This window comes from Balaenoptera borealis (assembly GCF_965194805.1).
Source record: "Balaenoptera borealis genome assembly, chromosome: 3".
Classification (NCBI taxonomy): Eukaryota; Metazoa; Chordata; class Mammalia; order Artiodactyla; family Balaenopteridae; genus Balaenoptera; species Balaenoptera borealis.
In genome coordinates this window covers 97059517-97131605 of record NC_138866.1, presented here as the reverse complement: position 1 = coordinate 97131605, position 72089 = coordinate 97059517, and positions in this window count along the sequence as shown.

The window sequence follows — 72089 nt, the reverse complement described above, 5'->3', positions numbered from 1 at the left end:
GGGAATGGAGAAATGCTGCATCCTTGTGGCGGTTTCCCACAACAGCAGCTTTGAACCCACTGCAAAAGGTCACTAATTATTCACCAATTGCAGGTCTGTAAATAACACCGGCCCTCCAAAAAATACTGAGGTCGAAAATCGAACAAAAAATTCTAGAGTGCAACTTTCCAAAAAGAAAATTTGAAGTGGTACATTATACTCACACTTTTTTTCTTTTTTCTTTTAACAGAAAAGCAAAAAGCGTGGAAAAATGATGAATTGTAGGAAATTTTACAGACATGTAAACCCAAATTACAAAAACCTATCAGCTCACATCAGTCAGAATGGCCATCAACAAAAATGCTGCAAACAATAAATGCTGACGTGATTGTGGAGAAATGCATACCCTCGATGCTAAAGGGGACGTGGTAAGAGCCACTAATGAAAGCACAATTGAGGTGCCTTGAAAAGGTAAACGTTGAGCTACCATACCAGTCAATCAATCATACCCACTGCTGGGTCTATCACCTGAGAAAAGGAAACTCAAAAATCACAGGCTGGCAATCCTGCACTCCAGCAATATTTACCATAGGCAACACTTGGAAGCACCGAAAATGTCCATCAACAGAGGAATGCACCAAGAAGAAGTGGTCCATGTACACAATGGAATATTAGCCATGGAAAACATTGAAGCACTGCTCTTTGAGGCACCATAGATGAGCCTGGAGATATTCACAAAACATGAAGTAGGTCGGAAAGCAAAAGACCTATAGCCAATGTTATCAATTATGGCATTATCTAATAACTGACACAGATGAACATATTTCCAAAGAGAAAGACTCTCACAGGCTTAGAAAACAAACTATGCTCATCTGAAAGGAAAGGAGGGGGGAAATTGAGAAATGAAGATTAGTGTTACTATACATATACAAATACATATTATATACATGTATCAAAAAGACCGAACATGTAGCAAGGGAGGTCGACGGAACACTGTAATATTTTACATGGGAAGAGGATCTGTACATTAATAGACATACATAATGTACAAATGAACCAGATTGTGTACACCTAGGACAAACAATATTCTAAACTTTACCCAGATTAAAAAAACTTTTAAAAACCAAGAAGAAGTAATGAGACATAAACTTATGGGGATTTCTCCTGGCAAATTCCATTCTAATTTACAACCTAGGACAATGACTTCCAGAAAGGCTCTGCTGCCCTAGAACCCAGATTGGGGAATGGAGAAATGCTACCTCCTTGTGGACATTTCCCACAACAGCAGCTTTGAACCCACTGCAAAAGGTCACTAAATTTTCACCAACTTGCAGTTTTGTAAATGGCACCTGCCCTCCAGAAAATTTCTGGGGTCAAAAATAGACAAAAAAATTCAGAAGAGGGCAACCTCCGAAGAAGACAATTTCAAGAGCTATATCGTACTCACGGTTTTTTCTTTTAAGAGAAAAGAAAAAGGCGTAGGAATATGATGAATTTTAAAAATTTTAATGACATGCATACCCATATTACAAAAACCGATCAGCTCACAGCAGTCAGAATGGCCATTAGGAAAAATGCTGCAAAAAATAAACGGTGAAGGGAGTGTGGAGAAATGCGTACCCTCGGTTGTAAGGGGGGGCATGTAAAGAGCCACTAATGAAAACACAGTGTAGGTGCTTTGAAAAGGGAAACATTGAGCTCCCAGTCAATCAATCACAACCACTGCTTGGCCTATCACCTGAGAAAATGAGAATCAAAAAGTCACAGGCTGGCAAACCTGTACGCCAGCAAGATTTACCTTAGCCAGCACTTGGAAGCAATGAAAATGTCCATCAACCGAGGAATGCACCAAGAAGAAGTGGTCCACGTACACAATGGAATATTACTCTAATAATAAATATAAAATAAATTTAAAAACAAACAAAAGCAAGGAGACATCAACATTTGTGGGTTTATCCGGGCACATTGCACTCTAATTTATAACCGAAGAACACCACTGGCCGGTAGTTCTGTTTCCCTAGTACCAGCAAGGGGAACGTAGAAAGGCTGCCGCTCTCTGGCCGTTACCTGCAAAAGCAGGTTTAAAGCCTGAGCTAATGGTCACTTCATATGAACAAGTACTGCAAGGCTGTAAATGAAACCTGCCCTCAAAGTGTCTTGAGGGAGATAATGGCCAAAATATTTCAAATGCTGACACATACTTTAAGAAAACACTTTGAAGAAATAAGCTCTAATCACAGCTGGAAAAATAAAAAGGACATGTCTTAAAGCTCAATTTCAACGCAGTATGAGACACATGCAAATTCAACCACAAAGAGGTATCAGCTCACACCACTCAGAATAACCATCAGCAAAAAGTACAAAGAATAAATCCTGAAGGTGCTGGGAAGAAATACATACCCTCCACTTTAAGTGGGACGTAACCTGGAAAGAGCCACTAAGGAGAACAGAATAGAGGTGCCTTTAAAAGGTAAACATTCAGCTACCGTATGATCCAGCAGATCTATTCCTGGATCTATAAAGTAAGAAGACAGAATTGGAAGGACACAGGCACGCAAATCTGCATTGCATAGTATTACAATAGCCAAGATATGGAAGTAACCAAAAAGTCCACTGACAGATGGGTGGACAAAGCAGAACTGCTACCTGTACAGATGGAATAGGAGCAAGTGAAAAAAATGAAACAATGACATCTCCAGCACCATAGATGAGTCTATAAGTAATCAGGCAACTTGGAGTAAGTGAGAAAGCGAAAAACACATATCCTATCATATCACATATAGGTGTTACCTAAAAACTGATACAAACAAAAATATTTCCATAGAGAAACACTTTCATAGATTCATTAAAAAACTTATGGTTCACCAAATGGAAAGGTGTGAGGATTGGATACATTACCATATTGAGGTTAACAGAGAGATACAAACACTTGTGAAATATATAATCACCAAAGACCTACGCAATACCAAGAGAAGACTACTGAACATTGTGTCATAACCTACATGGGAAAAGGATCCGAAGAAGAATAGATATATGTATATGTGTGAAAGAACCACATCTTGCACACCTAGAACAAACAAAACATTGTAATCAAGTTTGCTGTGATAAAAAATAAAAATTAAGTTAAAAATACCAACAAGACGTAATGAGACATAAACTTAAAGGGCTTTACCTCGCACATTCCATTCTAATTTACAACCTAGAACACCACTTCCAGTAAGGCTCTGTTGCCCTAGTAACCAGATTTGGTAAAGGAGAAATGCTGCCGCCTTGTGGCCGATTCCTGCAAGAGCAGCTTTTAACCCACAGCTAATGGTCACTTACCATTCACAAGGACTCAGGGCTGTAAAGGACACCTGCCCTCAAAATTGTGCTGAGGTAGGGAATGGATAAAAAAATTCAAAACAGGCAACATGTTCACGAAGATAGTATGAAGAGGTGTTTTACTCACTCTCTTTTTAAAGAAAGGAAAATGGATAAAAGCTCAGCCTCAGGAAGTATTAGACTCATGCAATCTAATCTACAAAAAGTTTTCAACTCACACCAGTTGACTGACCATTGGCAAAAAGTCTACAAACAATAAATGCTGAAGAGGTTTAGAGAACTGTGTCCCCTCTAGCTGCCGGTGAGATGCAAAAGGGTTAAATGCTAATAATGAGAACAGAAAGGAGCTGCGTTGAAAAGGAAAAATTGAGGTACCATTCAATCCAGCAGGCGCACCAATGGGCCTCTCACCTGAGAAGACCAGAATGAAGAAGACCCGGGCTGCAAAAGCTGCACTGCAGCCTTATTCACAGTAGACAAGACAGTGAAGCAACCAAAATGTCCATCAACAGATGAAAGGATAAAGAAGAAGCGGTCCATGTACACAATGAATACTAGCCATGGAAAACAAAGAAACACTGCTCTTTGAGGCACCATAGATGATCTTGGAGATATTCACAGAACATGAGCTAAGTCGGAAAGCAAAAGTCCTATATCCTATGATATCACTTATAGGCATTATCTAATAACTGACACAAATGAACATATTTCCACAGAGAAAGTCAATCACACACTTATTAAAAAAAAACTATCCTTATCTAAAAGGAAAGGTGGGGGGAATGGATAAATGAAGATGAGCGTTACCATATGTATACAAATACATATTATATACATATATCAAAAAGACCGACCATATAGCAAGGAAGGTTTACGGAACACTCTGTAATAATTCACACGGGAAGAGGATCTCTACATAAATAGGTATATAGAATATGTAGATGAACCAGAGTGTGTACACCTTGGACAAGCAACATTCTAACCATTACCCCAATTGAAAAAATTAAAACAACGAACTAGGAGTAATGAGACATAAACTTATGGGGGGTTTTCCTGGCACATTCCATCCAAATTGAAAACCTAGGCAAACAACTTCCAGAACGGCTCTGCTGCCCTAGTACCCAGATTTGGGAATGGAGAAATGCTGCATCCTTGTGGCGGTTTCCCACAACAGCAGCTTTGAACCCACTGCAAAAGGTCACTAATTATTCACCAATTGCAGGTCTGTAAATAACACCGGCCCTCCAAAAAATACTGAGGTCGAAAATCGAACAAAAAATTCTAGAGTGCAACTTTCCAAAAAGAAAATTTGAAGTGGTACATTATACTCACACTTTTTTTCTTTTTTCTTTTAACAGAAAAGCAAAAAGCGTGGAAAAATGATGAATTGTAGGAAATTTTACAGACATGTAAACCCAAATTACAAAAACCTATCAGCTCACACCAGTCAGAATGGCCATCAACAAAAATGCTGCAAACAATAAATGCTGACGTGATTGTGGAGAAATGCATACCCTCGATGCTAAAGGGGACGTGGTAAGAGCCACTAATGAAAGCACAATTGAGGTGCCTTGAAAAGGTAAACGTTGAGCTACCATACCAGTCAATCAATCATACCCACTGCTGGGTCTATCACCTGAGAAAAGGAAACTCAAAAATCACAGGCTGGCAATCCTGCACTCCAGCAATATTTACCATAGGCAACACTTGGAAGCACCGAAAATGTCCATCAACAGAGGAATGCACCAAGAAGAAGTGGTCCATGTACACAATGGAATATTAGCCATGGAAAACATTGAAGCACTGCTCTTTGAGGCACCATAGATGAGCCTGGAGATATTCACAAAACATGAAGTAGGTCGGAAAGCAAAAGACCTATAGCCAATGTTATCAATTATGGCATTATCTAATAACTGACACAGATGAACATATTTCCAAAGAGAAAGACTCTCACAGGCTTAGAAAACAAACTATGCTCATCTGAAAGGAAAGGAGGGGGGAAATTGAGAAATGAAGATTAGTGTTACTATACATATACAAATACATATTATATACATGTATCAAAAAGACCGAACATGTAGCAAGGGAGGTCGACGGAACACTGTAATATTTTACATGGGAAGAGGATCTGTACATTAATAGACATACATAATGTACAAATGAACCAGATTGTGTACACCTAGGACAAACAATATTCTAAACTTTACCCAGATTAAAAAAACTTTTAAAAACCAAGAAGAAGTAATGAGACATAAACTTATGGGGATTTCTCCTGGCAAATTCCATTCTAATTTACAACCTAGGACAATGACTTCCAGAAAGGCTCTGCTGCCCTAGAACCCAGATTGGGGAATGGAGAAATGCTACCTCCTTGTGGACGTTTCCCACAACAGCAGCTTTGAACCCACTGCAAAAGGTCACTAAATTTTCACCAACTTGCAGTTTTGTAAATGGCACCTGCCCTCCAGAAAATTTCTGGGGTCAAAAATAGACAAAAAAATTCAGAAGAGGGCAACCTCCGAAGAAGACAATTTCAAGAGCTATATCGTACTCACGGTTTTTTCTTTTAAGAGAAAAGAAAAAGGCGTAGGAATATGATGAATTTTAAAAATTTTAATGACATGCATACCCATATTACAAAAACCGATCAGCTCACAGCAGTCAGAATGGCCATTAGGAAAAATGCTGCAAAAAATAAACGGTGAAGGGAGTGTGGAGAAATGCGTACCCTCGGTTGTAAGGGGGGGCATTTAAAGAGCCACTAATGAAAACACAGTGTAGGTGCTTTGAAAAGGGAAACATTGAGCTCCCAGTCAATCAATCACAACCACTGCTTGGCCTATCACCTGAGAAAATGAGAATCAAAAAGTCACAGGCTGGCAAACCTGTACGCCAGCAAGATTTACCTTAGCCAGCACTTGGAAGCAATGAAAATGTCCATCAACCGAGGAATGCACCAAGAAGAAGTGGTCCACGTACACAATGGAATATTACTCTAATAATAAATATAAAATAAATTTAAAAACAAACAAAAGCAAGGAGACATCAACATTTGTGGGTTTATCCGGGCACATTGCACTCTAATTTATAACCGAAGAACACCACTGGCCGGTAGTTCTGTTTCCCTAGTACCAGCAAGGGGAACGTAGAAAGGCTGCCGCTCTCTGGCCGTTACCTGCAAAAGCAGGTTTAAAGCCTGAGCTAATGGTCACTTCATATGAACAAGTACTGCAAGGCTGTAAATGAAACCTGCCCTCAAAGTGTCTTGAGGGAGATAATGGCCAAAATATTTCAAATGGTGACACATACTTTAAGAAAACACTTTGAAGAAATAAGCTCTAATCACAGCTGGAAAAATAAAAAGGACATGTCTTAAAGCTCAATTTCAACGCAGTATGAGACACATGCAAATTCAACCACAAAGAGGTATCAGCTCACACCACTCAGAATAACCATCAGCAAAAAGTACAAAGAATAAATCCTGAAGGTGCTGGGAAGAAATACATACCCTCCACTTTAAGTGGGACGTAACCTGGAAAGAGCCACTAAGGAGAACAGAATAGAGGTGCCTTTAAAAGGTAAACATTCAGCTACCGTATGATCCAGCAGATCTATTCCTGGATCTATAAAGTAAGAAGACAGAATTGGAAGGACACAGGCACGCAAATCTGCATTGCATAGTATTACAATAGCCAAGATATGGAAGTAACCAAAAAGTCCACTGACAGATGGGTGGACAAAGCAGAACTGCTACCTGTACAGATGGAATAGGAGCAAGTGAAAAAAATGAAACAATGACATCTCCAGCACCATAGATGAGTCTATAAGTAATCAGGCAACTTGGAGTAAGTGAGAAAGCGAAAAACACATATCCTATCATATCACATATAGGTGTTACCTAAAAACTGATACAAACAAAAATATTTCCATAGAGAAACACTTTCATAGATTCATTAAAAAACTTATGGTTCACCAAATGGAAAGGTGTGAGGATTGGATACATTACCATATTGAGGTTAACAGAGAGATACAAACACTTGTGAAATATATAATCACCAAAGACCTACGCAATACCAAGAGAAGACTACTGAACATTGTGTCATAACCTACATGGGAAAAGGATCCGAAGAAGAATAGATATATGTATATGTGTGAAAGAACCACATCTTGCACACCTAGAACAAACAAAACATTGTAATCAAGTTTGCTGTGATAAAAAATAAAAATTAAGTTAAAAATACCAACAAGACGTAATGAGACATAAACTTAAAGGGCTTTACCTCGCACATTCCATTCTAATTTACAACCTAGAACACCACTTCCAGTAAGGCTCTGTTGCCCTAGTAACCAGATTTGGTAAAGGAGAAATGCTGCCGCCTTGTGGCCGATTCCTGCAAGAGCAGCTTTTAACCCACAGCTAATGGTCACTTACCATTCACAAGGACTCAGGGCTGTAAAGGACACCTGCCCTCAAAATTGTGCTGAGGTAGGGAATGGATAAAAAAATTCAAAACAGGCAACATGTTCACGAAGATAGTATGAAGAGGTGTTTTACTCACTCTCTTTTTAAAGAAAGGAAAATGGATAAAAGCTCAGCCTCAGGAAGTATTAGACTCATGCAATCTAATCTACAAAAAGTTTTCAACTCACACCAGTTGACTGACCATTGGCAAAAAGTCTACAAACAATAAATGCTGAAGAGGTTTAGAGAACTGTGTCCCCTCTAGCTGCCGGTGAGATGCAAAAGGGTTAAATGCTAATAATGAGAACAGAAAGGAGCTGCGTTGAAAAGGAAAAATTGAGGTACCATTCAATCCAGCAGGCGCACCAATGGGCCTCTCACCTGAGAAGACCAGAATGAAGAAGACCCGGGCTGCAAAAGCTGCACTGCAGCCTTATTCACAGTAGACAAGACAGTGAAGCAACCAAAATGTCCATCAACAGATGAAAGGATAAAGAAGAAGCGGTCCATGTACACAATGAATACTAGCCATGGAAAACAAAGAAACACTGCTCTTTGAGGCACCATAGATGATCTTGGAGATATTCACAGAACATGAGCTAAGTCGGAAAGCAAAAGTCCTATATCCTATGATATCACTTATAGGCATTATCTAATAACTGACACAAATGAACATATTTCCACAGAGAAAGTCAATCACACACTTATTAAAAAAAAACTATCCTTATCTAAAAGGAAAGGTGGGGGGAATGGATAAATGAAGATGAGCGTTACCATATGTATACAAATACATATTATATACATATATCAAAAAGACCGACCATATAGCAAGGAAGGTTTACGGAACACTCTGTAATAATTCACACGGGAAGAGGATCTCTACATAAATAGGTATATAGAATATGTAGATGAACCAGAGTGTGTACACCTTGGACAAGCAACATTCTAACCATTACCCCAATTGAAAAAATTAAAACAACGAACTAGGAGTAATGAGACATAAACTTATGGGGGGTTTTCCTGGCACATTCCATCCAAATTGAAAACCTAGGCAAACAACTTCCAGAACGGCTCTGCTGCCCTAGTACCCAGATTTGGGAATGGAGAAATGCTGCATCCTTGTGGCGGTTTCCCACAACAGCAGCTTTGAACCCACTGCAAAAGGTCACTAATTATTCACCAATTGCAGGTCTGTAAATAACACCGGCCCTCCAAAAAATACTGAGGTCGAAAATCGAACAAAAAATTCTAGAGTGCAACTTTCCAAAAAGAAAATTTGAAGTGGTACATTATACTCACACTTTTTTTCTTTTTTCTTTTAACAGAAAAGCAAAAAGCGTGGAAAAATGATGAATTGTAGGAAATTTTACAGACATGTAAACCCAAATTACAAAAACCTATCAGCTCACACCAGTCAGAATGGCCATCAACAAAAATGCTGCAAACAATAAATGCTGACGTGATTGTGGAGAAATGCATACCCTCGATGCTAAAGGGGACGTGGTAAGAGCCACTAATGAAAGCACAATTGAGGTGCCTTGAAAAGGTAAACGTTGAGCTACCATACCAGTCAATCAATCATACCCACTGCTGGGTCTATCACCTGAGAAAAGGAAACTCAAAAATCACAGGCTGGCAATCCTGCACTCCAGCAATATTTACCATAGGCAACACTTGGAAGCACCGAAAATGTCCATCAACAGAGGAATGCACCAAGAAGAAGTGGTCCATGTACACAATGGAATATTAGCCATGGAAAACATTGAAGCACTGCTCTTTGAGGCACCATAGATGAGCCTGGAGATATTCACAAAACATGAAGTAGGTCGGAAAGCAAAAGACCTATAGCCAATGTTATCAATTATGGCATTATCTAATAACTGACACAGATGAACATATTTCCAAAGAGAAAGACTCTCACAGGCTTAGAAAACAAACTATGCTCATCTGAAAGGAAAGGAGGGGGGAAATTGAGAAATGAAGATTAGTGTTACTATACATATACAAATACATATTATATACATGTATCAAAAAGACCGAACATGTAGCAAGGGAGGTCGACGGAACACTGTAATATTTTACATGGGAAGAGGATCTGTACATTAATAGACATACATAATGTACAAATGAACCAGATTGTGTACACCTAGGACAAACAATATTCTAAACTTTACCCAGATTAAAAAAACTTTTAAAAACCAAGAAGAAGTAATGAGACATAAACTTATGGGGATTTCTCCTGGCAAATTCCATTCTAATTTACAACCTAGGACAATGACTTCCAGAAAGGCTCTGCTGCCCTAGAACCCAGATTGGGGAATGGAGAAATGCTACCTCCTTGTGGACGTTTCCCACAACAGCAGCTTTGAACCCACTGCAAAAGGTCACTAAATTTTCACCAACTTGCAGTTTTGTAAATGGCACCTGCCCTCCAGAAAATTTCTGGGGTCAAAAATAGACAAAAAAATTCAGAAGAGGGCAACCTTCGAAGAAGACAATTTCAAGAGCTATATCGTACTCACGGTTTTTTCTTTTAAGAGAAAAGAAAAAGGCGTAGGAATATGATGAATTTTAAAAATTTTAATGACATGCATACCCATATTACAAAAACCGATCAGCTCACAGCAGTCAGAATGGCCATTAGGAAAAATGCTGCAAAAAATAAACGGTGAAGGGAGTGTGGAGAAATGCGTACCCTCGGTTGTAAGGGGGGGCATGTAAAGAGCCACTAATGAAAACACAGTGTAGGTGCTTTGAAAAGGGAAACATTGAGCTCCCAGTCAATCAATCACAACCACTGCTTGGCCTATCACCTGAGAAAATGAGAATCAAAAAGTCACAGGCTGGCAAACCTGTACGCCAGCAAGATTTACCTTAGCCAGCACTTGGAAGCAATGAAAATGTCCATCAACCGAGGAATGCACCAAGAAGAAGTGGTCCACGTACACAATGGAATATTACTCTAATAATAAATATAAAATAAATTTAAAAACAAACAAAAGCAAGGAGACATCAACATTTGTGGGTTTATCCGGGCACATTGCACTCTAATTTATAACCGAAGAACACCACTGGCCGGTAGTTCTGTTTCCCTAGTACCAGCAAGGGGAACGTAGAAAGGCTGCCGCTCTCTGGCCGTTACCTGCAAAAGCAGGTTTAAAGCCTGAGCTAATGGTCACTTCATATGAACAAGTACTGCAAGGCTGTAAATGAAACCTGCCCTCAAAGTGTCTTGAGGGAGATAATGGCCAAAATATTTCAAATGCTGACACATACTTTAAGAAAACACTTTGAAGAAATAAGCTCTAATCACAGCTGGAAAAATAAAAAGGACATGTCTTAAAGCTCAATTTCAACGCAGTATGAGACACATGCAAATTCAACCACAAAGAGGTATCAGCTCACACCACTCAGAATAACCATCAGCAAAAACTACAAAGAATAAATCCTGAAGGTGCTGGGAAGAAATACATACCCTCCACTTTAAGTGGGACGTAACCTGGAAAGAGCCACTAAGGAGAACAGAATAGAGGTGCCTTTAAAAGGTAAACATTCAGCTACCGTATGATCCAGCAGATCTATTCCTGGATCTATAAAGTAAGAAGACAGAATTGGAAGGACACAGGCACGCAAATCTGCATTGCATAGTATTACAATAGCCAAGATATGGAAGTAACCAAAAAGTCCACTGACAGATGGGTGGACAAAGCAGAACTGCTACCTGTACAGATGGAATAGGAGCTAGTGAAAAACATGAAACAATGCCATCTCCAGCACCATAGATGAGTCTAGAAGTAATCACGCAACTTGGAGTAAGTGAGAAAGCGAAAAACACATATCCTATCATATCACATATAGGTGTTACCTAAAAAATGATACAAACAAAAATATTTCCATAGAGAAACACTTTCATAGATTCATTAAAAACTTATGGTTCACCAAATGGAAAGGTGTGTGGATTGGATACATTACCATATTGAGGTTAACAGAGAGATACAAACACTTGTGAAATATATAATCACCAAAGACCTACGCAATACCAAGAGAAGACTACTGAACATTGTGTCATAACCTACATGGGAAAAGGATCCGTAGAAGAATAGATATATGTATATGTGTGAAAGAACCACATCTTGCACACCCAGAACAAACAAAACATTGTAATCAATTTGCTGTGATAAAAAATAAAAATTAAGTTAAAAATACCAACAAGACGTAATGAGACATAAACTTAAAGGGCTTTTTCCTCGCACATTCCATTCTAATTTACAACCTAGAACACCACTTCCAGTAAGGCTCTGTTGCCCTAGTAACCAGATTTGGTAAAGGAGAAATGCTGCCGCCTTGTGGCCGATTCCCGCAAGAGCAACATTTAACCCACAGCTAATGGTCACTTACCATTCACAAGGACTCAGGGCTGTAAAGGACACCTGCCCTCAAAATTGTGCTGAGGTAGGGAATGGATAAAAAAATTCAAAACAGGCAACATGTTCACGAAGATAGTATGAAGAGGTGTTTTACTCACTCTCTTTTTAAAGAAAGGAAAATGGATAAAAGCTCAGCCTCAGGAAGTATTAGACTCATGCAATCTAATCTACAAAAAGTTTTCAACTCACACCAGTCGACTGACCATTGGCAAAAAGTCTACAAACAATAAATGCTGAAGAGGTTTTAGAGAACTGTGTCCCCTCTAGCTGCTGGTGAGATGTAAAAGGGTTAAACGCTAATAATGAGAACAGAAAGGAGCTGCGTTGAAAAGGAAAAATTGAGGTACCATTCAATCCAGCAGGCGCACCAATGGGCCTCTCACCTGAGAAGACCAGAATGAAGAAGACCCGGGCTGCAAAAGCTGCACTGCAGCCTTATTCACAGTAGACAAGACAGTGAAGCAACCAAAATGTCCATCAACAGATGAAAGGATAAAGAAGAAGCGGTCCATGTACACAATGAATACTAGCCATGGAAAACAAAGAAACACTGCTCTTTGAGGCACCATAGATGATCTTGGAGATAATCACAGAACATGAGGTAAGTCGGAAAGCAAAAGTCCTATATCCTATGATATCACTTATAGGCGTTATCTAATAACTGACACAAATGAACATATTTCCACAGAGAAAGTCAATCACACACTTATTAAAGAAAAAACTATCCTTATCTAAAAGGAAAGGTGGGGGGAATGGATAAATGAAGATGAGCGTTACCATATGTATACAAATACATATTATATACATATATCAAAAAGACCGACCATATAGCAAGGAAGGTTTACGGAACACTCTGTAATAATTCACACGGGAAGAGGATCTCTACATAAATAGGTATATAGAATATGTAGATGAACCAGAGTGTGTACACCTTGGACAAGCAACATTCTAACCATTACCCCAATTGAAAAAATTAAAACAACGAACTAGGACTAATGAGACATAAACTTATGGGGGGTTTTCCTGGCACATTCCATCCAAATTGAAAACCTAGGCAAACAACTTCCAGAACGGCTCTGCTGCCCTAGTACCCAGATTTGGGAATGGAGAAATGCTGCATCCTTGTGGCGGTTTCCCACAACAGCAGCTTTGAACCCACTGCAAAAGGTCACTAATTATTCACCAATTGCAGGTCTGTAAATGACACCGGCCCTCCAAAAAATACTGAGGTCGAAAATCGAACAAAAAATTCTAGAGTGCAACTTTCCAAAAAGAAAATTTGAAGTGGTACATTATACTCACACTTTTTTTTCTTTTTTCTTTTAACAGAAAAGCAAAAGGCGTGGAAAAATGATGAATTGTAGGAATTTTTACAGACATGTAAACCCAAATTACAAAAACCTATCAGCTCACACCAGTCAGAATGGCCATCAACAAAAATGCTGCAAACAAGAAATGCTGACGTGATTGTGGAGAAATGCATACCCTCGATGCTAAGGGGGACGTGGTAAGAGCCACTAATGAAAGCACAATTGAGGTGCCTTGAAAAGGTAAACGTTGAGCTACCATACCAGTCAATCAATCATACCCACTGCTGGGTCTATCACCTGAGAAAAGGAAACTCAAAAATCACAGGCTGGCAATCCTGCACTCCAGCAATATTTACCGTAGGCAACACTTGGAAGCAACGAAAATGTCCATCAACAGAGGAATGCACCAAGAAGAAGTGGTCCATGTACACAATGGAATATTAGCCATGGAAAACATTGAAGCACTGCTCTTTGAGGCACCATAGATGAGCCTGGAGATATTCACAAAACATGAAGTAGGTCGGAAAGCAAAAGACCTATAGCCAATGTTATCAATTATGGCACTATCTAATAACTGACACAGATGACCATATTTCCAAAGAGAAAGACACTCACAGGCTTAGAAAACAAACTATGCTCATCTGAAAGGAAAGGAGGGGGGAAATTGAGAAATGAAGATTAGTGTTACTATACATATACAAATACATATTATATACATGTATCAAAAGGACCGAACATGTAGCAAGGGAGGTCGACGGAACACTGTAATATTTTACATGGGAAGAGGATCTGTACATTAATAGACATACATAATGTACAAATGAACCAGATTGTGTACACCTAGGACAAACAATATTCTAAACTTTACCCAGATTAAAAAAACTTTTAAAAACCAAGAAGAAGTAATGAGAAATAAACTTATGGGGATTTCTCCTGGCAAATTCCATTCTAATTTACAACCTAGGACAATGACTTCCAGAAAGGCTCTGCTGCCCTAGAACCCAGATTGGGGAATGGAGAAATGCTACCTCCTTGTGGACGTTTCCCACAACAGCAGCTTTGAACCCACTGCAAAAGGTCACTAAATTTTCACCAACTTGCAGTTTTGTAAATGGCACCTGCCCTCCAGAAAATTTCTGGGGTCAAAAATAGACAAAAAAATTCAGAAGAGGGCAACCTTCGAAGAAGACAATTTCAAGAGCTATATCGTACTCACGGTTTTTTCTTTTAAGAGAAAAGAAAAAGGCGTAGGAATATGATGAATTTTAAAAATTTTAATGACATGCATACCCATATTACAAAAACCGATCAGCTCACAGCAGTCAGAATGGCCATTAGGAAAAATGCTGCAAAAAATAAACGGTGAAGGGAGTGTGGAGAAATGCGTACCCTCGGTTGTAAGGGGGGGCATGTAAAGAGCCACTAATGAAAACACAGTGTAGGTGCTTTGAAAAGGGAAACATTGAGCTCCCAGTCAATCAATCAAAACCACTGCTTGGCCTATCACCTGAGAAAATGAGAATCAAAAAGTCACAGGCTGGCAAACCTGTACGCCAGCAAGATTTACCTTAGCCAGCACTTGGAAGCAATGAAAATGTCCATCAACCGAGGAATGCACCAAGAAGAAGTGGTCCACGTACACAATGGAATATTACTCTAATAATAAATATAAAATAAATTTAAAAACAAACAAAAGCAAGGTGACATCAACATTTGTGGGTTTATCCGGGCACATTGCACTCTAATTTATAACCGAAGAACACCACTGGCCGGTAGTTCTGTTTCCCTAGTACCAGCAAGGGGAACGTAGAAAGGCTGCCGCTCTCTGGCCGTTACCTGCAAAAGCAGGTTTAAAGCCTGAGCTAATGGTCACTTCATATGAACAAGTACTGCAAGGCTGTAAATGAAACCTGCCCTCAAAGTGTCTTGAGGGAGATAATGGCCAAAATATTTCAAATGCTGACACATACTTTAAGAAAACACTTTGAAGAAATAAGCTCTAATCACAGCTGGAAAAATAAAAAGGACATGTCTTAAAGCTCAATGTCAACGCAGTATGAGACACATGCAAATTCAACCACAAAGAGGTATCAGCTCACACCACTCAGAATAACCATCAGCAAAAACTACAAAGAATAAATCCTGAAGGTGCTGGGAAGAAATATATACCCTCCACTTTAAGTGGGACGTAACCTGGAAAGAGCCACTAAGGAGAAGAGAATAGAGGTGCCTTTAAAAGATAAACATTCAGCTACCGTATGATCCAGCAGAACTATTCCTGGATCTATAAACTAAGAAGACAGAATTGGAAGGACACAGGCACACAAATCTGCATTGCATAGTATTACAATAGCCAAGATATGGAAGTAACCAAAAAGTCCACTGACAGATGGGTGGACAAAGAAGAACTGCTACCTGTACAGATGGAATAGGAGCTAGTGAAAAACATGAAACAATGCCATCTCCAGCACCATAGATGAGTCTAGAAGTAATCACGCAACTTGGAGTAAGTGAGAAAGCGAAAAACACATATCCTATCATATCACATATAGGTGTTACCTAAAAAATGATACAAACAAAAATATTTCCATAGAGAAACACTTTCATAGTTTCATTAAAAACTTATGGTTCACCAAATGGAAAGGTGTGTGGATTGGATACATTACCATATTGAGGTTAACAGAGAGATACAAACACTTGTGAAATATATAATCACCAAAGACCTACGCAATACCAAGAGAAGACTACTCAACATTGTTTCATAACCTACATGGGAAAAGGATCCGAAGAAGAAGAGATATATGAATATGTGTGAAAGAACCACATCTTGCACACCCAGAACAAACAAAACATTGTAATCAAGTTTTCTGTGATAAAAAATAAAAATTAAGTTAAAAATACCAACAAGACGTAATGAGACATAAACTTAAAGGGCTTTTTCCTCGCACATTCCATTGTAATTTACAACGTAGAACACCACTTCCAGTAAGGCTCTGTTGCCCTAGTAACCAGATTTGGTAAAGGAGAAATGCTGCCGCCTTGTGGCCGATTCCCGCAAGAGCAGCTTTTAACCCACAGCTAATGGTCACTTACCATTCACAAGGACTCAGGGCTGTAAAGGACACCTGCCCTCAAAATTGTGCTGAGGTAGGGAATGGATAAAAAAGTTCAAAACAGGCAACATGTTCACGAAGTTAGTATGAAGAGGTAAGTTTTACTCACTCTCTTTTTAAAGAAAGGAAAATGGATAAAAGCTCAGCCTCAGGAAGTATTAGACTCATGCAATCTAATCTACAAAAAGATTTCAACTCACAGCAGTCGACTGACCATTGGCAAAAAGTCTACAAACAATAAATGCTGAAGAGGATTTAGAGAACTGTGTACCCTCTAGCTGCTCTTGAGATGTAAAAGGGTTAAACGCTAATAATGAGAACAGAAAGGAGCTGCGTTGAAAAGGAAAAATTGAGGAACCATTCAATCCAGCAGGCGCACCAATGGGCCTCTCACCTGAGAAGACCAGAATGAAGAAGACCTGGGCTGCAAAAGCTGCACTGCAGCCTTATTCACAATAGACAAGACAGTGAAGCAACCAAAATGTCCATCAACAGATGAAAGGATAAAGAAGAAGTGGTCCATGTACACAATGAATACTAGCCATGGAAAACAATGAAACACTGCTCTTTGAGGCACCATAGATGATCTTGGAGATAATCACAGAACATGAGCTAAGTCGGAAAGCAAAACTCCTATATCCTATGATATCACTTATAGGCGTTATCTAATAACTGACACAAATGAACATATATAAACAGAGAAAGTCAATCACACACTTATTAAAAAAAACTATGCTTTTCTAAAAGGAAAGGTGGGGGGAATGGAGAAATGAAGATTAGCATTACCATATGTGTACAAATACATATTATATACATATATCAAAAAGACCGACCATATAGCAAGGAAGGTTTACGGAACACTCTGTAATAATTCACACGGGAAGAGGATCTCTACATAAATAGGTATATAGAATATGTAGATGAACCAGAGTGTGTACACCTTGGACAAGCAACATTCTAACCATTACCCCAATTGAAAAAATTAAAACAACGAACTAGGAGTAATGAGACATAAACTTATGGGGGGTTTTCCTGGCACATTCCATCCAAATTGAAAACCTAGGCAAACAACTTCCAGAACGGCTCTGCTGCCCTAGTACCCAGATTTGGGAATGGAGAAATGCTGCATCCTTGTGGCCGTTTCCCACAACAGCAGCTTTGAACCCACTGCAAAAGGTCACTAATTATTCACCAATTGCAGGTCTGTAAATGACACCGGCCCTCCAAAAAATACTGAGGTCGAAAATCGAACAAAAACTTCTAGAGTGCAACTTTCCAAAAAGAAAATTTGAAGAGGTATATTATACTCACACTTTTTTTCCTTTTTCTTTTAACAGAAAAGCAAAAGGCGTGGAAAAATGACGAATTGTAGGAATTTTTACAGACATGTAAACCCAGATTACAAAAGCCTATCAGCTCTCACCAGTCAGAATGGCCATCAACAAAAATGCTGCAAACAATAAATGCTGACGTGATTGTGGAGAAATGCGTACCCTCGATGTTAAGGGGGACGTGGTAAGAGCCACTAATGAAAGCACAATTGAGGTGCCTTGAAAAGGGAAACGTTGAGCTACCATACCAGTCAATCAATCATACCCACTGCTGGGTCTATCACCTGAGAAAAGGAAACTCAAAAATCACAGGCTGGCAATCCTGCACTCCAGCAATATTTACCATAGGCAACACTTGGAAGCAACGAAAATGTCCATCAACAGAGGAATGCACCAAGAAGAAGTGGTCCATGTACAGAATGGAATATTAGCCATGGGAAACATTGAAGCACTGCTCTTTGAGGCACCATAGATGAGCCTGGAGATATTCACAAAACATGAAGTAGGTCGGAAAGCAAAAGACCTTTAGCCTATATTATCACTTATGGCATTATCTAATAACTGACACAGATGAACATATTTCCAAAGAGAAAGACACTCACAGGCTTAGAAAACAAACTATGCTCATCTGAAAGGAAAGGAGGGGGGAAATTGAGAAATGAAGATTAGTGTTACTATACATATACAAATACATATTATATACATGTATCAAAAAGACCGAATACATAGCAAGGGAGGTCGACGGAACACTGTAATATTTTACATGGAAAGAGGATCTGTACATTAATAGACATACATAATGTACAAATGAACCAGATTGTGTACACCTAGGACAAACAATATTCTAAACTTTACCCAGATTAAAAAACTTTTAAAAACCAAGAAGAAGTAATGAGACATAAACTTATGGGGATTTCTCCTGGCAAATTCCATTCTAATTTACAACCTAGGACAATAACTTCCAGAAAGGCTCTGCTGCCCTAGTACCCAGATTGGGGAATGGAGAAATGCTACCTCCTTGTGGCCGTTTCCCACAACAGCAGCTTTGAATCCACTGCAAAAGGTCACTAAATTTTCAACAACTTGCAGTTCTGTAAATGACACCTGCCCCCCAGAAAATTTCTGGGGTCAAAAATCTACCAAAAAATACAAAAGAGGGCAACCTTCGAAGAAGACAATTTCAAGAGCTATATTGAACTCACGGTTTTTTCTTTTAAGGGAAAAGAAAAAGGCGTAGGAATATGTTGAATTTTTAAAAAATTTAAGACATGCATACCCATATTACAAAAACCTATCAGCTCACAGCAGTCAGAATGGCCATTAGGAAAAATGCTGCAAAAAATAAACGGTGAAGGGAGTGTGGAGAAATGAGTACCCTCGGTTGTAAGGTGGGGCATGTAAAGAGCCACTAATGAAAACACAGTGTAGGTGCTTTGAAAAGGGAAACATTGAGCTCCCAGTCAATCAATCAAAACCACTGCTTGGCCTATCACCTGAGAAAATGAGAATCAAAAAGTCACAGGCTGGCAAACCTGTACGCCAGCAAGATTTACCTTAGCCAGCACTTGGAAGCAATGAAAATGTCCATCAACCGAGGAATGCACCAAGAAGAAGTGGTCCACGTACACAATGGAATATTACTCTAATAATAAATATAAAATAAATTTAAAAACAAACAAAAGCAAGGAGACATCAACATTTGTGGGTTTATCCGGGCACATTGCACTCTCATTTATAACCGAAGAACACCACTGGCCGGTAGGTCTGTTTCCCTAGTACCAGCAAGGGGAACGTAGAAAGGCTGCCGCTCTCTGGCCGTTACCTGCAAAAGCAGGTTTAAAGCCTGAGCTAATGGTCACTTCATATGAACAAGTACTGCAAGGCTGTAAATGAAACCTGCCCTCAAAGTGTCTTGAGGGAGATAATGGCCAAAATATTTCAAATGGTGACACATACTTTAAGAAAACACTTTGAAGAAATAAGCTCTAATCACAGCTGGAAAAATAAAAAGGACATGTCTTAAAGCTCAATGTCAACGCAGTATGAGACACATGCAAATTCAACCACAAAGAGGTATCAGCTCACACCACTCAGAATAACCATCAGCAAAAACTACAAAGAATAAATCCTGAAGGTGCTGGGAAGAAATACATACCCTCCACTTTAAGTGGGACGTAACCTGGAAAGAGCCACTAAGGAGAACAGAATAGAGGTGCCTTTAAAAGGTAAACATTGAGCTACCATATGCTCCAGCAGACCTATTCCTGGACCTATAAACTAACAGGACAGAATTGGAAGGACACAGCCACGCAAATCTGCAGTGCATAGTATTACACTAGCCAAGATATGGAAGTAACCAAAAAGTCCACCGACAGATAGGTGGACAAAGAAGAACTGCTACCTGTACAGATGGAATATGAGCTAGTGAAAAAAATGAAATAATGCCATTTCCAGCACCATAGATGAGTCTAGAAGTAATCACGCAACTTGGAGTAAGTGAGAAAGCGAAAGACACATATCCTATAATATCACATATAGGTTTTACCTAAAAAAAGATACAAAGAAAAATATTTCCACAGAGAAACACTTTCATAGATTCATTTAAAAAACTTATGGTTCACCAAATGCAAAGGTGTGAGGATTGGATACATTACCATATTGAGGTTAACAGAGAGATACAAACACATGTGAAATATATAATCACCAAAGACCTACGCAATACCAAGAGAAGACTACTCAACATTGTTTCATAACCTACATGGGAAAAGGATCCGAAGAAGAAGAGATATATGAATATGTGTGAAAGAACCACATCTTGCACACCCAGAACAAACAAAACATTGTAATCAAGTTTGCTGTGATAAAAAATAAAAATTAAGTTAAAAATACCAACAAGACGTAATGAGACATAAACTTAAAGGGCTTTTTCCTCGCACATTCCATTGTAATTTACAACTTAGAACACCACTTCCAGTAAGGCTCTGTTGCCCTAGTAACCAGATTTGGTAAAGGAGAAATGCTGCCGCCTTGTGGCCGATTCCCGCAAGAGCAGCTTTTAACCCACAGCTAATGGTCACTTACCATTCACAAGGACTCAGGGCTGTAAAGGACACCTGCCCTCAAAATTGTGCTGAGGTAGGGAATGGATAAAAAAATTCAAAACAGGCAACATGTTCACAAAGTTAGTATGAAGAGGTAAGTTTTACTCACTCTCTTTTTAAAGAAAGGAAAATGGATAAAAGCTCAGCCTCAGGAAGTATTAGACTCATGCAATCTAATCTACAAAAAGATTTCAACTCACAGCAGTCGACTGACCATTGGCAAAAAGTCTACAAACAATAAATGCTGAAGAGGATTTAGAGAACTGTGTCCCCTCTAGATGCTGGTGAGATGTAAAAGGGTTAAACGTTAATAATGAGAACAGAAAGGAGCTGCGTTGAAAAGGAAAAATTGAGGTACCATTCAATCCAGCAGGCGCACCAATGGGCCTCTCACCTGAGAAGACCAGAATGAAGAAGACCTGGGCTTCAAAAGCTGCACTGCAGCCTTATTCACAATAGACAAGACAGTGAAGCAACCAAAATGTCCATCAACAGATGAAAGGATAAAGAAGAAGTGGTCCATGTACACAATGAATACTAGCCATGGAAAACAATGAAACACTGCTCTTTGAGGCACCATAGATGATCTTGGAGATAATCACAGAACATGAGCTAAGTCGGAAAGCAAAAGTCCTATATCCTATGATATCACTTATAGGCGTTATCTAATAACTGACACAAATGAACATATATCCACAGAGAAAGTCAATCACACACTTATTAAAAAAAAACTATGCTTATCTAAAAGGAAAGGTGGGGGGAATGGATAAATGAAGATGAGCGTTACCATATGTATACAAATACATATTATATACATATATCAAAAAGACCGACCATATAGCAAGGAAGGTTTACGGAACACTCTGTAATAATTCACACGGGAAGAGGATCTCTACATAAATAGGTATATAGAATATGTAGATGAACCAGAGTGTGTACACCTTGGACAAGCAACATTCTAACCATTACCCCAATTGAAAAAATTAAAACAACGAACTAGGACTAATGAGACATAAACTTATGGGGGGTTTTCCTGGCACATTCCATCCAAATTGAAAACCTAGGCAAACAACTTCCAGAACGGCTCTGCTGCCCTAGTACCCAGATTTGGGAATGGAGAAATGCTGCATCCTTGTGGCCGTTTCCCACAACAGCAGCTTTGAACCCACTGCAAAAGGTCACTAATTATTCACCAATTGCAGGTCTGTAAATGACACCGGCCCTCCAAAAAATACTGAGGTCGAAAATCGAACAAAAACTTCTAGAGTGCAACTTTCCAAAAAGAAAATTTGAAGAGGTATATTATACTCACACTTTTTTTCCTTTTTCTTTTAACAGAAAAGCAAAAGGCGTGGAAAAATGACGAATTGTAGGAATTTTTACAGACATGTAAACCCAGATTACAAAAGCCTATCAGCTCTCACCAGTCAGAATGGCCATCAACAAAAATGCTGCAAACAATAAATGCTGACGTGATTGTGGAGAAATGCGTACCCTCGATGTTAAGGGGGACGTGGTAAGAGCCACTAATGAAAGCACAATTGAGGTGCCTTGAAAAGGGAAACGTTGAGCTACCATACCAGTCAATCAATCATACCCACTGCTGGGTCTATCACCTGAGAAAAGGAAACTCAAAAATCACAGGCTGGCAATCCTGCACTCCAGCAATATTTACCATAGGCAACACTTGGAAGCAACGAAAATGTCCATCAACAGAGGAATGCACCAAGAAGAAGTGGTCCATGTACAGAATGGAATATTAGCCATGGGAAACATTGAAGCACTGCTCTTTGAGGCACCATAGATGAGCCTGGAGATATTCACAAAACATGAAGTAGGTCGGAAAGCAAAAGACCTTTAGCCTATATTATCACTTATGGCATTATCTAATAACTGACACAGATGAACATATTTCCAAAGAGAAAGACACTCACAGGCTTAGAAAACAAACTATGCTCATCTGAAAGGAAAGGAGGGGGGAAATTGAGAAATGAAGATTAGTGTTACTATACATATACAAATACATATTATATACATGTATCAAAAAGACCGAATACATAGCAAGGGAGGTCGACGGAACACTGTAATATTTTACATGGAAAGAGGATCTGTACATTAATAGACATACATAATGTACAAATGAACCAGATTGTGTACACCTAGGACAAACAATATTCTAAACTTTACCCAGATTAAAAAACTTTTAAAAACCAAGAAGAAGTAATGAGACATAAACTTATGGGGATTTCTCCTGGCAAATTCCATTCTAATTTACAACCTAGGACAATAACTTCCAGAAAGGCTCTGCTGCCCTAGTACCCAGATTGGGGAATGGAGAAATGCTACCTCCTTGTGGCCGTTTCCCACAACAGCAGCTTTGAATCCACTGCAAAAGGTCACTAAATTTTCAACAACTTGCAGTTCTGTAAATGACACCTGCCCCCCAGAAAATTTCTGGGGTCAAAAATCTACCAAAAAATACAAAAGAGGGCAACCTTCGAAGAAGACAATTTCAAGAGCTATATTGAACTCACGGTTTTTTCTTTTAAGGGAAAAGAAAAAGGCGTAGGAATATGTTGAATTTTTAAAAAATTTAAGACATGCATACCCATATTACAAAAACCTATCAGCTCACAGCAGTCAGAATGGCCATTAGGAAAAATGCTGCAAAAAATAAACGGTGAAGGGAGTGTGGAGAAATGAGTACCCTCGGTTGTAAGGTGGGGCATGTAAAGAGCCACTAATGAAAACACAGTGTAGGTGCTTTGAAAAGGGAAACATTGAGCTCCCAGTCAATCAATCAAAACCACTGCTTGGCCTATCACCTGAGAAAATGAGAATCAAAAAGTCACAGGCTGGCAAACCTGTACGCCAGCAAGATTTACCTTAGCCAGCACTTGGAAGCAATGAAAATGTCCATCAACCGAGGAATGCACCAAGAAGAAGTGGTCCACGTACACAATGGAATATTACTCTAATAATAAATATAAAATAAATTTAAAAACAAACAAAAGCAAGGAGACATCAACATTTGTGGGTTTATCCGGGCACATTGCACTCTCATTTATAACCGAAGAACACCACTGGCCGGTAGGTCTGTTTCCCTAGTACCAGCAAGGGGAACGTAGAAAGGCTGCCGCTCTCTGGCCGTTACCTGCAAAAGCAGGTTTAAAGCCTGAGCTAATGGTCACTTCATATGAACAAGTACTGCAAGGCTGTAAATGAAACCTGCCCTCAAAGTGTCTTGAGGGAGATAATGGCCAAAATATTTCAAATGGTGACACATACTTTAAGAAAACACTTTGAAGAAATAAGCTCTAATCACAGCTGGAAAAATAAAAAGGACATGTCTTAAAGCTCAATGTCAACGCAGTATGAGACACATGCAAATTCAACCACAAAGAGGTATCAGCTCACACCACTCAGAATAACCATCAGCAAAAACTACAAAGAATAAATCCTGAAGGTGCTGGGAAGAAATACATACCCTCCACTTTAAGTGGGACGTAACCTGGAAAGAGCCACTAAGGAGAACAGAATAGAGGTGCCTTTAAAAGGTAAACATTGAGCTACCATATGCTCCAGCAGACCTATTCCTGGACCTATAAACTAACAGGACAGAATTGGAAGGACACAGCCACGCAAATCTGCAGTGCATAGTATTACACTAGCCAAGATATGGAAGTAACCAAAAAGTCCACCGACAGATAGGTGGACAAAGAAGAACTGCTACCTGTACAGATGGAATATGAGCTAGTGAAAAAAATGAAATAATGCCATTTCCAGCACCATAGATGAGTCTAGAAGTAATCACGCAACTTGGAGTAAGTGAGAAAGCGAAAAACACATATCCTATCATATCACATATAGGTGTTACCTAAAAAATGATACAAACAAAAATATTTCCATAGAGAAACACTTTCATAGATTCATTAAAAACTTATGGTTCACCAAATGGAAAGGTGTGTGGATTGGATACATTACCATATTGAGGTTAACAGAGAGATACAAACACTTGTGAAATATATAATCACCAAAGACCTACGCAATACCAAGAGAAGACTACTGAACATTGTGTCATAACCTACATGGGAAAAGGATCCGTAGAAGAATAGATATATGTATATGTGTGAAAGAACCACATCTTGCACACCCAGAACAAACAAAACATTGTAATCAATTTGCTGTGATAAAAAATAAAAATTAAGTTAAAAATACCAACAAGACGTAATGAGACATAAACTTAAAGGGCTTTTTCCTCGCACATTCCATTCTAATTTACAACCTAGAACACCACTTCCAGTAAGGCTCTGTTGCCCTAGTAACCAGATTTGGTAAAGGAGAAATGCTGCCGCCTTGTGGCCGATTCCCGCAAGAGCAACATTTAACCCACAGCTAATGGTCACTTACCATTCACAAGGACTCAGGGCTGTAAAGGACACCTGCCCTCAAAATTGTGCTGAGGTAGGGAATGGATAAAAAAATTCAAAACAGGCAACATGTTCACGAAGATAGTATGAAGAGGTGTTTTACTCACTCTCTTTTTAAAGAAAGGAAAATGGATAAAAGCTCAGCCTCAGGAAGTATTAGACTCATGCAATCTAATCTACAAAAAGTTTTCAACTCACACCAGTCGACTGACCATTGGCAAAAAGTCTACAAACAATAAATGCTGAAGAGGTTTTAGAGAACTGTGTCCCCTCTAGCTGCTGGTGAGATGTAAAAGGGTTAAACGCTAATAATGAGAACAGAAAGGAGCTGCGTTGAAAAGGAAAAATGGAGGTACCATTCAATCCAGCAGGCGCACCAATGGGCCTCTCACCTGAGAAGACCAGAATGAAGAAGACCCGGGCTGCAAAAGCTGCACTGCAGCCTTATTCACAGTAGACAAGACAGTGAAGCAACCAAAATGTCCATCAACAGATGAAAGGATAAAGAAGAAGTGGTCCATGTACACAATGAATACTAGCCATGGAAAACAAAGAAACACTGCTCTTTGAGGCACCATAGATGATCTTGGAGATAATCACAGAACATGAGCTAAGTCGGAAAGCAAAAGTCCTATATCCTATGATATCACTTATAGGCGTTATCTAATAACTGACACAAATGAACATATTTCCACAGAGAAAGTCAATCACACACTTATTAAAGAAAAAACTATCCTTATCTAAAAGGACAGGTGGGGGGAATGGATAAATGAAGATTAGCGTTACCATATGTATACAAATACATATTATATACATATATCAAAAAGACCGACCATATAGCAAGGAAGGTTTACGGAACACTCTGTAATAATTCACACGGGAAGAGGATCTCTACATAAATAGGTATATAGAATATGTAGATGAACCAGAGTGTGTACACCTTGGACAAGCAACATTCTAACCATTACCCCAATTGAAAAAATTAAAACAACGAACTAGGAGTAATGAGACATAAATTTATGGGGGGTTTTCCTGGCACATTCCATCCAAATTGAAAACCAAGGCAAACAACTTCCAGAACGGCTCTGCTGCCCTAGTACCCAGATTTGGGAATGGAGAAATGCTGCATCCTTGTGGCCATTTCCCACAACAGCAGCTTTGAACCCACTGCAAAAGGTCACTAATTATTCACCAATTGCAGGTCTGTAAATGACACCGGCCCTCCAAAAAATACTGAGGTCGAAAATCGAACAAAAAATTCTAGAGTGCAACTTTCCAAAAAGAAAATTTGAAGTGGTACATTATACTCATACTTTTTTTTCTTTTTTCTTTTAACAGAAAAGCAAAAGGCGTGGAAAAATGATGAATTGTAGGAATTTTTACAGACATGTAAACCCAAATTACAAAAACCTATCAGCTCACACCAGTCAGAATGGCCATCAACAAAAATGCTGCAAACAAGAAATGCTGACGTGATTGTGGAGAAATGCATACCCTCGATGCTAAGGGGGACGTGGTAAGAGCCACTAATGAAAGCACAATTGAGGTGCCTTGAAAAGGTAAACGTTGAGCTACCATACCAGTCAATCAATCATACCCACTGCTGGGTCTATCACCTGAGAAAAGGAAACTCAAAAATCACAGGCTGGCAATCCTGCACTCCAGCAATATTTACCGTAGGCAACACTTGGAAGCAACGAAAATGTCCATCAACAGAGGAATGCACCAAGAAGAAGTGGTCCATGTACAGAATGGAATATTAGCCATGGGAAACATTGAAGCACTGCTCTTTGAGGCACCATAGATGAGCCTGGAGATATTCACAAAACATGAAGTAGGTCGGAAAGCAAAAGACCTTTAGCCTATATTATCACTTATGGCATTATCTAATAACTGACACAGATGAACATATTTCCAAAGAGAAAGACACTCACAGGCTTAGAAAACAAACTATGCTCATCTGAAAGGAAAGGAGGGGGGAAATTGAGAAATGAAGATTAGTGTTACTATACATATACAAATACATATTATATACATGTATCAAAAAGACCGAATACATAGCAAGGGAGGTCGACGGAACACTGTAATATTTTACATGGAAAGAGGATCTGTACATTAATAGACATACATAATGTACAAATGAACCAGATTGTGTACACCTAGGACAAACAATATTCTAAACTTTACCCAGATTAAAAAACTTTTAAAAACCAAGAAGAAGTAATGAGACATAAACTTATGGGGATTTCTCCTGGCAAATTCCATTCTAATTTACAACCTAGGACAATAACTTCCAGAAAGGCTCTGCTGCCCTAGTACCCAGATTGGGGAATGGAGAAATGCTACCTCCTTGTGGCCGTTTCCCACAACAGCAGCTTTGAATCCACTGCAAAAGGTCACTAAATTTTCAACAACTTGCAGTTCTGTAAATGACACCTGCCCCCCAGAAAATTTCTGGGGTCAAAAATCTACCAAAAAATACAAAAGAGGGCAACCTTCGAAGAAGACAATTTCAAGAGCTATATTGAACTCACGGTTTTTTCTTTTAAGGGAAAAGAAAAAGGCGTAGGAATATGTTGAATTTTTAAAAAATTTAAGACATGCATACCCATATTACAAAAACCTATCAGCTCACAGCAGTCAGAATGGCCATTAGGAAAAATGCTGCAAAAAATAAACGGTGAAGGGAGTGTGGAGAAATGAGTACCCTCGGTTGTAAGGTGGGGCATGTAAAGAGCCACTAATGAAAACACAGTGTAGGTGCTTTGAAAAGGGAAACATTGAGCTCCCAGTCAATCAATCAAAACCACTGCTTGGCCTATCACCTGAGAAAATGAGAATCAAAAAGTCACAGGCTGGCAAACCTGTACGCCAGCAAGATTTACCTTAGCCAGCACTTGGAAGCAATGAAAATGTCCATCAACCGAGGAATGCACCAAGAAGAAGTGGTCCACGTACACAATGGAATATTACTCTAATAATAAATATAAAATAAATTTAAAAACAAACAAAAGCAAGGAGACATCAACATTTGTGGGTTTATCCGGGCACATTGCACTCTCATTTATAACCGAAGAACACCACTGGCCGGTAGGTCTGTTTCCCTAGTACCAGCAAGGGGAACGTAGAAAGGCTGCCGCTCTCTGGCCGTTACCTGCAAAAGCAGGTTTAAAGCCTGAGCTAATGGTCACTTCATATGAACAAGTACTGCAAGGCTGTAAATGAAACCTGCCCTCAAAGTGTCTTGAGGGAGATAATGGCCAAAATATTTCAAATGGTGACACATACTTTAAGAAAACACTTTGAAGAAATAAGCTCTAATCACAGCTGGAAAAATAAAAAGGACATGTCTTAAAGCTCAATGTCAACGCAGTATGAGACACATGCAAATTCAACCACAAAGAGGTATCAGCTCACACCACTCAGAATAACCATCAGCAAAAACTACAAAGAATAAATCCTGAAGGTGCTGGGAAGAAATACATACCCTCCACTTTAAGTGGGACGTAACCTGGAAAGAGCCACTAAGGAGAACAGAATAGAGGTGCCTTTAAAAGGTAAACATTGAGCTACCATATGCTCCAGCAGACCTATTCCTGGACCTATAAACTAACAGGACAGAATTGGAAGGACACAGCCACGCAAATCTGCAGTGCATAGTATTACACTAGCCAAGATATGGAAGTAACCAAAAAGTCCACCGACAGATAGGTGGACAAAGAAGAACTGCTACCTGTACAGATGGAATATGAGCTAGTGAAAAAAATGAAATAATGCCATTTCCAGCACCATAGATGAGTCTAGAAGTAATCACGCAACTTGGAGTAAGTGAGAAAGCGAAAGACACATATCCTATAATATCACATATAGGTTTTACCTAAAAAAAGATACAAAGAAAAATATTTCCACAGAGAAACACTTTCATAGATTCATTTAAAAAACTTATGGTTCACCAAATGCAAAGGTGTGAGGATTGGATACATTACCATATTGAGGTTAACAGAGAGATACAAACACATGTGAAATATATAATCACCAAAGACCTACGCAATACCAAGAGAAGACTACTCAACATTGTTTCATAACCTACATGGGAAAAGGATCCGAAGAAGAAGAGATATATGAATATGTGTGAAAGAACCACATCTTGCACACCCAGAACAAACAAAACATTGTAATCAAGTTTGCTGTGATAAAAAATAAAAATTAAGTTAAAAATACCAACAAGACGTAATGAGACATAAACTTAAAGGGCTTTTTCCTCGCACATTCCATTGTAATTTACAACTTAGAACACCACTTCCAGTAAGGCTCTGTTGCCCTAGTAACCAGATTTGGTAAAGGAGAAATGCTGCCGCCTTGTGGCCGATTCCCGCAAGAGCAGCTTTTAACCCACAGCTAATGGTCACTTACCATTCACAAGGACTCAGGGCTGTAAAGGACACCTGCCCTCAAAATTGTGCTGAGGTAGGGAATGGATAAAAAAATTCAAAACAGGCAACATGTTCACAAAGTTAGTATGAAGAGGTAAGTTTTACTCACTCTCTTTTTAAAGAAAGGAAAATGGATAAAAGCTCAGCCTCAGGAAGTATTAGACTCATGCAATCTAATCTACAAAAAGATTTCAACTCACAGCAGTCGACTGACCATTGGCAAAAAGTCTACAAACAATAAATGCTGAAGAGGATTTAGAGAACTGTGTCCCCTCTAGATGCTGGTGAGATGTAAAAGGGTTAAACGTTAATAATGAGAACAGAAAGGAGCTGCGTTGAAAAGGAAAAATTGAGGTACCATTCAATCCAGCAGGCGCACCAATGGGCCTCTCACCTGAGAAGACCAGAATGAAGAAGACCTGGGCTTCAAAAGCTGCACTGCAGCCTTATTCACAATAGACAAGACAGTGAAGCAACCAAAATGTCCATCAACAGATGAAAGGATAAAGAAGAAGTGGTCCATGTACACAATGAATACTAGCCATGGAAAACAATGAAACACTGCTCTTTGAGGCACCATAGATGATCTTGGAGATAATCACAGAACATGAGCTAAGTCGGAAAGCAAAAGTCCTATATCCTATGATATCACTTATAGGCGTTATCTAATAACTGACACAAATGAACATATATCCACAGAGAAAGTCAATCACACACTTATTAAAAAAAAACTATGCTTATCTAAAAGGAAAGGTGGGGGGAATGGATAAATGAAGATGAGCGTTACCATATGTATACAAATACATATTATATACATATATCAAAAAGACCGACCATATAGCAAGGAAGGTTTACGGAACACTCTGTAATAATTCACACGGGAAGAGGATCTCTACATAAATAGGTATATAGAATATGTAGATGAACCAGAGTGTGTACACCTTGGACAAGCAACATTCTAACCATTACCCCAATTGAAAAAATTAAAACAACGAACTAGGACTAATGAGACATAAACTTATGGGGGGTTTTCCTGGCACATTCCATCCAAATTGAAAACCTAGGCAAACAACTTCCAGAACGGCTCTGCTGCCCTAGTACCCAGATTTGGGAATGGAGAAATGCTGCATCCTTGTGGCCGTTTCCCACAACAGCAGCTTTGAACCCACTGCAAAAGGTCACTAATTATTCACCAATTGCAGGTCTGTAAATGACACCGGCCCTCCAAAAAATACTGAGGTCGAAAATCGAACAAAAACTTCTAGAGTGCAACTTTCCAAAAAGAAAATTTGAAGAGGTATATTATACTCACACTTTTTTTCCTTTTTCTTTTAACAGAAAAGCAAAAGGCGTGGAAAAATGACGAATTGTAGGAATTTTTACAGACATGTAAACCCAGATTACAAAAGCCTATCAGCTCTCACCAGTCAGAATGGCCATCAACAAAAATGCTGCAAACAATAAATGCTGACGTGATTGTGGAGAAATGCGTACCCTCGATGTTAAGGGGGACGTGGTAAGAGCCACTAATGAAAGCACAATTGAGGTGCCTTGAAAAGGGAAACGTTGAGCTACCATACCAGTCAATCAATCATACCCACTGCTGGGTCTATCACCTGAGAAAAGGAAACTCAAAAATCACAGGCTGGCAATCCTGCACTCCAGCAATATTTACCATAGGCAACACTTGGAAGCAACGAAAATGTCCATCAACAGAGGAATGCACCAAGAAGAAGTGGTCCATGTACAGAATGGAATATTAGCCATGGGAAACATTGAAGCACTGCTCTTTGAGGCACCATAGATGAGCCTGGAGATATTCACAAAACATGAAGTAGGTCGGAAAGCAAAAGACCTTTAGCCTATATTATCACTTATGGCATTATCTAATAACTGACACAGATGAACATATTTCCAAAGAGAAAGACACTCACAGGCTTAGAAAACAAACTATGCTCATCTGAAAGGAAAGGAGGGGGGAAATTGAGAAATGAAGATTAGTGTTACTATACATATACAAATACATATTATATACATGTATCAAAAAGACCGAATACATAGCAAGGGAGGTCGACGGAACACTGTAATATTTTACATGGAAAGAGGATCTGTACATTAATAGACATACATAATGTACAAATGAACCAGATTGTGTACACCTAGGACAAACAATATTCTAAACTTTACCCAGATTAAAAAACTTTTAAAAACCAAGAAGAAGTAATGAGACATAAACTTATGGGGATTTCTCCTGGCAAATTCCATTCTAATTTACAACCTAGGACAATAACTTCCAGAAAGGCTCTGCTGCCCTAGTACCCAGATTGGGGAATGGAGAAATGCTACCTCCTTGTGGCCGTTTCCCACAACAGCAGCTTTGAATCCACTGCAAAAGGTCACTAAATTTTCAACAACTTGCAGTTCTGTAAATGACACCTGCCCCCCAGAAAATTTCTGGGGTCAAAAATCTACCAAAAAATACAAAAGAGGGCAACCTTCGAAGAAGACAATTTCAAGAGCTATATTGAACTCACGGTTTTTTCTTTTAAGGGAAAAGAAAAAGGCGTAGGAATATGTTGAATTTTTAAAAAATTTAAGACATGCATACCCATATTACAAAAACCTATCAGCTCACAGCAGTCAGAATGGCCATTAGGAAAAATGCTGCAAAAAATAAACGGTGAAGGGAGTGTGGAGAAATGAGTACCCTCGGTTGTAAGGTGGGGCATGTAAAGAGCCACTAATGAAAACACAGTGTAGGTGCTTTGAAAAGGGAAACATTGAGCTCCCAGTCAATCAATCACAACCACTGCTTGGCCTATCACCTGAGAAAATGAGAATCAAAAAGTCACAGGCTGGCAAACCTGTACGCCAGCAAGATTTACCTTAGCCAGCACTTGGAAGCAATGAAAATGTCCATCAACCGAGGAATGCACCAAGAAGAAGTGGTCCACGTACACAATGGAATATTACTCTAATAATAAATATAAAATAAATTTAAAAACAAACAAAAGCAAGGAGACATCAACATTTGTGGGTTTATCCGGGCACATTGCACTCTCATTTATAACCGAAGAACACCACTGGCCGGTAGGTCTGTTTCCCTAGTACCAGCAAGGGGAACGTAGAAAGGCTGCCGCTCTCTGGCCGTTACCTGCAAAAGCAGGTTTAAAGCCTGAGCTAATGGTCACTTCATATGAACAAGTACTGCAAGGCTGTAAATGAAACCTGCCCTCAAAGTGTCTTGAGGGAGATAATGGCCAAAATATTTCAAATGGTGACACATACTTTAAGAAAACACTTTGAAGAAATAAGCTCTAATCACAGCTGGAAAAATAAAAAGGACATGTCTTAAAGCTCAATGTCAACGCAGTATGAGACACATGCAAATTCAACCACAAAGAGGTATCAGCTCACACCACTCAGAATAACCATCAGCAAAAACTACAAAGAATAAATCCTGAAGGTGCTGGGAAGAAATACATACCCTCCACTTTAAGTGGGACGTAACCTGGAAAGAGCCACTAAGGAGAACAGAATAGAGGTGCCTTTAAAAGGTAAACATTGAGCTACCATATGCTCCAGCAGACCTATTCCTGGACCTATAAACTAACAGGACAGAATTGGAAGGACACAGCCACGCAAATCTGCAGTGCATAGTATTACACTAGCCAAGATATGGAAGTAACCAAAAAGTCCACCGACAGATAGGTGGACAAAGAAGAACTGCTACCTGTACAGATGGAATATGAGCTAGTGAAAAAAATGAAATAATGCCATTTCCAGCACCATAGATGAGTCTAGAAGTAATCACGCAACTTGGAGTAAGTGAGAAAGCGAAAGACACATATCCTATAATATCACATATAGGTTTTACCTAAAAAAAGATACAAAGAAAAATATTTCCACAGAGAAACACTTTCATAGATTCATTTAAAAAACTTATGGTTCACCAAATGCAAAGGTGTGAGGATTGGATACATTACCATATTGAGGTTAACAGAGAGATACAAACACATGTGAAATATATAATCACCAAAGACCTACGCAATACCAAGAGAAGACTACTCAACATTGTTTCATAACCTACATGGGAAAAGGATCCGAAGAAGAAGAGATATATGAATATGTGTGAAAGAACCACATCTTGCACACCCAGAACAAACAAAACATTGTAATCAAGTTTGCTGTGATAAAAAATAAAAATTAAGTTAAAAATACCAACAAGACGTAATGAGACATAAACTTAAAGGGCTTTTTCCTCGCACATTCCATTGTAATTTACAACTTAGAACACCACTTCCAGTAAGGCTCTGTTGCCCTAGTAACCAGATTTGGTAAAGGAGAAATGCTGCCGCCTTGTGGCCGATTCCCGCAAGAGCAGCTTTTAACCCACAGCTAATGGTCACTTACCATTCACAAGGACTCAGGGCTGTAAAGGACACCTGCCCTCAAAATTGTGCTGAGGTAGGGAATGGATAAAAAAATTCAAAACAGGCAACATGTTCACAAAGTTAGTATGAAGAGGTAAGTTTTACTCACTCTCTTTTTAAAGAAAGGAAAATGGATAAAAGCTCAGCCTCAGGAAGTATTAGACTCATGCAATCTAATCTACAAAAAGATTTCAACTCACAGCAGTCGACTGACCATTGGCAAAAAGTCTACAAACAATAAATGCTGAAGAGGATTTAGAGAACTGTGTCCCCTCTAGATGCTGGTGAGATGTAAAAGGGTTAAACGTTAATAATGAGAACAGAAAGGAGCTGCGTTGAAAAGGAAAAATTGAGGTACCATTCAATCCAGCAGGCGCACCAATGGGCCTCTCACCTGAGAAGACCAGAATGAAGAAGACCTGGGCTTCAAAAGCTGCACTGCAGCCTTATTCACAATAGACAAGACAGTGAAGCAACCAAAATGTCCATCAACAGATGAAAGGATAAAGAAGAAGTGGTCCATGTACACAATGAATACTAGCCATGGAAAACAATGAAACACTGCTCTTTGAGGCACCATAGATGATCTTGGAGATAATCACAGAACATGAGCTAAGTCGGAAAGCAAAAGTCCTATATCCTATGATATCACTTATAGGCGTTATCTAATAACTGACACAAATGAACATATATCCACAGAGAAAGTCAATCACACACTTATTAAAAAAAAACTATGCTTATCTAAAAGGAAAGGTGGGGGGAATGGATAAATGAAGATGAGCGTTACCATATGTATACAAATACATATTATATACATATATCAAAAAGACCGACCATATAGCAAGGAAGGTTTACGGAACACTCTGTAATAATTCACACGGGAAGAGGATCTCTACATAAATAGGTATATAGAATATGTAGATGAACCAGAGTGTGTACACCTTGGACAAGCAACATTCTAACCATTACCCCAATTGAAAAAATTAAAACAACGAACTAGGACTAATGAGACATAAACTTATGGGGGGTTTTCCTGGCACATTCCATCCAAATTGAAAACCTAGGCAAACAACTTCCAGAACGGCTCTGCTGCCCTAGTACCCAGATTTGGGAATGGAGAAATGCTGCATCCTTGTGGCCGTTTCCCACAACAGCAGCTTTGAACCCACTGCAAAAGGTCACTAATTATTCACCAATTGCAGGTCTGTAAATGACACCGGCCCTCCAAAAAATACTGAGGTCGAAAATCGAACAAAAAATTCTAGAGTGCAACTTTCCAAAAAGAAAATTTGAAGAGGTATATTATACTCACACTTTTTTTCCTTTTTCTTTTAACAGAAAAGCAAAAGGCGTGGAAAAATGATGAATTGTAGGAATTTTTACAGACATGTAAACCCAGATTACAAAAGCCTATCAGCTCTCACCAGTCAGAATGGCCATCAACAAAAATGCTGCAAACAATAAATGCTGACGTGACTGTGGAGAAATGCATACCCTCGATGCTAAGGGGGACGTGGTAAGAGCCACTAATGAAAGCACAATTGAGGTGCCTTGAAAAGGTAAACGTTGAGCTACCATACCAGTCAATCAATCATACCCACTGCTGGGTCTATCACCTGAGAAAAGGAAAATCAAAAATCACAGGCTGGGGGCTTCCCTGGTGGAGCAGTGGTTGAGAATCTGCCGGCCCATGCAGGGGACACGGGTTCGAGCACTGGTCTGGGAAGATCCCACATGCCGCGGAGCAACTGGGCCCGTGAGCCACAATTACTGAGCCTGCGCGTCTGGAGCCTGTGCTCCACAACAAGAGAGGCCGCGATAGTGAGAGGCCCGCGCACCGCGATGAAGAGTGGCCCCCGCTTGCCGCAACTAGAGAAAGCCCTCGCACAGAAACGAAGACGCAACACAGCCAAAAAATAAATAATTAATTAATTAATTAAAAACTTAAAAAAAAAAATGCCAGCTACTCCAACAGCTAAATGTCTCTGGTGTACCCTGTTTATAAAAAAAAAAAAAAATCACAGGCTGGCAATCCTGCACTCCAGCAATATTTACCATAGGCAACACTTGGAAGCAACGAAAATGTCCATCAACAGAGGAATGCACCAAGAAGAAGTGGTCCATGTACACAATGGAATATAAGTCATGGAAAACATTGAAGCACTGCTCTTTGAGGCACCATAGATGAGCCTGGACATAATCACAAAACATGAAATAGGTCGGAAAGCAAAACACCTATATCATATATTATCACTTATGGCATTATCTAATAACTGGTACAGATGAACATATTTCCAAAGAGATAGACACTCACAGGTTTAGAAAAAAAAACGATGCTCATCTGAAAGGAAAGGAGGAGGGAAATTGAGAAATGAAGATTACTGTTAGTATACATATACAAATACATATTATATACATGTATCAAAAAGACCGAATATATAGCAAGGGAGGTCGATGGAACACTGTAATATTTTACATGGGAAGAGGATCTGTACATTAATAGACATACATAATGTACAAATGAACCAGATTGTGTACACCTAGGACAAACAATATTCTAAACTTTACCCAGATTAAAAAACTTTTAAAAACCAAGAAGAAGTAATGAGACATAAACTTATGGGGATTTCTCCTGTCAAATTCCATTCTAATTTACAACCTAGGACAATGACTTCCAGAAAGGCTCTGCTGCCCTAGTACCCAGATTGGGGAATGGAGAAATGCTACCTCCTTGTGGACGTTTCCCACAACAGCAGCTTTGAACCCACTGCAAAAGGTCACTAAATTTTCACCAACTTGCAGTTTTGTAAATGGCACCTGCCCTCCAGAAAATTTCTGGGGTCAAAAATAGACAAATAAATTCAGAAGAGGGCAACCTTCGAAGAAGACAATTTCAAGAGCTATATCGTACTCACGGTTTTTTCTTTTAAGAGAAAAGAAAAAGGCATAGGAATATGATGAATTTTAAAAATTTTAATGACATGCATACCCATATTACAAAAACCGATCAGCTCACAGCAGTCAGAATGGCCATTAGGAAAAATGCTGCAAAAAATAAATGGTGAAGGGAGTGTGGAGAAATGCGTACCCTCGGTTGTAAGGGGGGGGCATGTAAAAAATACTGAACTACCAGTCAATCAACCACAACCACTGCTTGGTCTATCACCTGAAAAAATGAGAATCAAAAAGTCACAGGCTGGCAAACCTGTACGCCAGCAAGATTTACCTTAGCCAGCACTTGGAAGCAATGAAAATGTCCATCAACCGAGGAATGCACCAAGAAGAAGTGGTCCACGTACACAATGGAATATTACTCTAATAATAAATATAAATTAAATTTAAAAACAAACAAAAGCAAGGAGACATCAACATTTGTGGGTTTATCCGGGCACATTGCACTCTAATTTATAACCGAAGAACACCACTGGCCGGTAGTTCTGTTTCCCTAGTACCAGCAAGGGGAACGTAGAAAGGCTGCCGCTCTCTGGCCGTTACCTGCAAAAGCAGGTTTAAAGCCTGAGCTAATGGTCACTTCATATGAACAAGTACTGCAAGGCTGTAAATGAAACCTGCCCTCAAAGTGTCTTGAGGGAGATAATGGCCAAAATATTTCAAATGGTGACACATACTTTAAGAAAACCATTTGAAGAAATAAGCTCTAATCACAGCTGGAAAAATAAAAAGGACATGTCTTAAAGCTCAATGTCAACGAAGTATGAGACACATGCAAATTCAACCACAAAGAGGTATCAGCTCACACCACTCAGAATAACCATCAGCAAAAACTACAAAGAATAAATCCTGAAGGTGCTGGGAAGAAATACATACCCTCCACTTTAAGTGGGACGTAACCTGGAAAGAGCCACTAAGGAGAACAGAATAGAGGTGCCTTTAAAAGGTAAACATTCAGCTACCGTATGATCCAGCAGATCTATTCCTGGATCTATAAAGTAAGAAGACAGAATTGGAAGGACACAGCCACGCAAATCTGCATTGCATAGTATTACAATAGCCAAGATATGGAAGTAACCAAAAAGTCCACTGACAGATGGGTGGACAAAGAAGAACTGCTACCTGTACAGATGGAATAGGAGCAAGTGAAAAAAATGAAACAATGACATCTCCAGCACCATAGATGAGTCTATAAGTAATCAGGAAACTTGGAGTAAGTGAGAAAGCGAAAAACACATATCCTATCATATCACATATAGGTGTTACCTAAAAACTGATACAAACAAAAATATTTCCATAGAGAAACACTTTCATAGATTCATTAAAAAACTTATGGTTCACCAAATGGAAAGGTGTGAGGATTGGATACATTACCATATTGAGGTTAACAGAGAGATACAAACACTTGTGAAATATATAATCACCAAAGACCTACGCAATACCAAGAGAAGACTACTGAACATTGTGTCATAACCTACATGGGAAAAGGATCCGAAGAAGAATAGATATATGTATATGTGTGAAAGAACCACATCTTGCACACCTAGAACAAACAAAACATTGTAATCAAGTTTGCTGTGATAAAAAATAAAAATTAAGTTAAAAATACCAACAAGACGTAATGAGACATAAACTTAAAGGGCTTTACCTCGCACATTCCATTCTAATTTACAACCTAGAACACCACTTCCAGTAAGGCTCTGTTGCCCTAGTAACCAGATTTGGTAAAGGAGAAATGCTGCCGCCTTGTGGCCGATTCCTGCAAGAGCAGCTTTTAACCCACAGCTAATGGTCACTTACCATTCACAAGGACTCAGGGCTGTAAAGGACACCTGCCCTCAAAATTGTGCTGAGGTAGGGAATGGATAAAATAATTCAAAACAGGCAACATGTTCACGAAGATAGTATGAAGAGGTGTTTTACTCACTCTCTTTTTAAAGAAAGGAAAATGGATAAAAGCTCAGCCTCAGGAAGTATTAGACTCATGCAATCTAATCTACAAAAAGTTTTCAACTCACACCAGTCGACTGACCATTGGCAAAAAGTCTACAAACAATAAATGCTGAAGAGGTTTAGAGAACTGTGTACCCTCTAGCTGCTGGTGAGATGCAAAAGGGTTAAATGCTAATAATGAGAACAGAAAGGAGCTGCGTTGAAAAGGAAAAATTGAGGTACCATTCAATCCAGCAGGCGCACCAATGGGCCTCTCACCTGAGAAGACCAGAATGAAGAAGACCCGGGCTGCAAAAGCTGCACTGCAGCCTTATTCACAGTAGACAAGACAGTGAAGCAACCAAAATGTCCATCAACAGATGAAAGGATAAAGAAGAAGCGGTCCATGTACACAATGAATACTAGCCATGGAAAACAAAGAAACACTGCTCTTTGAGGCACCATAGATGATCTTGGAGATATTCACAGAACATGAGCTAAGTCGGAAAGCAAAAGTCCTATATCCTATGATATCACTTATAGGCATTATCTAATAACTGACACAAGTGAACATATTTCCACAGAGAAAGTCAATCACACACTTATTAAAGAAAAAACTATCCTTATCTAAAAGGACAGGTGGGGGGAATGGATAAATGAAGATGAGCGTTACCATATGTATACAAATACATATTATATACATATATCAAAAAGACCGACCATATAGCAAGGAAGGTTTACGGAACACTCTGTAATAATTCACACGGGAAGAGGATCTCTACATAAATAGGTATATAGAATATGTAGATGAACCAGAGTGTGTACACCTTGGACAAGCAACATTCTAACCATTACCCCAATTGAAAAAATTAAAACAACGAACTAGGAGTAATGAGACATAAATTTATGGGGGGTTTTCCTGGCACATTCCATCCAAATTGAAAACCAAGGCAAACAACTTCCAGAACGGCTCTGCTGCCCTAGTACCCAGATTTGGGAATGGAGAAATGCTGCATCCTTGTGGCCATTTCCCACAACAGCAGCTTTGAACCCACTGCAAAAGGTCACTAATTATTCACCAATTGCAGGTCTGTAAATGACACCGGCCCTCCAAAAAATACTGAGGTCGAAAATCGAACAAAAAATTCTAGAGTGCAACTTTCCAAAAAGAAAATTTGAAGTGGTACATTATACTCATACTTTTTTTTCTTTTTTCTTTTAACAGAAAAGCAAAAGGCGTGGAAAAATGATGAATTGTAGGAATTTTTACAGACATGTAAACCCAAATTACAAAAACCTATCAGCTCACACCAGTCAGAATGGCCATCAACAAAAATGCTGCAAACAAGAAATGCTGACGTGATTGTGGAGAAATGCATACCCTCGATGCTAAGGGGGACGTGGTAAGAGCCACTAATGAAAGCACAATTGAGGTGCCTTGAAAAGGTAAACGTTGAGCTACCATACCAGTCAATCAATCATACCCACTGCTGGGTCTATCACCTGAGAAAAGGAAACTCAAAAATCACAGGCTGGCAATCCTGCACTCCAGCAATATTTACCGTAGGCAACACTTGGAAGCAACGAAAATGTCCATCAACAGAGGAATGCACCAAGAAGAAGTGGTCCATGTACAGAATGGAATATTAGCCATGGGAAACATTGAAGCACTGCTCTTTGAGGCACCATAGATGAGCCTGGAGATATTCACAAAACATGAAGTAGGTCGGAAAGCAAAAGACCTTTAGCCTATATTATCACTTATGGCATTATCTAATAACTGACACAGATGAACATATTTCCAAAGAGAAAGACACTCACAGGCTTAGAAAACAAACTATGCTCATCTGAAAGGAAAGGAGGGGGGAAATTGAGAAATGAAGATTAGTGTTACTATACATATACAAATACATATTATATACATGTATCAAAAAGACCGAATACATAGCAAGGGAGGTCGACGGAACACTGTAATATTTTACATGGAAAGAGGATCTGTACATTAATAGACATACATAATGTACAAATGAACCAGATTGTGTACACCTAGGACAAACAATATTCTAAACTTTACCCAGATTAAAAAACTTTTAAAAACCAAGAAGAAGTAATGAGACATAAACTTATGGGGATTTCTCCTGGCAAATTCCATTCTAATTTACAACCTAGGACAATAACTTCCAGAAAGGCTCTGCTGCCCTAGTACCCAGATTGGGGAATGGAGAAATGCTACCTCCTTGTGGCCGTTTCCCACAACAGCAGCTTTGAATCCACTGCAAAAGGTCACTAAATTTTCAACAACTTGCAGTTCTGTAAATGACACCTGCCCCCCAGAAAATTTCTGGGGTCAAAAATCTACCAAAAAATACAAAAGAGGGCAACCTTCGAAGAAGACAATTTCAAGAGCTATATTGAACTCACGGTTTTTTCTTTTAAGGGAAAAGAAAAAGGCGTAGGAATATGTTGAATTTTTAAAAAATTTAAGACATGCATACCCATATTACAAAAACCTATCAGCTCACAGCAGTCAGAATGGCCATTAGGAAAAATGCTGCAAAAAATAAACGGTGAAGGGAGTGTGGAGAAATGAGTACCCTCGGTTGTAAGGTGGGGCATGTAAAGAGCCACTAATGAAAACACAGTGTAGGTGCTTTGAAAAGGGAAACATTGAGCTCCCAGTCAATCAATCACAACCACTGCTTGGCCTATCACCTGAGAAAATGAGAATCAAAAAGTCACAGGCTGGCAAACCTGTACGCCAGCAAGATTTACCTTAGCCAGCACTTGGAAGCAATGAAAATGTCCATCAACCGAGGAATGCACCAAGAAGAAGTGGTCCACGTACACAATGGAATATTACTCTAATAATAAATATAAAATAAATTTAAAAACAAACAAAAGCAAGGAGACATCAACATTTGTGGGTTTATCCGGGCACATTGCACTCTAATTTATAACCGAAGAACACCACTGGCCGGTAGGTCTGTTTCCCTAGTACCAGCAAGGGGAACGTAGAAAGGCTGCCGCTCTCTGGCCATTACCTGCAAAAGCAGGTTTAAAGCCTGAGCTAATGGTCACTTCATATGAACAAGTACTGCAAGGCTGTAAATGAAACCTGCCCTCAAAGTGTCTTGAGGGAGATAATGGCCAAAATATTTCAAATGGTGACACATACTTTAAGAAAACACTTTGAAGAAATAAGCTCTAATCACAGCTGGAAAAATAAAAAGGACATGTCTTAAAGCTCAATGTCAACGCAGTATGAGACACATGCAAATTCAACCACAAAGAGGTATCAGCTCACACCACTCAGAATAACCATCAGCAAAAACTACAAAGAATAAATCCTGAAGGTGCTGGGAAGAAATACATACCCTCCACTTTAAGTGGGACGTAACCTGGAAAGAGCCACTAAGGAGAACAGAATAGAGGTGCCTTTAAAAGGTAAACATTGAGCTACCATATGCTCCAGCAGACCTATTCCTGGACCTATAAACTAACAGGACAGAATTGGAAGGACACAGCCACGCAAATCTGCAGTGCATAGTATTACACTAGCCAAGATATGGAAGTAACCAAAAAGTCCACCGACAGATAGGTGGACAAAGAAGAACTGCTACCTGTACAGATGGAATATGAGCTAGTGAAAAAAATGAAATAATGCCATTTCCAGCACCATAGATGAGTCTAGAAGTAATCACGCAACTTGGAGTAAGTGAGAAAGCGAAAGACACATATCCTATAATATCACATATAGGTTTTACCTAAAAAAAGATACAAAGAAAAATATTTCCACAGAGAAACACTTTCATAGATTCATTTAAAAAACTTATGGTTCACCAAATGCAAAGGTGTGAGGATTGGATACATTACCATATTGAGGTTAACAGAGAGATACAAACACATGTGAAATATATAATCACCAAAGACCTACGCAATACCAAGAGAAGACTACTCAACATTGTTTCATAACCTACATGGGAAAAGGATCCGAAGAAGAAGAGATATATGAATATGTGTGAAAGAACCACATCTTGCACACCCAGAACAAACAAAACATTGTAATCAAGTTTGCTGTGATAAAAAATAAAAATTAAGTTAAAAATACCAACAAGACGTAATGAGACATAAACTTAAAGGGCTTTTTCCTCGCACATTCCATTGTAATTTACAACTTAGAACACCACTTCCAGTAAGGCTCTGTTGCCCTAGTAACCAGATTTGGTAAAGGAGAAATGCTGCCGCCTTGTGGCCGATTCCCGCAAGAGCAGCTTTTAACCCACAGCTAATGGTCACTTACCATTCACAAGGACTCAGGGCTGTAAAGGACACCTGCCCTCAAAATTGTGCTGAGGTAGGGAATGGATAAAAAAATTCAAAACAGGCAACATGTTCACAAAGTTAGTATGAAGAGGTAAGTTTTACTCACTCTCTTTTTAAAGAAAGGAAAATGGATAAAAGCTCAGCCTCAGGAAGTATTAGACTCATGCAATCTAATCTACAAAAAGATTTCAACTCACAGCAGTCGACTGACCATTGGCAAAAAGTCTACAAACAATAAATGCTGAAGAGGATTTAGAGAACTGTGTCCCCTCTAGATGCTGGTGAGATGTAAAAGGGTTAAACGTTAATAATGAGAACAGAAAGGAGCTGCGTTGAAAAGGAAAAATTGAGGTACCATTCAATCCAGCAGGCGCACCAATGGGCCTCTCACCTGAGAAGACCAGAATGAAGAAGACCTGGGCTTCAAAAGCTGCACTGCAGCCTTATTCACAATAGACAAGACAGTGAAGCAACCAAAATGTCCATCAACAGATGAAAGGATAAAGAAGAAGTGGTCCATGTACACAATGAATACTAGCCATGGAAAACAATGAAACACTGCTCTTTGAGGCACCATAGATGATCTTGGAGATAATCACAGAACATGAGCTAAGTCGGAAAGCAAAAGTCCTATATCCTATGATATCACTTATAGGCGTTATCTAATAACTGACACAAATGAACATATATCCACAGAGAAAGTCAATCACACACTTATTAAAAAAAAACTATGCTTATCTAAAAGGAAAGGTGGGGGGAATGGATAAATGAAGATGAGCGTTACCATATGTATACAAATACATATTATATACATATATCAAAAAGACCGACCATATAGCAAGGAAGGTTTACGGAACACTCTGTAATAATTCACACGGGAAGAGGATCTCTACATAAATAGGTATATAGAATATGTAGATGAACCAGAGTGTGTACACCTTGGACAAGCAACATTCTAACCATTACCCCAATTGAAAAAATTAAAACAACGAACTAGGACTAATGAGACATAAACTTATGGGGGGTTTTCCTGGCACATTCCATCCAAATTGAAAACCTAGGCAAACAACTTCCAGAACGGCTCTGCTGCCCTAGTACCCAGATTTGGGAATGGAGAAATGCTGCATCCTTGTGGCCGTTTCCCACAACAGCAGCTTTGAACCCACTGCAAAAGGTCACTAATTATTCACCAATTGCAGGTCTGTAAATGACACCGGCCCTCCAAAAAATACTGAGGTCGAAAATCGAACAAAAAATTCTAGAGTGCAACTTTCCAAAAAGAAAATTTGAAGAGGTATATTATACTCACACTTTTTTTCCTTTTTCTTTTAACAGAAAAGCAAAAGGCGTGGAAAAATGATGAATTGTAGGAATTTTTACAGACATGTAAACCCAGATTACAAAAGCCTATCAGCTCTCACCAGTCAGAATGGCCATCAACAAAAATGCTGCAAACAATAAATGCTGACGTGACTGTGGAGAAATGCATACCCTCGATGCTAAGGGGGACGTGGTAAGAGCCACTAATGAAAGCACAATTGAGGTGCCTTGAAAAGGTAAACGTTGAGCTACCATACCAGTCAATCAATCATACCCACTGCTGGGTCTATCACCTGAGAAAAGGAAAATCAAAAATCACAGGCTGGGGGCTTCCCTGGTGGAGCAGTGGTTGAGAATCTGCCGGCCCATGCAGGGGACACGGGTTCGAGCACTGGTCTGGGAAGATCCCACATGCCGCGGACCAACTGGGCCCGTGAGCCACAATTACTGAGCCTGCACGTCTGGAGCCTGTGCTCCACAACAAGAGAGGCCGCGATAGTGAGAGGCCCGCGCACCGCGATGAAGAGTGGCCCCCGCTTGCCGCAACTAGAGAAAGCCCTCGCACAGAAACGAAGACGCAACACAGCCAAAAAATAAATAAATAATTAATTAATTAAAAACTTAAAAAAAAAAAATGCCAGCTACTCCAACAGCTAAATGTCTCTGGTGTACCCTGTTTATAAAAAAAAAAAAAAATCACAGGCTGGCAATCCTGCACTCCAGCAATATTTACCATAGGCAACACTTGGAAGCAACGAAAATGTCCATCAACAGAGGAATGCACCAAGAAGAAGTGGTCCATGTACACAATGGAATATAAGTCATGGAAAACATTGAAGCACTGCTCTTTGAGGCACCATAGATGAGCCTGGACATAATCACAAAACATGAAATAGGTCGGAAAGCAAAACACCTATATCATATATTATCACTTATGGCATTATCTAATAACTGGTACAGATGAACATATTTCCAAAGAGATAGACACTCACAGGTTTAGAAAAAAAAACGATGCTCATCTGAAAGGAAAGGAGGAGGGAAATTGAGAAATGAAGATTACTGTTAGTATACATATACAAATACATATTATATACATGTATCAAAAAGACCGAATATATAGCAAGGGAGGTCGATGGAACACTGTAATATTTTACATGGGAAGAGGATCTGTACATTAATAGACATACATAATGTACAAATGAACCAGATTGTGTACACCTAGGACAAACAATATTCTAAACTTTACCCAGATTAAAAAACTTTTAAAAACCAAGAAGAAGTAATGAGACATAAACTTATGGGGATTTCTCCTGTCAAATTCCATTCTAATTTACAACCTAGGACAATGACTTCCAGAAAGGCTCTGCTGCCCTAGTACCCAGATTGGGGAATGGAGAAATGCTACCTCCTTGTGGACGTTTCCCACAACAGCAGCTTTGAACCCACTGCAAAAGGTCACTAAATTTTCACCAACTTGCAGTTTTGTAAATGGCACCTGCCCTCCAGAAAATTTCTGGGGTCAAAAATAGACAAATAAATTCAGAAGAGGGCAACCTTCGAAGAAGACAATTTCAAGAGCTATATCGTACTCACGGTTTTTTCTTTTAAGAGAAAAGAAAAAGGCATAGGAATATGATGAATTTTAAAAATTTTAATGACATGCATACCCATATTACAAAAACCGATCAGCTCACAGCAGTCAGAATGGCCATTAGGAAAAATGCTGCAAAAAATAAATGGTGAAGGGAGTGTGGAGAAATGCGTACCCTCGGTTGTAAGGGGGGGGCATGTAAAAAATACTGAACTACCAGTCAATCAACCACAACCACTGCTTGGTCTATCACCTGAAAAAATGAGAATCAAAAAGTCACAGGCTGGCAAACCTGTACGCCAGCAAGATTTACCTTAGCCAGCACTTGGAAGCAATGAAAATGTCCATCAACCGAGGAATGCACCAAGAAGAAGTGGTCCACGTACACAATGGAATATTACTCTAATAATAAATATAAAATAAATTTAAAAACAAACAAAAGCAAGGAGACATCAACATTTGTGGGTTTATCCGGGCACATTGCACTCTCATTTATAACCGAAGAACACCACTGGCCGGTAGGTCTGTTTCCCTAGTACCAGCAAGGGGAACGTAGAAAGGCTGCCGCTCTCTGGCCGTTACCTGCAAAAGCAGGTTTAAAGCCTGAGCTAATGGTCACTTCATATGAACAAGTACTGCAAGGCTGTAAATGAAACCTGCCCTCAAAGTGTCTTGAGGGAGATAATGGCCAAAATATTTCAAATGGTGACACATACTTTAAGAAAACACTTTGAAGAAATAAGCTCTAATCACAGCTGGAAAAATAAAAAGGACATGTCTTAAAGCTCAATGTCAACGCAGTATGAGACACATGCAAATTCAACCACAAAGAGGTATCAGCTCACACCACTCAGAATAACCATCAGCAAAAACTACAAAGAATAAATCCTGAAGGTGCTGGGAAGAAATACATACCCTCCACTTTAAGTGGGACGTAACCTGGAAAGAGCCACTAAGGAGAACAGAATAGAGGTGCCTTTAAAAGGTAAACATTGAGCTACCATATGCTCCAGCAGACCTATTCCTGGACCTATAAACTAACAGGACAGAATTGGAAGGACACAGCCACGCAAATCTGCAGTGCATAGTATTACACTAGCCAAGATATGGAAGTAACCAAAAAGTCCACCGACAGATAGGTGGACAAAGAAGAACTGCTACCTGTACAGATGGAATATGAGCTAGTGAAAAAAATGAAATAATGCCATTTCCAGCACCATAGATGAGTCTAGAAGTAATCACGCAACTTGGAGTAAGTGAGAAAGCGAAAGACACATATCCTATAATATCACATATAGGTTTTACCTAAAAAAAGATACAAAGAAAAATATTTCCACAGAGAAACACTTTCATAGATTCATTTAAAAAACTTATGGTTCACCAAATGCAAAGGTGTGAGGATTGGATACATTACCATATTGAGGTTAACAGAGAGATACAAACACATGTGAAATATATAATCACCAAAGACCTACGCAATACCAAGAGAAGACTACTCAACATTGTTTCATAACCTACATGGGAAAAGGATCCGAAGAAGAAGAGATATATGAATATGTGTGAAAGAACCACATCTTGCACACCCAGAACAAACAAAACATTGTAATCAAGTTTGCTGTGATAAAAAATAAAAATTAAGTTAAAAATACCAACAAGACGTAATGAGACATAAACTTAAAGGGCTTTTTCCTCGCACATTCCATTGTAATTTACAACTTAGAACACCACTTCCAGTAAGGCTCTGTTGCCCTAGTAACCAGATTTGGTAAAGGAGAAATGCTGCCGCCTTGTGGCCGATTCCCGCAAGAGCAGCTTTTAACCCACAGCTAATGGTCACTTACCATTCACAAGGACTCAGGGCTGTAAAGGACACCTGCCCTCAAAATTGTGCTGAGGTAGGGAATGGATAAAAAAATTCAAAACAGGCAACATGTTCACAAAGTTAGTATGAAGAGGTAAGTTTTACTCACTCTCTTTTTAAAGAAAGGAAAATGGATAAAAGCTCAGCCTCAGGAAGTATTAGACTCATGCAATCTAATCTACAAAAAGATTTCAACTCACAGCAGTCGACTGACCATTGGCAAAAAGTCTACAAACAATAAATGCTGAAGAGGATTTAGAGAACTGTGTCCCCTCTAGATGCTGGTGAGATGTAAAAGGGTTAAACGTTAATAATGAGAACAGAAAGGAGCTGCGTTGAAAAGGAAAAATTGAGGTACCATTCAATCCAGCAGGCGCACCAATGGGCCTCTCACCTGAGAAGACCAGAATGAAGAAGACCTGGGCTTCAAAAGCTGCACTGCAGCCTTATTCACAATAGACAAGACAGTGAAGCAACCAAAATGTCCATCAACAGATGAAAGGATAAAGAAGAAGTGGTCCATGTACACAATGAATACTAGCCATGGAAAACAATGAAACACTGCTCTTTGAGGCACCATAGATGATCTTGGAGATAATCACAGAACATGAGCTAAGTCGGAAAGCAAAAGTCCTATATCCTATGATATCACTTATAGGCGTTATCTAATAACTGACACAAATGAACATATATCCACAGAGAAAGTCAATCACACACTTATTAAAAAAAAACTATGCTTATCTAAAAGGAAAGGTGGGGGGAATGGATAAATGAAGATGAGCGTTACCATATGTATACAAATACATATTATATACATATATCAAAAAGACCGACCATATAGCAAGGAAGGTTTACGGAACACTCTGTAATAATTCACACGGGAAGAGGATCTCTACATAAATAGGTATATAGAATATGTAGATGAACCAGAGTGTGTACACCTTGGACAAGCAACATTCTAACCATTACCCCAATTGAAAAAATTAAAACAACGAACTAGGAGTAATGAGACATAAACTTATGGGGGGTTTTCCTGGCACATTCCATCCAAATTGAAAACCTAGGCAAACAACTTCCAGAACGGCTCTGCTGCCCTAGTACCCAGATTTGGGAATGGAGAAATGCTGCATCCTTGTGGCCGTTTCCCACAACAGCAGCTTTGAACCCACTGCAAAAGGTCACTAATTATTCACCAATTGCAGGTCTGTAAATGACACCGGCCCTCCAAAAAATACTGAGGTCGAAAATCGAACAAAAAATTCTAGAGTGCAACTTTCCAAAAAGAAAATTTGAAGAGGTATATTATACTCACACTTTTTTTCCTTTTTCTTTTAACAGAAAAGCAAAAGGCGTGGAAAAATGATGAATTGTAGGAATTTTTACAGACATGTAAACCCAGATTACAAAAGCCTATCAGCTCTCACCAGTCAGAATGGCCATCAACAAAAATGCTGCAAACAATAAATGCTGACGTGACTGTGGAGAAATGCATACCCTCGATGCTAAGGGGGACGTGGTAAGAGCCACTAATGAAAGCACAATTGAGGTGCCTTGAAAAGGTAAACGTTGAGCTACCATACCAGTCAATCAATCATACCCACTGCTGGGTCTATCACCTGAGAAAAGGAAAATCAAAAATCACAGGCTGGGGGCTTCCCTGGTGGAGCAGTGGTTGAGAATCTGCCGGCCCATGCAGGGGACACGGGTTCGAGCACTGGTCTGGGAAGATCCCACATGCCGCGGACCAACTGGGCCCGTGAGCCACAATTACTGAGCCTGCGCGTCTGGAGCCTGTGCTCCACAACAAGAGAGGCCGCGATAGTGAGAGGCCCGCGCACCGCGATGAAGAGTGGCCCCCGCTTGCCGCAACTAGAGAAAGCCCTCGCACAGAAACGAAGACGCAACACAGCCAAAAAATAAATAAATAATTAATTAATTAAAAACTTAAAAAAAAAAATGCCAGCTACTCCAACAGCTAAATGTCTCTGGTGTACCCTGTTTATAAAAAAAAAAAAAAATCACAGGCTGGCAATCCTGCACTCCAGCAATATTTACCATAGGCAACACTTGGAAGCAACGAAAATGTCCATCAACAGAGGAATGCACCAAGAAGAAGTGGTCCATGTACACAATGGAATATAAGTCATGGAAAACATTGAAGCACTGCTCTTTGAGGCACCATAGATGAGCCTGGACATAATCACAAAACATGAAATAGGTCGGAAAGCAAAACACCTATATCATATATTATCACTTATGGCATTATCTAATAACTGGTACAGATGAACATATTTCCAAAGAGATAGACACTCACAGGTTTAGAAAAAAAAACGATGCTCATCTGAAAGGAAAGGAGGAGGGAAATTGAGAAATGAAGATTACTGTTAGTATACATATACAAATACATATTATATACATGTATCAAAAAGACCGAATATATAGCAAGGGAGGTCGATGGAACACTGTAATATTTTACATGGGAAGAGGATCTGTACATTAATAGACATACATAATGTACAAATGAACCAGATTGTGTACACCTAGGACAAACAATATTCTAAACTTTACCCAGATTAAAAAACTTTTAAAAACCAAGAAGAAGTAATGAGACATAAACTTATGGGGATTTCTCCTGTCAAATTCCATTCTAATTTACAACCTAGGACAATGACTTCCAGAAAGGCTCTGCTGCCCTAGTACCCAGATTGGGGAATGGAGAAATGCTACCTCCTTGTGGACGTTTCCCACAACAGCAGCTTTGAACCCACTGCAAAAGGTCACTAAATTTTCACCAACTTGCAGTTTTGTAAATGGCACCTGCCCTCCAGAAAATTTCTGGGGTCAAAAATAGACAAATAAATTCAGAAGAGGGCAACCTTCGAAGAAGACAATTTCAAGAGCTATATCGTACTCACGGTTTTTTCTTTTAAGAGAAAAGAAAAAGGCATAGGAATATGATGAATTTTAAAAATTTTAATGACATGCATACCCATATTACAAAAACCGATCAGCTCACAGCAGTCAGAATGGCCATTAGGAAAAATGCTGCAAAAAATAAATGGTGAAGGGAGTGTGGAGAAATGCGTACCCTCGGTTGTAAGGGGGGGGCATGTAAAAAATACTGAACTACCAGTCAATCAACCACAACCACTGCTTGGTCTATCACCTGAAAAAATGAGAATCAAAAAGTCACAGGCTGGCAAACCTGTACGCCAGCAAGATTTACCTTAGCCAGCACTTGGAAGCAATGAAAATGTCCATCAACCGAGGAATGCACCAAGAAGAAGTGGTCCACGTACACAATGGAATATTACTCTAATAATAAATATAAATTAAATTTAAAAACAAACAAAAGCAAGGAGACATCAACATTTGTGGGTTTATCCGGGCACATTGCACTCTAATTTATAACCGAAGAACACCACTGGCCGGTAGTTCTGTTTCCCTAGTACCAGCAAGGGGAACGTAGAAAGGCTGCCGCTCTCTGGCCGTTACCTGCAAAAGCAGGTTTAAAGCCTGAGCTAATGGTCACTTCATATGAACAAGTACTGCAAGGCTGTAAATGAAACCTGCCCTCAAAGTGTCTTGAGGGAGATAATGGCCAAAATATTTCAAATGGTGACACATACTTTAAGAAAACCATTTGAAGAAATAAGCTCTAATCACAGCTGGAAAAATAAAAAGGACATGTCTTAAAGCTCAATGTCAACGAAGTATGAGACACATGCAAATTCAACCACAAAGAGGTATCAGCTCACACCACTCAGAATAACCATCAGCAAAAACTACAAAGAATAAATCCTGAAGGTGCTGGGAAGAAATACATACCCTCCACTTTAAGTGGGACGTAACCTGGAAAGAGCCACTAAGGAGAACAGAATAGAGGTGCCTTTAAAAGGTAAACATTCAGCTACCGTATGATCCAGCAGATCTATTCCTGGATCTATAAAGTAAGAAGACAGAATTGGAAGGACACAGCCACGCAAATCTGCATTGCATAGTATTACAATAGCCAAGATATGGAAGTAACCAAAAAGTCCACTGACAGATGGGTGGACAAAGAAGAACTGCTACCTGTACAGATGGAATAGGAGCAAGTGAAAAAAATGAAACAATGACATCTCCAGCACCATAGATGAGTCTATAAGTAATCAGGAAACTTGGAGTAAGTGAGAAAGCGAAAAACACATATCCTATCATATCACATATAGGTGTTACCTAAAAACTGATACAAACAAAAATATTTCCATAGAGAAACACTTTCATAGATTCATTAAAAAACTTATGGTTCACCAAATGGAAAGGTGTGAGGATTGGATACATTACCATATTGAGGTTAACAGAGAGATACAAACACTTGTGAAATATATAATCACCAAAGACCTACGCAATACCAAGAGAAGACTACTGAACATTGTGTCATAACCTACATGGGAAAAGGATCCGAAGAAGAATAGATATATGTATATGTGTGAAAGAACCACATCTTGCACACCTAGAACAAACAAAACATTGTAATCAAGTTTGCTGTGATAAAAAATAAAAATTAAGTTAAAAATACCAACAAGACGTAATGAGACATAAACTTAAAGGGCTTTACCTCGCACATTCCATTCTAATTTACAACCTAGAACACCACTTCCAGTAAGGCTCTGTTGCCCTAGTAACCAGATTTGGTAAAGGAGAAATGCTGCCGCCTTGTGGCCGATTCCTGCAAGAGCAGCTTTTAACCCACAGCTAATGGTCACTTACCATTCACAAGGACTCAGGGCTGTAAAGGACACCTGCCCTCAAAATTGTGCTGAGGTAGGGAATGGATAAAATAATTCAAAACAGGCAACATGTTCACGAAGATAGTATGAAGAGGTGTTTTACTCACTCTCTTTTTAAAGAAAGGAAAATGGATAAAAGCTCAGCCTCAGGAAGTATTAGACTCATGCAATCTAATCTACAAAAAGTTTTCAACTCACACCAGTCGACTGACCATTGGCAAAAAGTCTACAAACAATAAATGCTGAAGAGGTTTAGAGAACTGTGTACCCTCTAGCTGCTGGTGAGATGCAAAAGGGTTAAATGCTAATAATGAGAACAGAAAGGAGCTGCGTTGAAAAGGAAAAATTGAGGTACCATTCAATCCAGCAGGCGCACCAATGGGCCTCTCACCTGAGAAGACCAGAATGAAGAAGACCCGGGCTGCAAAAGCTGCACTGCAGCCTTATTCACAGTAGACAAGACAGTGAAGCAACCAAAATGTCCATCAACAGATGAAAGGATAAAGAAGAAGCGGTCCATGTACACAATGAATACTAGCCATGGAAAACAAAGAAACACTGCTCTTTGAGGCACCATAGATGATCTTGGAGATATTCACAGAACATGAGCTAAGTCGGAAAGCAAAAGTCCTATATCCTATGATATCACTTATAGGCATTATCTAATAACTGACACAAGTGAACATATTTCCACAGAGAAAGTCAATCACACACTTATTAAAAAAAAACTATCCTTATCTAAAAGGAAAGGTGGGGGGAATGGATAAATGAAGATTAGCGTTACCATATGTATACAAATACATATTATATACATATATCAAAAAGACCGACCATATAGCAAGGAAGGTTTACGGAACACTCTGTAATAATTCACACGGGAAGAGGATCTCTACATAAATAGGTATATAGAATATGTAGATGAACCAGAGTGTGTACACCTTGGACAAGCAACATTCTAACCATTACCCCAATTGAAAAAATTAAAACAACGAACTAGGAGTAATGAGACATAAACTTATGGGGGGTTTTCCTGGCACATTCCATCCAAATTGAAAACCTAGGCAAACAACTTCCAGAACGGCTCTGCTGCCCTAGTACCCAGATTTGGGAATGGAGAAATGCTGCATCCTTGTGGCGGTTTCCCACAACAGCAGCTTTGAACCCACTGCAAAAGGTCACTAATTATTCACCAATTGCAGGTCTGTAAATAACACCGGCCCTCCAAAAAATACTGAGGTCGAAAATCGAACAAAAAATTCTAGAGTGCAACTTTCCAAAAAGAAAATTTGAAGTGGTACAGTATACTCACACTTTTTTTCTTTTTTCTTTTAACAGAAAAGCAAAAAGCGTGGAAAAATGATGAATTGTAGGAAATTTTACAGACATGTAAACCCAAATTACAAAAACCTATCAGCTCACACCAGTCAGAATGGCCATCAACAAAAATGCTGCAAACAAGAAATGCTGACGTGATTGTGGAGAAATGCATACCCTCGATGCTAAAGGGGACGTGGTAAGAGCCACTAATGAAAGCACAATTGAGGTGCCTTGAAAAGGTAAACGTTGAGCTACCATACCAGTCAATCAATCATACCCACTGCTGGGTCTATCACCTGAGAAAAGGAAACTCAAAAATCACAGGCTGGCAATCCTGCACTCCAGCAATATTTACCATAGGCAACACTTGGAAGCACCGAAAATGTCCATCAACAGAGGAATGCACCAAGAAGAAGTGTTCCATGTACACAATGGAATATTAGCCATGGAAAACATTGAAGCACTGCTCTTTGAGGCACCATAGATGAGCCTGGAGATATTCACAAAACATGAAGTAGGTCGGAAAGCAAAAGACCTATAGCCAATGTTATCAATTATGGCATTATCTAATAACTGACACAGATGAACATATTTCCAAAGAGAAAGACTCTCACAGGCTTAGAAAACAAAATATGCTCATCTGAAAGGAAAGGAGGGGGGAAATTGAGAAATGAAGATTAGTGTTACTATACATATACAAATACATATTATATACATGTATCAAAAAGACCGAACATGTAGCAAGGGAGGTCGACGGAACACTGTAATATTTTACATGGGAAGAGGATCTGTACATTAATAGACATACATAATGTACAAATGAACCAGATTGTGTACACCTAGGACAAACAATATTCTAAACTTTACCCAGATTAAAAAAACTTTTAAAAACCAAGAAGAAGTAATGAGACATAAACTTATGGGGATTTCTCCTGGCAAATTCCATTCTAATTTACAACCTAGGACAATGACTTCCAGAAAGGCTCTGCTGCCCTAGAACCCAGATTGGGGAATGGAGAAATGCTACCTCCTTGTGGACGTTTCCCACAACAGCAGCTTTGAACCCACTGCAAAAGGTCACTAAATTTTCACCAACTTGCAGTTTTGTAAATGGCACCTGCCCTCCAGAAAATTTCTGGGGTCAAAAATAGACAAAAAAATTCAGAAGAGGGCAACCTTCGAAGAAGACAATTTCAAGAGCTATATCGTACTCACGGTTTTTTCTTTTAAGAGAAAAGAAAAAGGCGTAGGAATATGATGAATTTTAAAAATTTTAATGACATGCATACCCATATTACAAAAACCGATCAGCTCACAGCAGTCAGAATGGCCATTAGGAAAAATGCTGCAAAAAATAAACGGTGAAGGGAGTGTGGAGAAATGCGTACCCTCGGTTGTAAGGGGGGGCATGTAAAGAGCCACTAATGAAAACACAGTGTAGGTGCTTTGAAAAGGGAAACATTGAGCTCCCAGTCAATCAATCACAACCACTGCTTGGCCTATCACCTGAGAAAATGAGAATCAAAAAGTCACAGGCTGGCAAACCTGTACGCCAGCAAGATTTACCTTAGCCAGCACTTGGAAGCAATGAAAATGTCCATCAACCGAGGAATGCACCAAGAAGAAGTGGTCCACGTACACAATGGAATATTACTCTAATAATAAATATAAAATAAATTTAAAAACAAACAAAAGCAAGGAGACATCAACATTTGTGGGTTTATCCGGGCACATTGCACTCTAATTTATAACCGAAGAACACCACTGGCCGGTAGTTCTGTTTCCCTAGTACCAGCAAGGGGAACGTAGAAAGGCTGCCGCTCTCTGGCCGTTACCTGCAAAAGCAGGTTTAAAGCCTGAGCTAATGGTCACTTCATATGAACAAGTACTGCAAGGCTGTAAATGAAACCTGCCCTCAAAGTGTCTTGAGGGAGATAATGGCCAAAATATTTCAAATGCTGACACATACTTTAAGAAAACACTTTGAAGAAATAAGCTCTAATCACAGCTGGAAAAATAAAAAGGACATGTCTTAAAGCTCAATTTCAATGCAGTATGAGACACATGCAAATTCAACCACAAAGAGGTATCAGCTCACACCACTCAGAATAACCATCAGCAAAAACTACAAAGAATAAATCCTGAAGGTGCTGGGAAGAAATACATACCCTCCACTTTAAGTGGGACGTAACCTGGAAAGAGCCACTAAGGAGAAGAGAATAGAGGTGCCTTTAAAAGATAAACATTCAGCTACCGTATGATCCAGCAGAACTATTCCTGGATCTATAAACTAAGAAGACAGAATTGGAAGGACACAGGCACACAAATCTGCATTGCATAGTATTACAATAGCCAAGATATGGAAGTAACCAAAAAGTCCACTGAGAGATGGGTGGACAAAGAAGAACTGCTACCTGTACAGATGGAATAGGAGCTAGTGAAAAACATGAAACAATGCCATCTCCAGCACCATAGATGAGTCTAGAAGTAATCACGCAACTTGGAGTAAGTGAGAAAGCGAAAAACACATATCCTATCATATCACATATAGGTGTTACCTAAAAAATGATACAAACAAAAATATTTCCATAGAGAAACACTTTCATAGATTCATTAAAAACTTATGGTTCACCAAATGGAAAGGTGTGTGGATTGGATACATTACCATATTGAGGTTAACAGAGAGATACAAACACTTGTGAAATATATAATCACCAAAGACCTACGCAATACCAAGAGAAGACTACTGAACATTGTGTCATAACCTACATGGGAAAAGGATCCGTAGAAGAATAGATATATGTATATGTGTGAAAGAACCACATCTTGCACACCCAGAACAAACAAAACATTGTAATCAATTTGCTGTGATAAAAAATAAAAATTAAGTTAAAAATACCAACAAGACGTAATGAGACATAAACTTAAAGGGCTTTTTCCTCGCACATTCCATTCTAATTTACAACCTAGAACACCACTTCCAGTAAGGCTCTGTTGCCCTAGTAACCAGATTTGGTAAAGGAGAAATGCTGCCGCCTTGTGGCCGATTCCCGCAAGAGCAACATTTAACCCACAGCTAATGGTCACTTACCATTCACAAGGACTCAGGGCTGTAAAGGACACCTGCCCTCAAAATTGTGCTGAGGTAGGGAATGGATAAAAAAAATTCAAAACAGGCAACATGTTCACGAAGATAGTATGAAGAGGTGTTTTACTCACTCTCTTTTTAAAGAAAGGAAAATGGATAAAAGCTCAGCCTCAGGAAGTATTAGACTCATGCAATCTAATCTACAAAAAGTTTTCAACTCACACCAGTCGACTGACCATTGGCAAAAAGTCTACAAACAATAAATGCTGAAGAGGTTTTAGAGAACTGTGTCCCCTCTAGCTGCTGGTGAGATGTAAAAGGGGTAAACGCTAATAATGAGAACAGAAAGGAGCTGCGTTGAAAAGGAAAAATTGAGGTACCATTCAATCCAGCAGGCGCACCAATGGGCCTCTCACCTGAGAAGACCAGAATGAAGAAGACCCGGGCTGCAAAAGCTGCACTGCAGCCTTATTCACAGTAGACAAGACAGTGAAGCAACCAAAATGTCCATCAACAGATGAAAGGATAAAGAAGAAGTGGTCCATGTACACAATGAATACTAGCCATGGAAAACAAAGAAACACTGCTCTTTGAGGCACCATAGATGATCTTGGAGATAATCACAGAACATGAGCTAAGTCGGAAAGCAAAAGTCCTATATCCTATGATATCACTTATAGGCGTTATCTAATAACTGACACAAATGAACATATTTCCACAGAGAAAGTCAATCACACACTTATTAAAGAAAAAACTATCCTTATCTAAAAGGAAAGGTGGGGGGAATGGAGAAATGAAGATTAGCATTACCATATGTGTACAAATACATATTATATACATATATCAAAAAGACCGACCATATAGCAAGGAAGGTTTACGGAACACTCTGTAATAATTCACACGGGAAGAGGATCTCTACATAAATAGGTATATAGAATATGTAGATGAACCAGAGTGTGTACACCTTGGACAAGCAACATTCTAACCATTACCCCAATTGAAAAAATTAAAACAACGAACTAGGAGTAATGAGACATAAACTTATGGGGGGTTTTCCTGGCACATTCCATCCAAATTGAAAACCTAGGCAAACAACTTCCAGAACGGCTCTGCTGCCCTAGTACCCAGATTTGGGAATGGAGAAATGCTGCATCCTTGTGGCCGTTTCCCACAACAGCAGCTTTGAACCCACTGCAAAAGGTCACTAATTATTCACCAATTGCAGGTCTGTAAATGACACCGGCCCTCCAAAAAATACTGAGGTCGAAAATCGAACAAAAACTTCTAGAGTGCAACTTTCCAAAAAGAAAATTTGAAGAGGTATATTATACTCACACTTTTTTTCCTTTTTCTTTTAACAGAAAAGCAAAAGGCGTGGAAAAATGATGAATTGTAGGAATTTTTACAGACATGTAAACCCAGATTACAAAAGCCTATCAGCTCTCACCAGTCAGAATGGCCATCAACAAAAATGCTGCAAACAATAAATGCTGACGTGATTGTGGAGAAATGCGTACCCTCGATGTTAAGGGGGACGTGGTAAGAGCCACTAATGAAAGCACAATTGAGGTGCCTTGAAAAGGGAAACGTTGAGCTACCATACCAGTCAATCAATCATACCCACTGCTGGGTCTATCACCTGAGAAAAGGAAAATCAAAAATCACAGGCTGGCAATCCTGCACTCCAGCAATATTTACCATAGGCAACACTTGGAAGCAACGAAAATGTCCATCAACAGAGGAATGCACCAAGAAGAAGTGGTCCATGTACAGAATGGAATATTAGCCATGGGAAACATTGAAGCACTGCTCTTTGAGGCACCATAGATGAGCCTGGAGATATTCACAAAACATGAAGTAGGTCGGAAAGCAAAAGACCTTTAGCCTATATTATCACTTATGGCATTATCTAATAACTGACACAGATGAACATATTTCCAAAGAGAAAGACACTCACAGGCTTAGAAAACAAACTATGCTCATCTGAAAGGAAAGGAGGGGGGAAATTGAGAAATGAAGATTAGTGTTACTATACATATACAAATACATATTATATACATGTATCAAAAAGACCGAATACATAGCAAGGGAGGTCGACGGAACACTGTAATATTTTACATGGAAAGAGGATCTGTACATTAATAGACATACATAATGTACAAATGAACCAGATTGTGTACACCTAGGACAAACAATATTCTAAACTTTACCCAGATTAAAAAACTTTTAAAAACCAAGAAGAAGTAATGAGACATAAACTTATGGGGATTTCTCCTGGCAAATTCCATTCTAATTTACAACCTAGGACAATAACTTCCAGAAAGGCTCTGCTGCCCTAGTACCCAGATTGGGGAATGGAGAAATGCTACCTCCTTGTGGCCGTTTCCCACAACAGCAGCTTTGAATCCACTGCAAAAGGTCACTAAATTTTCAACAACTTGCAGTTCTGTAAATGACACCTGCCCCCCAGAAAATTTCTGGGGTCAAAAATCCACCAAAAAATACAAAAGAGGGCAACCTTCGAAGAAGACAATTTCAAGAGCTATATTGAACTCACGGTTTTTTCTTTTAAGGGAAAAGAAAAAGGCGTAGGAATATGTTGAATTTTTAAAAAATTTAAGACACGCATACCCATATTACAAAAACCTATCAGCTCACAGCAGTCAGAATGGCCATTAGGAAAAATGCTGCAAAAAATAAACGGTGAAGGGAGTGTGGAGAAATGAGTACCCTCGGTTGTAAGGTGGGGCATGTAAAGAGCCACTAATGAAAACACAGTGTAGGTGCTTTGAAAAGGGAAACATTGAGCTCCCAGTCAATCAATCAAAACCACTGCTTGGCCTATCACCTGAGAAAATGAGAATCAAAAAGTCACAGGCTGGCAAACCTGTACGCCAGCAAGATTTACCTTAGCCAGCACTTGGAAGCAATGAAAATGTCCATCAACCGAGGAATGCACCACGAAGAAGTGGTCCACGTACACAATGGAATATTACTCTAATAATAAATATAAATTAAATTTAAAAACAAACAAAAGCAAGGAGACATCAACATTTGTGGGTTTATCCGGGCACATTGCACTCTAATTTTTAAACGAAGAACACCACTGGCCGGTATTTCTGTTTCCCTAGTACCAGCAAGGGGAACGTAGAAAGGCTGCCGCTCTCTGGCCGTTACCTGCAAAAGCAGGTTTAAAGCCTGAGCTAATGGTCACTTCATATGAACAAGTACTGCAAGGCTGTAAATGAAACCTGCCCTCAAAGTGTCTTGAGGGAGATAATGGCCAAAATATTTCAAATGCTGACACATACTTTAAGAAAACACTTTGAAGAAATAAGCTCTAATCACAGCTGGAAAAATAAAAAGGACATGTCTTAAAGCTCAATGTCAACGCAGTATGAGACACATGCAAATTCAACCACAAAGAGGTATCAGCTCACACCACTCAGAATAACCATCAGCAAAAACTACAAAGAATAAATCCTGAAGGTGCTGGGAAGAAATACATACCCTCCACTTTAAGTGGGACGTAACCTGGAAAGAGCCACTAAGGAGAACAGAATAGAGGTGCCTTTAAAAGGTAAACATTGAGCTACCATATGCTCCAGCAGACCTATTCCTGGACCTATAAACTAACAGGACAGAATTGGAAGGACACAGCCACGCAAATCTGCAGTGCATAGTATTACACTAGCCAAGATATGGAAGTAACCAAAAAGTCCACCGACAGATAGGTGGACAAAGAAGAACTGCTACCTGTACAGATGGAATATGAGCTAGTGAAAAAAATGAAATAATGCCATTTCCAGCACCATAGATGAGTCTAGAAGTAATCACGCAACTTGGAGTAAGTGAGAAAGCGAAAGACACATATCCTATAATATCACATATAGGTTTTACCTAAAAAAAGATACAAAGAAAAATATTTCCACAGAGAAACACTTTCATAGATTCATTTAAAAAACTTATGGTTCACCAAATGCAAAGGTGTGAGGATTGGATACATTACCATATTGAGGTTAACAGAGAGATACAAACACATGTGAAATATATAATCACCAAAGACCTACGCAATACCAAGAGAAGACTACTCAACATTGTTTCATAACCTACATGGGAAAAGGATCCGAAGAAGAAGAGATATATGAATATGTGTGAAAGAACCACATCTTGCACACCCAGAACAAACAAAACATTGTAATCAAGTTTGCTGTGATAAAAAATAAAAATTAAGTTAAAAATACCAACAAGACGTAATGAGACATAAACTTAAAGGGCTTTTTCCTCGCACATTCCATTGTAATTTACAACTTAGAACACCACTTCCAGTAAGGCTCTGTTGCCCTAGTAACCAGATTTGGTAAAGGAGAAATGCTGCCGCCTTGTGGCCGATTCCCGCAAGAGCAGCTTTTAACCCACAGCTAATGGTCACTTACCATTCACAAGGACTCAGGGCTGTAAAGGACACCTGCCCTCAAAATTGTGCTGAGGTAGGGAATGGATAAAAAAATTCAAAACAGGCAACATGTTCACAAAGTTAGTATGAAGAGGTAAGTTTTACTCACTCTCTTTTTAAAGAAAGGAAAATGGATAAAAGCTCAGCCTCAGGAAGTATTAGACTCATGCAATCTAATCTACAAAAAGATTTCAACTCACAGCAGTCGACTGACCATTGGCAAAAAGTCTACAAACAATAAATGCTGAAGAGGATTTAGAGAACTGTGTCCCCTCTAGATGCTGGTGAGATGTAAAAGGGTTAAACGTTAATAATGAGAACAGAAAGGAGCTGCGTTGAAAAGGAAAAATTGAGGTACCATTCAATCCAGCAGGCGCACCAATGGGCCTCTCACCTGAGAAGACCAGAATGAAGAAGACCTGGGCTTCAAAAGCTGCACTGCAGCCTTATTCACAATAGACAAGACAGTGAAGCAACCAAAATGTCCATCAACAGATGAAAGGATAAAGAAGAAGTGGTCCATGTACACAATGAATACTAGCCATGGAAAACAATGAAACACTGCTCTTTGAGGCACCATAGATGATCTTGGAGATAATCACAGAACATGAGCTAAGTCGGAAAGCAAAAGTCCTATATCCTATGATATCACTTATAGGCGTTATCTAATAACTGACACAAATGAACATATATCCACAGAGAAAGTCAATCACACACTTATTAAAAAAAAACTATGCTTATCTAAAAGGAAAGGTGGGGGGAATGGATAAATGAAGATGAGCGTTACCATATGTATACAAATACATATTATATACATATATCAAAAAGACCGACCATATAGCAAGGAAGGTTTACGGAACACTCTGTAATAATTCACACGGGAAGAGGATCTCTACATAAATAGGTATATAGAATATGTAGATGAACCAGAGTGTGTACACCTTGGACAAGCAACATTCTAACCATTACCCCAATTGAAAAAATTAAAACAACGAACTAGGAGTAATGAGACATAAACTTATGGGGGGTTTTCCTGGCACATTCCATCCAAATTGAAAACCTAGGCAAACAACTTCCAGAACGGCTCTGCTGCCCTAGTACCCAGATTTGGGAATGGAGAAATGCTGCATCCTTGTGGCCGTTTCCCACAACAGCAGCTTTGAACCCACTGCAAAAGGTCACTAATTATTCACCAATTGCAGGTCTGTAAATGACACCGGCCCTCCAAAAAATACTGAGGTCGAAAATCGAACAAAAAATTCTAGAGTGCAACTTTCCAAAAAGAAAATTTGAAGAGGTATATTATACTCACACTTTTTTTCCTTTTTCTTTTAACAGAAAAGCAAAAGGCGTGGAAAAATGATGAATTGTAGGAATTTTTACAGACATGTAAACCCAGATTACAAAAGCCTATCAGCTCTCACCAGTCAGAATGGCCATCAACAAAAATGCTGCAAACAATAAATGCTGACGTGACTGTGGAGAAATGCATACCCTCGATGCTAAGGGGGACGTGGTAAGAGCCACTAATGAAAGCACAATTGAGGTGCCTTGAAAAGGTAAACGTTGAGCTACCATACCAGTCAATCAATCATACCCACTGCTGGGTCTATCACCTGAGAAAAGGAAAATCAAAAATCACAGGCTGGGGGCTTCCCTGGTGGAGCAGTGGTTGAGAATCTGCCGGCCCATGCAGGGGACACGGGTTCGAGCACTGGTCTGGGAAGATCCCACATGCCGCGGACCAACTGGGCCCGTGAGCCACAATTACTGAGCCTGCGCGTCTGGAGCCTGTGCTCCACAACAAGAGAGGCCGCGATAGTGAGAGGCCCGCGCACCGCGATGAAGAGTGGCCCCCGCTTGCCGCAACTAGAGAAAGCCCTCGCACAGAAACGAAGACGCAACACAGCCAAAAAATAAATAAATAATTAATTAATTAAAAACTTAAAAAAAAAATGCCAGCTACTCCAACAGCTAAATGTCTCTGGTGTACCCTGTTTATAAAAAAAAAAAAAATCACAGGCTGGCAATCCTGCACTCCAGCAATATTTACCATAGGCAACACTTGGAAGCAACGAAAATGTCCATCAACAGAGGAATGCACCAAGAAGAAGTGGTCCATGTACACAATGGAATATAAGTCATGGAAAACATTGAAGCACTGCTCTTTGAGGCACCATAGATGAGCCTGGACATAATCACAAAACATGAAATAGGTCGGAAAGCAAAACACCTATATCATATATTATCACTTATGGCATTATCTAATAACTGGTACAGATGAACATATTTCCAAAGAGATAGACACTCACAGGTTTAGAAAAAAAAACGATGCTCATCTGAAAGGAAAGGAGGAGGGAAATTGAGAAATGAAGATTACTGTTAGTATACATATACAAATACATATTATATACATGTATCAAAAAGACCGAATATATAGCAAGGGAGGTCGATGGAACACTGTAATATTTTACATGGGAAGAGGATCTGTACATTAATAGACATACATAATGTACAAATGAACCAGATTGTGTACACCTAGGACAAACAATATTCTAAACTTTACCCAGATTAAAAAACTTTTAAAAACCAAGAAGAAGTAATGAGACATAAACTTATGGGGATTTCTCCTGTCAAATTCCATTCTAATTTACAACCTAGGACAATGACTTCCAGAAAGGCTCTGCTGCCCTAGTACCCAGATTGGGGAATGGAGAAATGCTACCTCCTTGTGGACGTTTCCCACAACAGCAGCTTTGAACCCACTGCAAAAGGTCACTAAATTTTCACCAACTTGCAGTTTTGTAAATGGCACCTGCCCTCCAGAAAATTTCTGGGGTCAAAAATAGACAAATAAATTCAGAAGAGGGCAACCTTCGAAGAAGACAATTTCAAGAGCTATATCGTACTCACGGTTTTTTCTTTTAAGAGAAAAGAAAAAGGCATAGGAATATGATGAATTTTAAAAATTTTAATGACATGCATACCCATATTACAAAAACCGATCAGCTCACAGCAGTCAGAATGGCCATTAGGAAAAATGCTGCAAAAAATAAATGGTGAAGGGAGTGTGGAGAAATGCGTACCCTCGGTTGTAAGGGGGGGGCATGTAAAAAATACTGAACTACCAGTCAATCAACCACAACCACTGCTTGGTCTATCACCTGAAAAAATGAGAATCAAAAAGTCACAGGCTGGCAAACCTGTACGCCAGCAAGATTTACCTTAGCCAGCACTTGGAAGCAATGAAAATGTCCATCAACCGAGGAATGCACCAAGAAGAAGTGGTCCACGTACACAATGGAATATTACTCTAATAATAAATATAAATTAAATTTAAAAACAAACAAAAGCAAGGAGACATCAACATTTGTGGGTTTATCCGGGCACATTGCACTCTAATTTTTAAACGAAGAACACCACTGGCCGGTATTTCTGTTTCCCTAGTACCAGCAAGGGGAACGTAGAAAGGCTGCCGCTCTCTGGCCGTTACCTGCAAAAGCAGGTTTAAAGCCTGAGCTAATGGTCACTTCATATGAACAAGTACTGCAAGGCTGTAAATGAAACCTGCCCTCAAAGTGTCTTGAGGGAGATAATGGCCAAAATATTTCAAATGCTGACACATACTTTAAGAAAACACTTTGAAGAAATAAGCTCTAATCACAGCTGGAAAAATAAAAAGGACATGTCTTAAAGCTCAATGTCAACGCAGTATGAGACACATGCAAATTCAACCACAAAGAGGTATCAGCTCACACCACTCAGAATAACCATCAGCAAAAACTACAAAGAATAAATCCTGAAGGTGCTGGGAAGAAATACATACCCTCCACTTTAAGTGGGACGTAACCTGGAAAGAGCCACTAAGGAGAACAGAATAGAGGTGCCTTTAAAAGGTAAACATTGAGCTACCATATGCTCCAGCAGACCTATTCCTGGACCTATAAACTAACAGGACAGAATTGGAAGGACACAGCCACGCAAATCTGCAGTGCATAGTATTACACTAGCCAAGATATGGAAGTAACCAAAAAGTCCACCGACAGATAGGTGGACAAAGAAGAACTGCTACCTGTACAGATGGAATATGAGCTAGTGAAAAAAATGAAATAATGCCATTTCCAGCACCATAGATGAGTCTAGAAGTAATCACGCAACTTGGAGTAAGTGAGAAAGCGAAAGACACATATCCTATAATATCACATATAGGTTTTACCTAAAAAAAGATACAAAGAAAAATATTTCCACAGAGAAACACTTTCATAGATTCATTTAAAAAACTTATGGTTCACCAAATGCAAAGGTGTGAGGATTGGATACATTACCATATTGAGGTTAACAGAGAGATACAAACACATGTGAAATATATAATCACCAAAGACCTACGCAATACCAAGAGAAGACTACTCAACATTGTTTCATAACCTACATGGGAAAAGGATCCGAAGAAGAAGAGATATATGAATATCTGTGAAAGAACCACATCTTGCACACCCAGAACAAACAAAACATTGTAATCAAGTTTGCTGTGATAAAAAATAAAAATTAAGTTAAAAATACCAACAAGACGTAATGAGACATAAACTTAAAGGGCTTTTTCCTCGCACATTCCATTGTAATTTACAACTTAGAACACCACTTCCAGTAAGGCTCTGTTGCCCTAGTAACCAGATTTGGTAAAGGAGAAATGCTGCCGCCTTGTGGCCGATTCCCGCAAGAGCAGCTTTTAACCCACAGCTAATGGTCACTTACCATTCACAAGGACTCAGGGCTGTAAAGGACACCTGCCCTCAAAATTGTGCTGAGGTAGGGAATGGATAAAAAAATTCAAAACAGGCAACATGTTCACAAAGTTAGTATGAAGAGGTAAGTTTTACTCACTCTCTTTTTAAAGAAAGGAAAATGGATAAAAGCTCAGCCTCAGGAAGTATTAGACTCATGCAATCTAATCTACAAAAAGATTTCAACTCACAGCAGTCGACTGACCATTGGCAAAAAGTCTACAAACAATAAATGCTGAAGAGGATTTAGAGAACTGTGTCCCCTCTAGATGCTGGTGAGATGTAAAAGGGTTAAACGTTAATAATGAGAACAGAAAGGAGCTGCGTTGAAAAGGAAAAATTGAGGTACCATTCAATCCAGCAGGCGCACCAATGGGCCTCTCACCTGAGAAGACCAGAATGAAGAAGACCTGGGCTTCAAAAGCTGCACTGCAGCCTTATTCACAATAGACAAGACAGTGAAGCAACCAAAATGTCCATCAACAGATGAAAGGATAAAGAAGAAGTGGTCCATGTACACAATGAATACTAGCCATGGAAAACAATGAAACACTGCTCTTTGAGGCACCATAGATGATCTTGGAGATAATCACAGAACATGAGCTAAGTCGGAAAGCAAAAGTCCTATATCCTATGATATCACTTATAGGCGTTATCTAATAACTGACACAAATGAACATATATCCACAGAGAAAGTCAATCACACACTTATTAAAAAAAAACTATGCTTATCTAAAAGGAAAGGTGGGGGGAATGGATAAATGAAGATGAGCGTTACCATATGTATACAAATACATATTATATACATATATCAAAAAGACCGACCATATAGCAAGGAAGGTTTACGGAACACTCTGTAATAATTCACACGGGAAGAGGATCTCTACATAAATAGGTATATAGAATATGTAGATGAACCAGAGTGTGTACACCTTGGACAAGCAACATTCTAACCATTACCCCAATTGAAAAAATTAAAACAACGAACTAGGAGTAATGAGACATAAACTTATGGGGGGTTTTCCTGGCACATTCCATCCAAATTGAAAACCTAGGCAAACAACTTCCAGAACGGCTCTGCTGCCCTAGTACCCAGATTTGGGAATGGAGAAATGCTGCATCCTTGTGGCCGTTTCCCACAACAGCAGCTTTGAACCCACTGCAAAAGGTCACTAATTATTCACCAATTGCAGGTCTGTAAATGACACCGGCCCTCCAAAAAATACTGAGGTCGAAAATCGAACAAAAAATTCTAGAGTGCAACTTTCCAAAAAGAAAATTTGAAGAGGTATATTATACTCACACTTTTTTTCCTTTTTCTTTTAACAGAAAAGCAAAAGGCGTGGAAAAATGATGAATTGTAGGAATTTTTACAGACATGTAAACCCAGATTACAAAAGCCTATCAGCTCTCACCAGTCAGAATGGCCATCAACAAAAATGCTGCAAACAATAAATGCTGACGTGACTGTGGAGAAATGCATACCCTCGATGCTAAGGGGGACGTGGTAAGAGCCACTAATGAAAGCACAATTGAGGTGCCTTGAAAAGGTAAACGTTGAGCTACCATACCAGTCAATCAATCATACCCACTGCTGGGTCTATCACCTGAGAAAAGGAAAATCAAAAATCACAGGCTGGGGGCTTCCCTGGTGGAGCAGTGGTTGAGAATCTGCCGGCCCATGCAGGGGACACGGGTTCGAGCACTGGTCTGGGAAGATCCCACATGCCGCGGACCAACTGGGCCCGTGAGCCACAATTACTGAGCCTGCGCGTCTGGAGCCTGTGCTCCACAACAAGAGAGGCCGCGATAGTGAGAGGCCCGCGCACCGCGATGAAGAGTGGCCCCCGCTTGCCGCAACTAGAGAAAGCCCTCGCACAGAAACGAAGACGCAACACAGCCAAAAAATAAATAAATAATTAATTAATTAAAAACTTAAAAAAAAAAATGCCAGCTACTCCAACAGCTAAATGTCTCTGGTGTACCCTGTTTATAAAAAAAAAAAAAAATCACAGGCTGGCAATCCTGCACTCCAGCAATATTTACCATAGGCAACACTTGGAAGCAACGAAAATGTCCATCAACAGAGGAATGCACCAAGAAGAAGTGGTCCATGTACACAATGGAATATAAGTCATGGAAAACATTGAAGCACTGCTCTTTGAGGCACCATAGATGAGCCTGGACATAATCACAAAACATGAAATAGGTCGGAAAGCAAAACACCTATATCATATATTATCACTTATGGCATTATCTAATAACTGGTACAGATGAACATATTTCCAAAGAGATAGACACTCACAGGTTTAGAAAAAAAAACGATGCTCATCTGAAAGGAAAGGAGGAGGGAAATTGAGAAATGAAGATTACTGTTAGTATACATATACAAATACATATTATATACATGTATCAAAAAGACCGAATATATAGCAAGGGAGGTCGATGGAACACTGTAATATTTTACATGGGAAGAGGATCTGTACATTAATAGACATACATAATGTACAAATGAACCAGATTGTGTACACCTAGGACAAACAATATTCTAAACTTTACCCAGATTAAAAAACTTTTAAAAACCAAGAAGAAGTAATGAGACATAAACTTATGGGGATTTCTCCTGTCAAATTCCATTCTAATTTACAACCTAGGACAATGACTTCCAGAAAGGCTCTGCTGCCCTAGTACCCAGATTGGGGAATGGAGAAATGCTACCTCCTTGTGGACGTTTCCCACAACAGCAGCTTTGAACCCACTGCAAAAGGTCACTAAATTTTCACCAACTTGCAGTTTTGTAAATGGCACCTGCCCTCCAGAAAATTTCTGGGGTCAAAAATAGACAAATAAATTCAGAAGAGGGCAACCTTCGAAGAAGACAATTTCAAGAGCTATATCGTACTCACGGTTTTTTCTTTTAAGAGAAAAGAAAAAGGCATAGGAATATGATGAATTTTAAAAATTTTAATGACATGCATACCCATATTACAAAAACCGATCAGCTCACAGCAGTCAGAATGGCCATTAGGAAAAATGCTGCAAAAAATAAATGGTGAAGGGAGTGTGGAGAAATGCGTACCCTCGGTTGTAAGGGGGGGCATGTAAAAAATACTGAACTACCAGTCAATCAACCACAACCACTGCTTGGTCTATCACCTGAAAAAATGAGAATCAAAAAGTCACAGGCTGGCAAACCTGTACGCCAGCAAGATTTACCTTAGCCAGCACTTGGAAGCAATGAAAATGTCCATCAACCGAGGAATGCACCAAGAAGAAGTGGTCCACGTACACAATGGAATATTACTCTAATAATAAATATAAATTAAATTTAAAAACAAACAAAAGCAAGGAGACATCAACATTTGTGGGTTTATCCGGGCACATTGCACTCTAATTTTTAAACGAAGAACACCACTGGCCGGTATTTCTGTTTCCCTAGTACCAGCAAGGGGAACGTAGAAAGGCTGCCGCTCTCTGGCCGTTACCTGCAAAAGCAGGTTTAAAGCCTGAGCTAATGGTCACTTCATATGAACAAGTACTGCAAGGCTGTAAATGAAACCTGCCCTCAAAGTGTCTTGAGGGAGATAATGGCCAAAATATTTCAAATGGTGACACATACTTTAAGAAAACCATTTGAAGAAATAAGCTCTAATCACAGCTGGAAAAATAAAAAGGACATGTCTTAAAGCTCAATGTCAACGCAGTATGAGACACATGCAAATTCAACCACAAAGAGGTATCAGCTCACACCACTCAGAATAACCATCAGCAAAAACTACAAAGAATAAATCCTGAAGGTGCTGGGAAGAAATACATACCCTCCACTTTAAGTGGGACGTAACCTGGAAAGAGCCACTAAGGAGAACAGAATAGAGGTGCCTTTAAAAGGTAAACATTGAGCTACCATATGCTCCAGCAGACCTATTCCTGGACCTATAAACTAACAGGACAGAATTGGAAGGACACAGCCACGCAAATCTGCAGTGCATAGTATTACACTAGCCAAGATATGGAAGTAACCAAAAAGTCCACCGACAGATAGGTGGACAAAGAAGAACTGCTACCTGTACAGATGGAATATGAGCTAGTGAAAAAAATGAAATAATGCCATTTCCAGCACCATAGATGAGTCTAGAAGTAATCACGCAACTTGGAGTAAGTGAGAAAGCGAAAGACACATATCCTATAATATCACATATAGGTTTTACCTAAAAAAAGATACAAAGAAAAATATTTCCACAGAGAAACACTTTCATAGATTCATTTAAAAAACTTATGGTTCACCAAATGCAAAGGTGTGAGGATTGGATACATTACCATATTGAGGTTAACAGAGAGATACAAACACATGTGAAATATATAATCACCAAAGACCTACGCAATACCAAGAGAAGACTACTCAACATTGTTTCATAACCTACATGGGAAAAGGATCCGAAGAAGAAGAGATATATGAATATGTGTGAAAGAACCACATCTTGCACACCCAGAACAAACAAAACATTGTAATCAAGTTTGCTGTGATAAAAAATAAAAATTAAGTTAAAAATACCAACAAGACGTAATGAGACATAAACTTAAAGGGCTTTTTCCTCGCACATTCCATTGTAATTTACAACTTAGAACACCACTTCCAGTAAGGCTCTGTTGCCCTAGTAACCAGATTTGGTAAAGGAGAAATGCTGCCGCCTTGTGGCCGATTCCCGCAAGAGCAGCTTTTAACCCACAGCTAATGGTCACTTACCATTCACAAGGACTCAGGGCTGTAAAGGACACCTGCCCTCAAAATTGTGCTGAGGTAGGGAATGGATAAAAAAATTCAAAACAGGCAACATGTTCACAAAGTTAGTATGAAGAGGTAAGTTTTACTCACTCTCTTTTTAAAGAAAGGAAAATGGATAAAAGCTCAGCCTCAGGAAGTATTAGACTCATGCAATCTAATCTACAAAAAGATTTCAACTCACAGCAGTCGACTGACCATTGGCAAAAAGTCTACAAACAATAAATGCTGAAGAGGATTTAGAGAACTGTGTCCCCTCTAGATGCTGGTGAGATGTAAAAGGGTTAAACGTTAATAATGAGAACAGAAAGGAGCTGCGTTGAAAAGGAAAAATTGAGGTACCATTCAATCCAGCAGGCGCACCAATGGGCCTCTCACCTGAGAAGACCAGAATGAAGAAGACCTGGGCTTCAAAAGCTGCACTGCAGCCTTATTCACAATAGACAAGACAGTGAAGCAACCAAAATGTCCATCAACAGATGAAAGGATAAAGAAGAAGTGGTCCATGTACACAATGAATACTAGCCATGGAAAACAATGAAACACTGCTCTTTGAGGCACCATAGATGATCTTGG